General features: G+C 27.9%; 2 protein-coding genes across 6 annotated transcripts in view; both read left to right on the top strand.

The window, feature by feature from the left end:
• The first annotated feature begins 38,730 nt into the window (after window positions 1-38,730).
• LOC135924716 (LDLR chaperone boca-like) lies at window positions 38,731-39,758 on the top strand. Its single transcript, XM_065459821.1, has 5 exons — window positions 38,731-38,899; window positions 38,937-39,093; window positions 39,138-39,219; window positions 39,360-39,501; window positions 39,550-39,758. The coding sequence occupies exons 1-5, from the start codon at window positions 38,753-38,755 to the stop codon at window positions 39,598-39,600; spliced, it is 579 nt and encodes a 192-aa protein (XP_065315893.1). The 5' UTR covers window positions 38,731-38,752; the 3' UTR covers window positions 39,601-39,758.
• A 28,135-nt stretch (window positions 39,759-67,893) lies between these two features.
• The window catches only part of LOC135923340 (recQ-mediated genome instability protein 1-like), a 6,628-nt gene continuing 2,432 nt past the window's right edge, over window positions 67,894-72,089 (top strand). Inside the window, exons 1-8 of one of the 5 annotated variants that reach the window (XM_065458031.1) lie at window positions 67,894-67,939; window positions 68,043-68,085; window positions 68,137-68,417; window positions 68,465-68,715; window positions 68,759-68,841; window positions 68,893-69,744; window positions 69,811-69,911; window positions 71,979-72,089. The exon at window positions 71,979-72,089 is cut by the window's right edge and continues 3 nt beyond it. In XM_065458031.1, coding sequence (XP_065314103.1) covers window positions 68,169-68,417; window positions 68,465-68,715; window positions 68,759-68,841; window positions 68,893-69,744; window positions 69,811-69,911; window positions 71,979-72,089 — 1,647 coding nt within the window. In that variant the 5' untranslated portion in view covers window positions 67,894-67,939; window positions 68,043-68,085; window positions 68,137-68,168. Of the gene's footprint in view, window positions 67,940-67,960; window positions 68,086-68,120; window positions 68,418-68,464; window positions 68,716-68,758; window positions 68,842-68,892; window positions 69,745-69,810; window positions 69,912-71,978 lie in introns of those variants that run through there. The other 4 variants (XM_065458030.1, XM_065458029.1, XM_065458032.1 and 1 more) reach the window with 4 other exon arrangements.

The raw sequence follows: 72,089 nt of genomic DNA, 5'->3' as shown, positions 1-72,089 counted from the left end.
TAAATATATTATGAGTAATAAATTTAATGTTTAAATTTCAGGCATCTTCGTTATATGTAGTGAATTAAAATGAAAGTAAAAAAAGTGAAGTCACAATGACTTTTTCCAAAAGATATAGATATAAATAATGATATATTTACCTCTTTCTGGATATATAAATCATCTAATGAGTTATTTCTATTTTGCTTAGCATAAATGTATAGTGATTTTGGACTCATCAAATTCTCCAGTTCATTGCTAAGGGTCTTCCAAATTTCAGCTGACGAACAATGGAGTCATGTATATTTCTTCTTTGTATTTCTGGAATAAGGCTTTTATTAATTTTAATGGCACGGCAGGTTGTTTACCTGGTGCCATTATAACCTAAATAATAAATATAAATATAATATATTTATTATATTATTACTTGAAAGTCAGCTCCGTGAAGTTGGTAGAACGTTGAAAATTTATATTTTAATTATAAAAAAATTTTAAAATAATTTTAATACTGACTGAATTCACCACATGTGCTTAAAAATCATTATAAGATGGAGGGGGGGGGGTATTTTAAAATGATTTTGTTGGAAAGATCTAATTATATCATACGGTAAATTTAAAATAAAATAAACAACAACAAAACTAAGATCACTTCAAAAAGTCTTACCTTTTACAGTGTTATAGTTATGATTTAATGAAACACGTTGATTATGTGTTTTGGTATACAGTGAAACGAATGTTATAAAAAGGGGTAAATAAATATAATAAAATTTTATTTTAATTTAATACAAATTGAAAGCAATTAATTAATAAGATTAATAGTTGAAAAGAAATGTGTTGGAAATTTAATAAAAAATAAAAAAATATAGACTATAACACATTATAACTTATAGTAAAAGAACATTTACTAATTTTTAAAATTTTTCATAAATATGTAAAAAAATATTTATTAATTTTTTACATTTTAAATAAATTTTTTTTTTAATGCATCTAAAATTTATATATAAAAAAAACCTCCCTGAAAAAAACCCCGGGAAAAAAAATCCCAGAATAAAAAAACCCCATAGAAAATAAACCCCCGGAAAAAACTAAATTTTTTTTTCAATTTATAGTTTTTCTACCCATTTTTGTTTTAACATTTTAAATCTTTATTTTTCTGATGTTTTCTCAATTTTTTTCTAAAAAAATTTATATGATTCATAATAACTAATTTTTAAGATACGGGAAACGCCATTACTATAAGAGCAAAATAATTCTGGATATTTAAATTATTTCCATTTTTAAAATATAAAAACTGAACCGGTTTAATTTTTTTTTATAAAAGTTCTTTTTACTCCTTCAAAAAATAAATATATAGGTTCGGTTACGGTTCAGATATTTATAAAGGTTCGTTCAATCCGGGTCCCTGATTTTTATAAACCTTATTTTAATTTTATACATAATAATCGGAAAAAACTTGAAAAATAAAATTATTTAATAAATGTTGTAACATTTTGAGAATAATTAAGAATTGGGAGATTAAAACCGTTGTCAAATAAAGAAAGGTTAGAACTAAAATGATACTAAATCTTTATTAAATAATAAGATAAAAACATAATCAAAATAAATTAATATAAATTAAAATTAAAAATTAAAGATTAAAAAAAATTAAGTTCGTAAAATCATAATTTACTCATTTATTCCAAATTATAACATTATCAAATTAATAAAATTATAAAAGTAAAAATAATAAAAAAATTAATAAAAAAAAATAAAAATAAAATACAAAAAAGTTAATAATTATAAAAGATCATCGAATGGTAAAATTTGGAGTTTTTATACTCTTTTCAATCTTCTTTATAAATAATATTCATAATTTCATTATTCTAATATAACATTTTTATCACCCGTTATAATAATAAATCCAAAAAAACTCTTTATGCAAATTAAATATCAAGTACATATTACAACAAATGTAAATGCCATTCTTATTTTTCTATAGAAAGGTGCTAATCGGAAGAACGAAATATAAAAATTAACAACCTAATAAGAAAAACTCACTAGCCGTTAATTCTGCTGATATGCCGTTTAAAGATTCTTAATGTTCAATTAAAGGGCTACACACTGGCATAAGAATCGCTAATTGCACCTCACATTTACTAAGAGTTCCGCTCATTTCCGCTTCTCAAATAAATAAATGTAACTCGGTTTTAGTGATACGGATATCCCGTTTTGAGAATATTAAAGCACAAATTGAATACTAAATAATTGCCAAGTTTCGAAAGTTATTCTTAATTTTTTTCGGTTTTGGCAAAGTGCCAACACTTTCTTATTTTGCTCATAACTCACTAGCCGTTTATTCTGCTGATATGCCGTTTAAAGATTTTTAATGTTCAATTAAAGGGCTACACACTGGCATAAGAATCGCTAATTGCACCTCACATTTACTAAGAGTTCCGCTCATTTCCGCTTCTCAAATAAATAAATATAACTCGGTTACGGTTAATGATACGGATATCCCGTTTTGAGAGTATTAAAGCACAAATTGAATACTAAATAGTTGCCAAGATTCGAAAGTTATTTTTAATTATTTTCGGTTTTGGCAAAGTGCCAACACTTTCTTATTTTGCTCATAACTCACTAGCCGTTAATTCTGCTGATATGCCGTTTAAAGATTCTTAATATTCAATTAAAGGGCTACACACTGGCATAAGAATCGCTAATTGCACCTCACATTTACTAAGAGTTCCGCTCATTTCCGCTTCTCAAATAAATAAATATAACTCGGTTACGGCTAATGATACGGATATCCCGTTTTGAGAGTATTAAAGCACAAATTGAATACTAAATAATTGCCAAGTTTCGAAAGTTATTCTTAATTTTTTTCGGTTTTGGCAAAGTGCCAACACTTTCTTATTTTGTTCATAACTCACTAGCCGTTAATTCTGCTGATATGCCGTTTAAAGATTCTTAATGTTCAATTAAAGGGCTACACACTGGCATAAGAATCGCTAATTGCACCTCACATTTACTAAGAGTTCCGCTCATTTCCGCTTCTCAAATAAATAAATATAACTCGGTTACGGTTAATGATACGGATATCCCGTTTTGAGAATATTAAAGCACAAATTTTATACTAAATAATTGCCAAGTTTCGAAAGTTATTCTTAATTATTTTCGGTTTTGGCAAAGTGCCAACACTTTCTTATTTTGCTCATAACTCACTAGCCGTTAATTCTGCTGATAAGCCGTTTATAGATTCTTAATGTTCTATTAAAGGGCTACACATTGGCATAAGTATCTCTAATTGCACCTCACTTTTTATAAATAATTCCGCCTACTTCATTTTCCTCAGATAAATAAATATTATTCGCTTGCGGTTAATGATACGGATATCCCGTTTTTAGAATATTAAAGCACAAATTGTAAACTAATTAATTGCCAAGTTTCAAAAGGTAATCTAATTTATTTTCGGTTTTGGCAAAGTGCCAACACTTTCTTATTTTGCTCATAACTCACGAACGGTTCATTCTGCTGATGTCCGGGTAGAAGTGCAATTAGGTGCAATTAAGGCTCTAAATAATGGCATAATTTTTTTTAATTGCACCTCAAGTCGTTCTGCCAACTTCACGTTTTTTAAATAGGTATAGCTCGGTTACGGTTATACATACGGATATCCGGGTTTGAGAATATTGAAGAGTAAATCATATACTACATTATTGTTAAGTTTCAAAAAAGGATCTCTTTTATTTTCGGTTTTGGCAAAATGCCAACACTTTCTTATTTTGCTCATAACTCACGAACGGTTCATTCTGCTGATGTCCGGATAGAAGTGCAATTAGGTGCAATTAAGACTCTAAATAATGGCGTAACTTTTGTTAATTGCACCTCAAGTCGTTCTGCCAGCATCAAAATTTCACACTTTCCTTATTTTGCTCATAACTCACGAACGGTTCATTCTGCTGATGTCCGGATAGAAGTGCAATTAAGACTCTAAATAATGGCATAATTTTTGTCAATTGCACCTCAAGTCGTTCTGCCAACTTCACGGAGCTAAATTTTCATTTTAAAATTATTTCTGCGATTTTGCGAATAACAGCTATCGTATTGCACAGCAAGAGAGTAATATGCTATTTTAGATTAATAAAGATATTCTGACCAGATTTTTCCTCTATTATCACTGGGGTTGATAATTGTCATTCATAATCTTCATCCATGAAATTGGGTTGTAAATTTTTGAATATTTTGCAATTTAATTCTTTTATTTGCCATTATATAGCCTTGGGGGGGGGGGGGGTAAACAAACTTAAATCTCTACATATATAACTACTTTTAATCAAGAAAAAATATATCACTTAATTTTAATAAATTTGATAGAATACTTTTGCTTCAAATCAAGAAATACCTAAGAAGTCTTGCTGAAAAGGGGTCAAAATCTTTTGAATGTGGAACTCCCACTTCTAAGTAAATATATGGTAAAATTAATATATATTTGTATATACATTAAACCTTTGTTTGTAAAGAACAAAAAGTGATTGGCATTAGACTTTTAACTTCAACCTTCTTCAGGTATTTATATTTAGCGCAATTTTATATCTCTAATTTTACTCCTATTACAATTCATCACGTGCTTCACTATATTTAAATTGGAAATATAAACTATATTACTAAGAAAAATCAATTAAAAATTTTTTTAAACGGTGTAGGCGTGATTTGCCTCTATACATCTTTTAAGGGCATAATGGGGAAAATCGTTAAAGGGGTAGGGAGTAAAAAAAATGGAGAATATTGTGGGTTAAATATTGGCTTATTGTGTCCAAAGAAATATCTTAATGAACATAGTGGGTATAATTATATTTCAATTTTATTAAAACAAATATAAAAGATGTGGGAAGTAAGAATATTTTGAAAATGAATATAATTCAGCAAAGACATGACCCCCCCCCCCTCTCTCCCCTCTTCTGAGAAATTTATTCAGAAAAAGACATTCAATAATCTCCCTAACCTTTTGTTAATCTTTTCGCCCATGAATCTATTCTATCTCTTTTTTAAGGAAAGTTATCCTTTAGCCAAAAACTAACAGATCAACCTCTGGTTTATTATAATTTAGTTCAAATTTGAAGAATGAAGAAATAAATTAAGTCGTAACCAGTGGTCCCTACACCTTCTAAGCTATGGAAGCAGAATATCCGGCCTCCAAATAAAGTAGTTAATTATTTTTTGAATCCCAACCTCAATTTACAATAATCTAATGAATAATTTAGACAAATTAGGGGAATAGATAGCGAAAGAATTTATAATTTCGTCAATATTAAATCTTTCAAATAAATTTTGCTCCATTAATAAAATGATTCAAATATTTAGGTCAGTAATGGTACTATGACCCTTTTGGCATTACATAAGGTAGTAGGAATAGTATATTTAGATAAAATTGATAAATTAGGGAAAGCAGGAAAATAAGAAAGTAAATGAATAGTTTCTCCAGTCTAAATTATGAGTTTCAGAAACATGCTAAAAAATGCATTACTATATATTAATAATATTAATTTACAATTCTCAGAATTTGACAAGTCTTTAAAGTCCTTTGACCTCTAGATCATGTATAATAATTACATCCCCCTTTTTAGCCATAGTATATATATTTCGAAACTTAGACATTTCTTCAAAAATTGACTCGAATTTAAAAAAAAAATTATCCTCACATTTTACAATGTCTTTTTCGTCATTCCCTTTGGTGTAAAAAAATGATGTTTGATTTAAATATTTCATCAATTCTTTAAATATTTTTATTAAACTGCTTTATTATAAAATTAAGTGCAACATAATAGATACTAGTTTTAGAGCGAAAATAAAATATTATATTATATTTAATAATGAAAGGATATATACCTTTCTTTTTTTTAATTGTAATGTTTAAGCCTAGAACTTTCAAGATCAAAGATAGATTTCCCCCCTTCATAAAATGCTGTTGAAAAAAAAATTCAGTGTCATTATCTAATAAGATTAAAAAATGATACAAGACAATAATTTAAATTATAATTTAATTAATCAGGCAAATTTTTGCCATTTAAATTTAATTTATGCAAACCGTATTCAACATGGTTTGCAATTTTGCACAAACCAAGCTTGTTATCAACAATATTTAATTAAAAACACAAAGTGATAAAATAAAGTCAAAATTTTCTATTCTAAAAACTATAGAACTAGCCATGGGAGAAGTGGCAGGATCTCCAAATCCTTTAAATTTGTCAAAATAATCATTTTATATTTAAACAAATATGATGATATTACCAAGTATTGTTATTGATGCGTAAAAATCGTTGCGATTTTGTCATCACATCACTGACATACTTTGAACATTGCATATCTTTTACACCATCATGAATTTCATCTAAGATCCCTAAAACATTTCTTATTTCTTTTATAGATTGGCATAATTGAACACTGATTAGATTTAGTAGATGACAATAGCACCAAATATAAACTGCCTTTGAGATCTCAGCTTTAATAAAATCCTGTACTCCTATGATCCTTCCACTCATGTTTGAAGCACCATCATAGCTTTGCCCAACTAAGAATTCGTGGGGTAAATAGATTCATGTAACTAATTTTTCATATTAAATTTTTTTTATTATCAAGCCCAGTCGTGTTGCACATACAATATATAATCTATTAATCTTTCAACACTAATAAAGCTATGGAACATATATGTACCATCAACTATAACTGAAAATCATTTGTTAGATTCAACTTCTTTTTTAATTATTTTTATAACCATATCTTTCATGATATTTATATTACTATAAAAGATTGGAATATAGATTAGATTTTAATCCATTTTGTTTTATATCCCTTCTTTTGTCTTCATATTTTGTATATATATAATATGATTTGAGAACATTTTGTAAAAATTTAAAAAATTTTTTTTAAAGAAGTATCACTTTTCAAATTTCTTGAAGCAGTTGCTTCATATTCCCTCCACCCTCTTTCCGTTGCATGCCTATCAAATTTTTATTGGTACGCGTTTTTAAATTGAAAATATTCTCAGCTATTAATTAACTATACTTGACAGTAAAATAGAAATTATTTTAAACCAAAATACTCTTTGATTATTTTAATATTAGCCTTTTCATTTAATTTTTATTCAAATTCTTTTTGCCATATTTTAAAATTTTATTTTGATAATATTGATATTGGTATAATTTAAAAAAAAATGATAAAACACTAAAATATCAAAACAACTATATAAAAGTATTTTAAAATTACTAAATAAAAATATATATTAATAGTATCGAAGGCTCTAAAAAGAGCTTAATTTAATAATGAAGATGTATCTAAAAAACAAGTATAGTTGTGTTTAAAAATTTCCAATTGAAGTTTTTGTTTAAAAAATAAGGATTCGCGATTTTCGTTTGTTATGCTAAAAAATTTTTGTGATAAAGTTTTTAAAAAAATATATAGACTGTGAAAAATTGCCGTTAAGTTGAAATGACTATTGGCTGAAATATAAAGTTATTTAATTTTGAATATTTATTAATTTTTTTATTTTCCCCACAAGTAAGAGGGTTTGTATTAATTGATGAAGGAAAGGATGATACGCAGGTTGCATCCCAAAAAAGGGATTTCCCATTGGACCAGGGGGTGCAGGTTAAGCCGTCGGGTCTGAGGCATTGGTGGCAAGAGTGTGAATGTGTAAGCGAGCATCCAAGTCTAAAGACTATAGTAACTCTCAGTTGGTCATTTTAAGAGATTATCTAAGGTTTGGCTTGGAAGTGCTTCGAGCCATTTATGCCCGCCTTATTTATCGTTGTTTTGTAATAGTTATATATCGTTAATTTCAGTAGGGTTAAGACTATTTTCGAATTTTTTTATTAGGGGTTCGATGATAGATTTGTTAGAGATTTCGGTAGGAAATGTATACCCGTCTGGGGTTAGGAGATTCCATCTTTCCATTTCTGCTGAAAAAGATCATCATGGGGAGTTATGAATGATGAGATCGCAGAATTGAGCGATAGGTGATTTGATATAAATGGAGAAAGGGAATGTAGCTCTAAGGGGATCAAGTCGATACCACCTAGTTTAGCGGTTAATTGGGCTAGATGCCAATTAAAGTCTGTTAATGAAAGGTTGAGGCTTCTTTCTATAAAGGTCTTTAAGCGAATATTGTGTTGAATGAAAAATTTAGAGGAGGTGAATGAGGAGGATAAGTGGAAGAGATGTGAGATTTTGGGAAGTAAAAAAGCTGGTGCGATGGAATGTGATTGATAAACTTTTCCAAGTTTTGCATCTCAGAAAAAGTTTTATAGATAATTTTTTCGGGTATATTATTATTAAGTAATGGGGAGCCCAAGAGTTGGATATCTTCTTTTTCGATAATAGTGTATTCTTTAAATAAATCTAAGGGAATCTCGGGGTTGAGGAAGCAAATTTCAGTTTTAATTTTATTTAATTCTAAACCTATTTTAGAGCATTCTCTTTCGAGGTAGTTAAGTGCTTTGCTTATTTGATGTGGATTACCGCAAAGGGTGCCATCATCAAGGTACCATATGTTTAGGTCGAGATCAAAATCAAATTTAAGATCTTTCATCATATTGCGGATAGCTAAGCAGAAAAGAATAGGGCCGAGGGGGTTCGGAGTATATAACGTTACCATTAAAAATGAGGGGGCGAGTATTGGGGGAAATTATCGAAAAAAGATTCGAGTAAGGAACGTGAAATTGTATTGAAAGCATTCTTAAAATCGATTTTGCATAAAACGGAGTTTATTGGTGGATGTTGGAGGTTGATTCGTAGGCAGTGAGGCTATATCTACGCCTCCTTTAGTTCCGCATCCAAATTGGTATTTGCCAAGCAGGGAATGAGTATCGGATTATATTTTTTTTTACTATAATTTTAGCTATCAGGCGTCTGAAAATGAACCGATTGCGATTGGGCGGATGCCACCATTAGGTTATTCAAAAGCAATCAAGTTAGCTCCAAATATAATTTGATTAGCTAATGAAATGTATTCTTTCTTATAGTTCTTTTTAATGTTTTTTATATAATTTGTTTTTTTAAAAAATATATTTTATTTTGATATCGTATAATTATTTACTTTTGAAATTGAAATCATTTTTTTAAAACCCTCTATTGCACGCTATACCAATTAAAGCGAAAAATTTATAATACTTATTTTTTTTACTCTCTATATCTATAGAAGGAAACAATTTTTTTCCCCAAATTTTTGAATATTTCTAAGTTTTTTGGAATATGTTAACTAGAAACACAAAGCACATATAAGGGTAAAATATATTCATTTTTGCATTTTATTCTCGTAAATTATATAATGTATAAAAATGATATACAAATGCAAAAAAATCAGTTTTTATAAAACATAATGATACCCCGCATTTGTCGCACGCCACTTTTGTAATGCCCTTACATCCTGGTAATTTGCACCTGACCTTTTGTCATTATACTTCGGCCAATGTGCAAATTGGTTTTTTCAAATTTGGTAAACACTGTGCTGTACCGTTTTTACACTTTTTATATATTTAGATTGCACCGATATTCGTCTATCTATAACTCGTTGTTGAATTAATACTTTTATTTCCTTTACACAATACTTCTGCAACTGATATTTTAAAAGTTAGGAGCGACTCCTGCTCTTTCCTGAGAATTTGTAACAGGTTACAATCCCTCCAAAATAATAGCCATGCATTAGCAAGCATCCTGTCAAATGTATGAAGAGCTACTCGGTGATACCATTTTCGGGACCTGATATGAATTCTATATAATGCTAGTAGGGAATCTATTAGATCTACTCCACCCATGTTTTTATTGTAATTTTTAAAAATGGCTGGACATTTCACATTAATGCTCTTTTATTTCCATCGAATCTTTTCACGTCAGATATTGGGTGGGCCCCTATAAAGCTGCTCATTAGATAAACGGAACGATTGTCAAACCATTTGATAACAGATAAATCGACTCCATTGATCACTGTTTTCTTTCAACAAAACTTCTTCTTCCTTATTTAAATCTCTTGATCTGTCGGAGTAATTTTTGATGTGATTTGTCCTAACTGTTGATACACGTATTTCCCTTTGCGCTAATATAACCAGTAAGTTTATGCTAGAGAATTAATTGTCAAAGCATAACTTATAATTTTAATGCAATAGGGCTGCGACAACCATGCGCAGAACTGAATTCCCACAAGCCCTTATATCTGGTATACCTTCGGCTTGGAGAATCTTCCCAATATATATATATCATAGTTATAAATAATACCATCATTTCCACATAATAAAAAAATTTAAAACCCCACTTTTTAGGTTTTTGGGGGTCATATTGTTTCATCTTACTTCGCCCTTTGAAAAACAACTTGCTCATTGCATAGATTTTCTCCTAGTGTAATTTCGTTTAAAATATCTGTTGTGATCGTCAGCATAGGTCGTATTTTATGAAGAACATCATACCCTTCAGTCCCAAAAGGATATGCTTTCGTGTTGTCATTTAGGTGAAAACATGATTTTATGAACTCCCACCTTTTTACTGACATAATATTAGCCACATTCGCTATTCTAGTATTAGCCATCCACTATAAACGAGCTCTTGGCAGATTTATTATGCTCATATAGAACAAAATTCCTATGAATTGATCTAATTCATCTAACGATATATTAAGGGGTCTGCTTATATCTTTTTGAATTGCATATAGATTAGATTGTAGTACTATTGTAGGATGTATATTTCCTAGTAAAAATTTGAAGTAGTATATCGGATTTTTAATTTTATTGGCGAAGGTAAACTGCCTTTCCAATCTGATGCTGCTGTTGGGATATTAGTTAAAGAAGCTTTCCATATATTTTGTCGTCTTGACAATCCATCAACTGGATGGTTTGAGTCAGAGTCATCGCTTTCAATATCCGAATCATCTGATTCAATTACCCCTAAAAATATTTATTATAGCATATGAAATACTAAAGTTACATGTGAGCCTCACATGTTATAATTCTTCATCAGATGAATCAATCATTTGAGAATCCTCACTATCTACCGGTATTCTTATTGAACAAGGGAGAAAAGTGTTCAATGTTGCATAATATATTATTATGCAACAATTCTAAAATTTATATCACTAGTCATTGAGCTATAAATTTATTTGATAAAATTTTCAATAAACATTTTATTATAACAAAAATCATCTGAATGCGCAATGTTAACCTCAGTTAACATACCATATTATTAGAAATAATTAATTTTAAAAATTTATAAAAATGTAATAATTATATAAAATGATATTATTTTTACTAGATTTCAAATATTTATAGAATTCCACTAGAATTTGAATGATTTATAACGAATCAAAATACGAAAAATAAATTTAAATTTCCAAGGTAAAAATTTTATAAAAAGTGAAAATTAAATGTATAATATTTGATAGAAAAAAAAATGTTTGACGTCTTTGTTATAAAATATATATATGTTATTTAGAATATGCAAAGCGCGAAAATCAATTATAACAATATTTATAGCAAAAAATTTAAGACGTTGCCTCAGGTTTACACGGTGCAATGAGGGTAAAAATAAATAATTTATTACAAAAATATTTTTTGAAGATAGTTTTTAATAAAAAATTTTGATAGAAAATTTGATATATATATTTTTTTTCTAAAAAGATCTTTGAACGGTGATTTTTTAAATTAATAAGGCTGACCCTAAAGAATTAGGTATTATGTCAATTTTGATTGAAATAAAGACACATTTTATCCCACCCATAATGGATAGGATTTGCATATTTTTTTGATTATTTTAAAATAATAAAAATTCACACTTTAGAAATAATAATTTCTGCCTTCCATTTCTATAAAATAATCTCAGAATTATCTACTTGCATTTAAAAAGTGCACTAAAAATAAAAAGTAATTGAATAAGGAAATTTATATTTCCCAAAAGATGTTAGGCACAACATTTTTTCAATATATATATTAACATTAAAAATTAGTGCTGTAAACATTTCTAAAAAATTGAACGCGTTCACGTTCAACTTTCATAGATAAAAATCAATGCGTTCAACATTCACCTTTTAAAAAAGAAAGATGTTCACGTTCATGAATGGGTTCACGTTCTTTCAAAACTTTTTGAATAAATTATTTTTAAAAATTTCATTTTAATATTTAATTTAATATAAATAATACCATGGAAAATTTCTTATTAATTTTTAATATATAAAAACTTTTATATATCATATAAAATTTAATTATTTATAAAATACATAAATTTATAATATTTTAAATTGTGTTCAACTAAACCTTATAAAAACAAATTTCAAATAATCACACTAAAAATAAATATTATAAATGATAACAACTATTTTAGTATCCATAGGTATGAATTCAAATTAATAAACTATACTATATAAGATAGAAAAAGTGGCTGGTTGAAAAAATTTAAACTTGATAAAGGAAACAACTTATTAAAAAATCACGAACGCGTTAACATCATTAAAATTAATTCTTGTTATAAATTAAAAAATTTTGAAAAAGAGAACGCTTCCTAATGATGACATAATTTAGGGCATCCCTCAAGGAGCCTATACCTTGAAAGTGATAGATCTTATATTGGATCGATATATGATCTTTTCATTATTTGAAGTGTAGAAGTTTAATACAATTAGTAATAATATTCTTTCTGCCTTATTAAACAATCGCCTAACCCAGCGTTTAGTAAAAAATATAATCACCTATCGTTATCATTGTAACCAGCCTACCTTATTTTGGTATAACATTTTCCAAAATGCTACAAGTCAATTTGACAACTTATTTATGCTAATAAAAGTAGCAACGTTACAAAGATATCGTTGTCTTATATTTCAAAATACGATAAAAAGTTAATTTTTTGTAAAATTTTATTACTTAATTTTATTTAATAACTATTCAATGCTCATTTAAATATTTAAGGAATCTAATACCTTTACGAATATCAGCTTAGGGTTGGTTAAAAATAACCACTTCTGTTAATAATATCTGTCGGATTTGAACCTTTAAAAGCCGGTTAGAACCAAACAAATACACAATTATTAGAATTGTGAATATAGAAGTACATTTTCTTATTTAATCTCTATGAATGATAAAAAAAAACCAAAAGCAATCAAACTGACATATTTTATAAATTAAAACAAATAAACATTTCATATAATATATTTATGAGTGGTATATGCAATTAAAATATTTGTCAAATTTTATTTATTAGGAATATATTTTAGATTGAGATCCTTTTTACATTATAATTTTGGTAGATATAATCGTCAAAAATTAAAATTTCAATATTTTAAAATATCTTAAAAAAAACTAATGATACTTGTCAATCAAAAGTGATTGCTATTAATCTTTAGAACAGTCAGGATTACATAAATTTTAAACAGCTTCACAGACCATTTTTATGGTTTGAATCAGGTTCATGTAACAAATTTATAAACTATTGAGGTTCGATTTAAGGACTGTAGATAATAACGGGTTTAATGGTACATTACATTTCAAGTTTCAGTTTAGATCCCTTTTCAAATTAAAAACATAAAAAATATTTCAATTTTTTATTATAATTATTTTAGTGATTCCATATTTTCCGTTACATATTGATGTCATGGCTAGAAATATAATATTTTGCTCTAAAAAACGAAAGCTTCAGAATTAGTGATTAGTTTGGCAAACTTCATAATTATAGTTGCGTCTTAATATAAAATAAGATATATATTTATAAAATACATAACTCGATTCAAAATATAATGAGATTTAACTGAATAGAACCAACAATGACCATTTCAAAATCATAAAATTCAGATTTAGTTTAAACCGGGAATACCTATTAGATAGTTCATAAAGCACATTATTAAGACAAAGATTATGGTTTAAATTGTTTCTAAAATTAGTTTTTATTATCGAATAATTAAACATTAAATCAAATTAATTTCAAGTCTCAATTCAATTTAATCGAATAATAATTATAGGTGAAATTGATATACAAAAATATTGGAATTTAAAAAAATATAATTCCTTCATAAATTTAATAAAATAAAACAAAGTTTTATTAGGTCAGGTCCACTTCTTTAATACTACCTAAATCACTATAAATGTTAAAAACATTTAAAGCGTTTTGAACACAGGGGCAAAGAAGTGGGCAAGGATATCAGGCTTTATGATTAATAGATGTTGTGAAATTATCATGTTTAAAAATTTTTGAGATGGTACAGACCGGGGATAATGTTATTCCGGGGTAAATATTTTCTTATCAAAAAATTTTAAAACTAATTTACCTTGAGTTTTATAAGCCAAAAATATATTTTTATAAAATGGAAATTGTTCTCAAAATGTTTTGTAAAATAAAATGTTCATGAAAATTTTTAAAAATAATATTATAAATATTAGCTTTTTTTGTTGAAAATATGATTGGTCTATTATATTTTTATAGCCCTTCAATTGTTTACTTATAATGTTATCCCCCCAACCTACTAATATTTTAAATGTTTGTGGTCGAAAAAACAATTATCTTAATTTGTAAAATAATTATTCGATAAATTTTATATATCTGAAATGAAAGTGTGAAAATGGAACTCTTTTATTCAAATATTTTTGTAATTTTAGTAATCATTTATATTTTATTCACTTTATTAATTCAATCACAAAGTACATTTTATATATCAATCTTATTACAAGGAAGTCGTGAAAAGATAAGTGATGTTAGTAATCTATTAGGAAGTTAACCAACACCTATTATATTAATGGTAAATATATAAATATATAATCATATCTAAATGACGAATATAACACATAATATGTAAATAGAATATATAAATTTTTGGTATCTTTATTGAAGTAAATTAATTATTTTTTAAAATATTTTATTATTATTCTATGTCTAAAAGAACTAAAAATATATCAGTATAAAAAGTTAATTGAAAAATATATAATATAACAAATGTTTACAATCACGTTTAGTGAATAATAAGTAAATTAAAAATAACCAAAGTCGACTATGGTAATTGAAATAGTTAAATTATATCAAACATATCAATTAATAATATAAGATTAACTATTTAAATTTAAGATTAATTATTTAAATTTATTTAAATATATGATCAATCAACATTCTCCCTCTTCTACAAAGAACGAAGCTTCTTCTCAGCAGTCATCGAGAGCTTGTTGTCCCAGAAGTTTTTTCCCGTTTCGATTGTACTCGGTTTTATCTTGGTTAGCGCATAAGTCTCAAATGTTCTCGTAGGCTTGATTCTATCACGTAGGTTTGATAAAATCGTTTATTAGAGTTGCGTGAGTTTGTACGTTTTTTTTAGGCTTGAATCAATCGCGTAGGTTTGATAAAATCGTTGAACGTTATCGTTGGCTTGATATCCTTATCGTATGTTGTTCACATTTCTCAAAATTGTTATTATTATGTTTCATAATTAATCCAGTCGAATATTGGAATTTGGAATAAATCGGAATATGTAATTTGGAATAGCTGATCAAATTAAATATATGAATAATATTCACGAATAAAATTTTGAATTTCGGAACAATAAAATATGTAATAAGGAATGATAATTTATGGAATAAGGAATAAAATTTTAATCCAGAATAAGGAATGATAAATCATAATGATTATTATATTATTTTTTAGGTGTTAAGTTAATCATAGCGTTTTATACCTTTAGCGTTTAATGCGTTTTATATTTTTAGCGTTTTATATTTTTTGCGTTTTACATTTTTTAGCGTTTCATATTTTATAAGCGTTTAATTTTATAAATTTTAAGCACGTAATCTTTTAAGTAATCAGGTTTATTTTTACTTCTTATTGGTCTAGTAATTGGTATCTTAATCTCATTCTTCGTGTCCACACTTCCCCCCTTAGAGGAATTCTTAGGGTCAATTTCATAATATTTTAAACTGTAGTAACATTCTCTTTCCCTTAACTGATCAAGATGCCTTCTTACTATCCCTTTATCAGTATAAACTTGGAACATGGTGTTACTCTCTTTAAGCTTGATGCTGCCTTTGCACCACGTATCATCACCCTGTTTCTTATACCAAACATAGTCTCCTATATTAAAAGTTCGATTTCGTGGTAACGATTTGTTGACTTCATCAACTTTATCCTCCAAAGGTTTTAATAAATCCCACTTTATTCTAATGTCGCGGTTAAACATTCTCTTGGACTGTGTAATTCCCGTAGTGTCATTCGGCGTGTTTCTATAGTTGAACAAAAATCTGTCCAGTGCAGTTTCTAAGTCAATCTTTATATTTCTTTTCATGTGAGCTTTAAATGTTCTCACCATGCGTTCGGCTTGTCCATTAGATTGCTGATGGTAGGCCGACGTTAGCACATGTTTTATACCATAATTGCTGTAAAATTTTTCAAAATCTTTGCTAGTAAAATTGGTACCATTATTTGTAACAATGGTCAGGTATACCAAATAGTGAAATAATTTTATGAATTTCTTTTAACGTGAATTCAGTCGTAATATTCTTTACCGGAACTATAACCGGAAATTTACTGTAAGCATCAACAATTATCAACCAATTCTTTGTAAAAAATGGACCCGCATTGTCTACGTGAATCCTTTCAAAAGGTTTCGTCGCCAATACCCATGGATTTTGTATTTTCTTTGGATTGTCGTGAAAAATATTACAATCATCGCAACTTCTAACTTCCAAATCAATGTCGTTGACCATACCAGACCACCACATACGATCTTTGGCTAAGGATTTAATTTTACCTGCTCCCAAATGACCTTCGTGTAACGCCTTCAGTATGTTCTTTCTCAGACTTGATGGAATTATTATTTTGTCGCTTTTGTACAAACAATCTTTAATGATACTTAGTTCGTATTCAATATTTTCATAAATTTTATTTTGGATAGGCACATTATTTCTTATATCGTTAATAACTTGAGATAATTCAAAATCTTTGGACGTTTCATCACGTATTCGGTCAAAACTAATAGGTATATCGCCAAAGTCATTTATAATCGCGATATCACAATAACGTCATCATCAATTACTTGTGGTAGTCTTGAGAGGCAATCGGGAACAACATTGTTTACCAGCTTTATATCTGATGTTAAAGTCGTAACCCCCCAAAATTATACTCCACTTCTGTAACCTTAATTACATGGTGCTATTATCTTTGAGCCCTTTGGTGAAAATATGGATTAGCGGCTTGTGATCCGTTACAATAGTGAACTTAGTCCCTATCAAGTATTCTTGAAATCTCTTGATAGCAAACATAATGGCCAGAGCTTCACGCTCAATGTTGGTATAATTTATCTCGGACTTTGCTAACGTTCTCGAGGCAAAAGCTATTGGCTTTTCTTTGCCATCTTTTTCGGTGTGAAACAAAACAGCTCCTAAACCTATTTTAGATGCATCAGTCGCAATTCCGATGGGTAATTCAGGATTAAAGTACGTTAAAGCTGGAGGAAGACTAATCAATGTCTTTAGATCATCAAAACTTTTGGAGTGTTCCAAATTCCATTCCCATTTTTTTTTGTTGACAATCTTGTATAAAGGATCATTTCAGCGAAGTTGTTCAAAAATTTTCTGTAGAAACCGGCCATACCTAGAAACGTTGACAATTCCGCGGCTGATTTTGGTTCCGGCATTTTAATGATCGCCTCGATCTTGTCATGGTTGGCGTGGATCCCATTGGCGTCGATGTCGTGTCCTAAGAACCTTAGACTTTTTTGAAAAATAAGCTTTTTGCAAAATTAGGCACTAATCCATGAGATAGTATTCTTTCAAAAACCTTCTTTATGTTGTTGAAATGAACTTCGTCACTACTTCCCGTTATTAGTAGATCATCAATATAAAATACGACATCTTTCATGTCACTGAAAATTTGATCCATAATTTGTTGAAAAATCGCAGATGAAGTCTTTAACCCAAAAGGAAGTCTGGTAAACCGGTAGTACCCCCTGTGTGTAGATATAGTTAATATGTCTCTGCAAGTTTCGTCGATGGGAATTTGTAGGAACGCATCCTTGAAATCTATCTTGGTGAACTTCTTCCCTTCCGCTTAGCGATAAGATCGTTTATTCTTGGAAGTGGGTATCTGAAGTCCTCAAGGGCTGGGTTGACAGTGTCTTTGAAGTCGGCGCAAACCCTAACGCTCCCATTATCCTTGTAGACAGCGGTTATCGGACTTGCCCATCGGACATCTGTTACCGTCTCAATGACTCCATCTCCTATCCATCTCGTAAGTTCTCTAGTGACAGCGTCTATCTTTGAATAAGGTAACCGTCTAAGTGGTATGATTTTCGGTTTGGCGTCATTACGTAGATATATCTTGACATTCCCTTTGTTGATCGGTTTTTTAGTCAGTTTAGATTCGCAATCTTTTATTAATTTCTTTATTTCATCTTCATAGTTGGTATCAATGTTCGCTATAAATTTGTTCAAAATATTACTAAAGGCATTAATCCACATACGTCCCAATAACGCATTTTTATTAGATTTAACGACCACGGCCTGCAAGTGTTTGGTGATACCTTATTAGGTTACTTTAACTTGAGTGACGCCAATAATTTTAATTAAGTTTCCATCATAAGCTATGAGTTGTAGAGTGGACTTTTTAAGATCTTTAATACCTATTTGTTTAGCCATATCATGAGGTATAATTGTGAATTTAGATCCAGTATCGACTTGCATTGTAACGGTAACATCGTTTATTTTTAAGGAAGCCATGAATGCATTGTCATTAAGTTTATGCTCTGTTAAATTGTTGATATTAAAATCACTATCATTATTATTTTGTGTAACATCATTTTTATTTTCCACAATCTCTTCAATATTCATATTGCAATTGTTGCTATTACTTTGGCTCTGATCATGATATTGTATTTGTTTTCTTAGATTATAGTTTTTCCATGTATTGTTTCCACCATCTCTATTATTGTTATGCCAGGCATTATTTCTATCATAATTGTTTGAATTGCTATTATCGTGCCACTTGAAGTTTCTTCCGTTATAGTTTGAATTGTTGTTGTTTTGCCAGGCATTGTTTCTATCATAATTGTTTGCATTATTGTTATTGTGCCACATGGAGTTTCTTCCGTTATAGTTTGAATTGTTGTTGTTTTGCCAGGCATTGTTTCTATCATAATTGTTTGCATTATTGTTATTGTGCCACTTGGAGTTTCTTCCGTAATAGTTTGAATTGTTGTTGTTTTGCCAAGTACCTCTACCATAATTGTTTGAATTGTTATTGTAATCTTGCCGAGTGTTGTTCCTACCGTAATTGTTTGAATTATAGTTAAATTGCCGAGCGTTGTTCCTACCAAAATTGTTTGAATTACAGTTAAAATTTTGCCGAGCGTTGTTCCTACCAAAATTGTTTGAATTGTAGTTGTTTGAAGATTGATTATTACTAAAATTTCTAGAGTGACCCTCGTTATTTCGGAAATTACTGTTTTGGTAGTTTCTGCTATTTATATCACTTGGCCTAAAATTATTAAGATTCCCCTTACTATTAAAAGTTTTAAAATCATTTTTTTATAAAATTTTCGTTTTTATCTATATAATTTGTATCACTAATCTCCGGCTTAATATTGCTGCCATCTAACTCAACTCCTAATTTCATCATCTTATCTAAGCCTTCGTGCTTATGTTTATTTAACTTCCTTCTGATATTATCATTTAAAGAACAAGTTATTAATTTCTCAATCATTCTCGTATCGTTATCAAAATCGCATTTTTTATGAAGTTTTGAAATCCTAAAATAAAAAGTATGGAAGGACTCATCGGCACCTTGTACCGCTAAGTTAAAGTTCATGTCCTCACTTGGAATTATTAGTTTCAATTTACTAAAAACAATATTAAAGTCATTTAACTGTGCTTTAGAACATATCGACGTAACTTGGTCTACAATCTCAATTGGTAAGCCACATAGTAGTGTCCTAACTTTAGATGAGTCTGACCCAATATGTCCTTCAAAATAAGTTTCAATTAAGTTAATGTAAGTTTCGGACAATTTCCCTGATAACACGGGAAATTTAGGAACATATTGAGTGTGTGTAAGAGTTAATTTTTCGTCCATGATAAAATTTTATTTAAATAAAGTAAACTTTCAATTTTTAAAATCGTAAAAGCAAAACATTGTAGTCCATTAAAATCAAATTTAAGTTGTCTAAAAAATTTTAATTTTAATCAAGAGAATGTGGTCCACTAAGTTTCAATAGTTTATCTATAAAAATTCTAATTCAAATTCGTAAAGAGGATTTAGTCCACTAAGTTTCAATATAATTTGTCTGTGAAAAATTTAATTCTAATTTATAAAGAGGATTTAGTCCACTAAGTTTTAATTTGAATTATCTATAAATATCAAGACTTGACTCGTCACAAAAATTTCATACTACTTTAAGTTATGAAGGAAAATTAAAATTTTTATTAATATTCTATAGACTGTCTGTTAAGCATCGCGTAAATTTTTATTTAATAACGTAACATAGGGAAAATTTTCTATACCCTATAAATGTAGTATGTCAAATATATAAAGCGTATAATGTTTGCAAAGATATTTAAGATTTAACATTTAATTTCTAATATTCCGTAATTGCACAAAATATAAAAATGAATTTATTTTCATCAAAAACGTAAGGCTTTCCATTAAGAGACATATAAGTATTAATCATCTCTCGGAGGGTTTTAAAGTAAAAGTGAATTTCATTCGTCCTGTTATTTCGGACATAAGAGAATCTACTGCATCCTCCCATTTCCCTCAACATCTTATCAATAATTATGCAGTGCGGTATGTTAAAAGCTTTGAAACAAAACATCCTAACGTAGAAATTGAAAGATTTTGATGAAAAACTATTTTTTATCATATTACTCTTTTATTTATATATATTTTATTTTTTATTTTTTTTTTTACCTTTTATAATTTTGTAAATTTGGATAAAATTTTGACTATCGAAAAGAAAAGTCAAAAAATTTTATTTGTCCTTTTATCATCTCCAATATCGAACGACGAATTTGATAAGTAATTCCTTTACTCCTTATTTTTACAAAAGAAATCGAAAGAAAAGTACTTTTTTTTAAAAAAAAAGAAAAACGAAAAACGTACCACCGTAACCGGGGCACCATAAAGTAAGCTATTCAAATTAATTATTTTTTAAAATATTTTATTATTATTCTATGTCTAAAAGAACTAAAAATATATAAGTATATATATATAAAAGTTAATTGAAAAATATATAATATAACAAATGTTTACAATTACGTTTAGTGAATAATAAGTAAATTAATAACCAAAGTCGACTATGGTAATTGAAATAGTTAAATTATATCAAACATATCAATTAATAATATAAGATTAACTATTTAAATTTAAGATTAATTATTTAAATTTATTTAAATATATGATCAATCAACATTTATGATGGAACCATCTGTGACGCTCTTCCTAAAATAATTTATTTTCAAATTCTTGAAGCCAATTTAAAAAGACTCATCATTTTAATAAGTCCAAAATCTGTTTACATGATAACAATATACAAAACCCTCATCTAGCAAGATTAAATTTTTTATTGAGTACATAAATAATAAAAATTAAAAAAATAAGGAAATTAATATAAATAAAAAAAAAGTATATTCAAACACGTTTCAAATATTTTTTCATATTGAATGCAATAAGTATATATATACTTCATTAACATTTAAGAATAATGAAAATTTTGGAATTAACTCTCATCAATTTGATTCACACCCAGGGTTGCCAGGTATAAATTTTCAAATTGTGGGGGAAATTTAGTATTATGCGTGAGAAATCTGAAAATTGCGGTAGAAATATAAAAATTGCTAAAAAGTTCCGACCTTCGGCCGGGATTTTGAATGACTTAATTATCCGCCTATTATTTTTATAATTAGTTTATATAAATACAAAGTCGGTAACTATTTTTCAAAATAAAATAACATCTTGATTTATTAAAATAAATTAATTTATTAAAAAAAACCAGATCTTTTTTAAATATAAAAGAATGTAAACAAGATAAAATTTTATAAAAAAAAACGATTTTAATTTTACAATTAAAAATATATTTAATGCGAATGTCCCGCAAAACGACCGCAATTGGAAATCTACCGTGTGTGTATAGCATTATAGGGATAGGCGTTTAATTATCACGTATCACGTTTAATTACATAATAAGGTACTCCAAAAATAGGAAATAATACAGATGCAACTACAGTTGCGACAATTGTAATCACTTATCTTGTAGTACAACATTCACAGAGATACTTATCATCACATGTTGGTAGAATCTTTTTCTCATAATATTTAACGACTCTAATATTAATGAAAACTATACTTGTAGAACAAAAATGAGCAAGGTTATAATCAATGTTTTAGGACCTAAATCCAGGAGGTCATTTCTTGACGATTTGAAAAATGGGCATACATATGCAATTCTAACAGATGCATCTAATAAGCTCCGCTATTTCATTTAAATTAAGGTAATTTCAATAAAACTATTAAATTTTTTTCCCTCAAATAGTGAAAAATCCAAAGACATAGCTAACATAATGGTAAATATAGCAGATTCGAGATTATCAATAAATTGCATGTCAGCTTTCTAATCTGATAATGCCTCAGTGAATTTGGTAAAAACAGAGTGTATTTACAGAATTGAGTCAGCACAATGTTGGTTGCGATATGTTCTTAATACCCGCGATCGATAGAATTTTAAAATTTTATAAACCTTTAAAAAAATATTTCTTAAATAAAAATTATAAAAGCTGTCCTAACATTTTGAAAATTTTCTTCAATAATGAATGGCAGAGGTATATTTAGGAATGATTTCACATGTAGGAAATCTACTACATGCTGTTAATGTCTAGTTGCAATCAGAAGAATCTTAACAAAGATTCATAAAATTATGCTGCATATGTGTTCATCTTTACAGTTAAAAATTGACAATAAATTTTATGGCGTCATTGCTAAAACTTAATTATATTTTATTTGAGATTTAAATAATAGAACTAAATGTTTACCGTTGTTATTGAGATATAAAATTCTTGGCATGACATATTATATATTTGTTTAATCATTAGCTCGGCCTATAATGTTGTTAAAGCAATCCGATTTCTCTCCTTTTTCCAGGCAGTCCTCATCAGGCTAAAAATGCGCTCGGATGAGGCATTAGAATGAGGGAGAAGACATACTCGCATATTTTTTACAAGCATGGGGATTTATCGTTATTACGAAAAAATTCAACCCATTTCTCCTCTGCTTTTAGACCATCTAACTTTAAGTATTTTGGCGAATCATAAAAAATAGAGAGAATTACAATCTTCTCAAACAAGACATCAATGTCTTTCGGTATTTTTAATATATTTATTAAATTATGAAAACCATCAATTGATGGTTTCTGTTCCAAGGTCATAATATTCAGTGGCCCCTACAACGGGGAGAAGGGGGGGGCTCCGAAGAAACTGCTTCTAAAAATTTGTGTGGGGGTACTTTTTTAAAAAAAATTTTTTTGTTAAATTTTTTTTTAAAATTTAATTTTTTTTTTGTTTTGCTACATCCATCTATAATCAAGTGATCTCTAGTTTATGAATATAATAATAAGACCCCCCACCCCCACTTATTATTTAATTTAATATGTATTGACGGAGATTTTGGCCGATGTTTAGTAAATTAGGTTGTTATCCAAGATTTCTTGTCATAAAATTATTTTTCCAATTTTAAAATATGCCCAAAAATATTAACCAAAAAAATACAAATGCTTAATTAAAAATTACACATCTCATAATATAAGAGATGATAAATGGACAGACCACATTAGAAAAAGACATGGTGGGCTTAATTTTAACAATATAAAGAAAAGCCTTGTAATAGTAGCTTTTTTCCATATAACAATTTATAATACCCCAGAAAGAATGTGTGGACAATAACCGATATATTATAAGAATAATAATACGAACTCTTATCTCATAACTAAGCCTTCTGGGCAATAGGCAACAAGAAGGCAATATGATGGGCCTTAATAAACTAATTGCAGATTCTGAACCTGTTGTCAAAATGTATTTACAACAAAATGAAGAAAGAAGAAGGGAGAAAAAAAAATAAGGGATTAAATCTAAATTTTCAAATCTATTATCATGTATAACATAAATATTCTCATTGAAACCATGAAAAATATGATTATAAAAATAATTCAAAATGAGATTGAATTTAGCAGGTGCTTAGTAAGATTTATTGAAAATAGCTAGAGGCCTACTGTTGAAAGACTGATAGACATATATTGTACAGGAAATACAACTGTATTATAATATCCAAACTTGGCTCCATGAATCTACCCCTCGAATTCCTAGTTGGGCAAAACTATGATGGCGCCTCAAACATGGTGGAATAATCAATGAAGTGTAGACTTTGATTAGCGCGAAGGCGTCAAAGGCAGCTTTTATTTGGTGCTATTGTCATCGATTAAATTTAATCATTGTTCAATCATGCCAATCAATTAAAGAACTAAGAAATGTTTTAAAAATATTAGATAAGATTTTTGTATATTTTAATGGCGTTAAAAGATATGAGGTGCCCAAAGCATGTCAGAGTAATGTACCTACAAAATACCAACGATTTCTACGCATCTAAAATACGACTCAGTAATATTATCTTATTTGTTTAGATTTAAAATGTTTATTTTGTATTTATAGAAGCTGGCTATCATCATACAAAGCAATTGTAAATTTTTTCCTACTTTTTGATGCCTCGAGGGCTGCTTTGACAAATTTAAAGGATTCTGAAGATCCTACCACTTCCACTATGGCTAGTGCTATAGTCTTTAGAATTGAAAAATTTTATTTTATTTTATCACTTTGTGTTTTGGATAAAATATTAATGATAACAAGCTTGGCTTGTACAAAATTACAAACCATTTCGAAGGATATATGGTTTGCAATAAATCAAATTCAATTGGCAAAAGATTGCCTGATTAATTTGAGAAATATAATTTAAATTATTGTCTTTTATTATTTTTTAATCCTAATTAATAATAACACTGAATTTTTGTATGTTTTTTCAAAAGCACAAGATTTTATGAAGGAGAGAAATCTACCTTTTCATTTTGAAATCTAGACTTCAAACATTCCAATCAAAAAGGAGAGGTATATACTTTCATCATTTTTATTTAACTTTAAAACCAGTGTTTTATGCTGCAGTTGATTTTTGATTTAATTATTATGCAGTTATTAAAAGATTTAATGATGAATCAATAAAATTTTTAAATCAAACATCATTTTTTACACCAAAGGGAATGGTGGAATCAATTGTTAAAGATGATATCGAGGATATATGTGAATTTTATCATTTAAATTCAAGTCAAATTTTTGAAGAAATGTTGAAGTTTCGAAATATTTATAAGATGGCTAAAACAGGGGAGTAAATATTACTCTTGACCTAGAGGTTAAAGAATCTAAAGTAGATTCTGAGAATTGTGAATTTATTTAATTAAAATATTTATACTAATATATTATTTAGCTTCTTTTTCTGATGATGATGATAATTCTGAGACGATTCAGACTGGACAAATACTCTTTTATTTTACCTTATCTTCTACTTTTAAATTTTTCTGCTTTCCCTAATTTAACAATTTTATATAAATATATATTAACCATTCCTACTACCTCATGTACTACCGAAAGAGTCATGAGTAAAATTAAATTAATTAAAACAAGATTTCGTAGTACCATCATGAAAGATCCATTTCTCAATAATTTAACCACTTTATCAATGGAAAATTTTTTATTTAAACAATTAAATATTGATGAAATTATAAATTCTTTCGCTTTTTCTTCCCCTAATTTATCTAAATTATTAATTTTAAAAAAATATTTTTAAAGTGTATATTTTTTTACACTTTATTTATGTTATGTATTAAGGATTGATGTAATAAAAATTACTTTTGATTATGAGTGTCAAAAAATAATTAATTATTTTTTCGAGGGGGGGGGGTACTTTTAAGGGGGTTATTCTGCTTCTATCCCTCAGAAAGTGTAAGGGCCACTGATAATATTTATATATTTGTAAATAGAGTTATTAAAATCAAATTTTGATTATAAATATTCTAAAATTGTCTTAATAAAAATATCTGCTTCATTTAAAAATGTATTAATTAGAGTCTTATTTGAACATTTTAATATGATATTTTTAGCAATAGCGCCATAAAATTTATTATCTATTTTTAACTGTAGAGATGAACAGAGCTGTAGCATGATTTTATAAATCTTTTTTAATAAAGAATATTCTGATTGCAACTGAATATTAACTGCATGAAGTAGATTTCCTACATGTGAAAATTATCCCAAATAAGCTTCTGCCATTTCATCTTCAAAAAACTTTTCCAAAATTTTAGGACAGCTTTTAAAATTTTTATTAAAGAAATATTTAAGGGTTCGTAAAATTTTAAAATTCTATCTATGGCAGGTATTATGACAACCACCTGATAGGTACATATCGCAACAACTCACACCATTCCAAGTCAGACCACTTCATCAACTCTTTTAATTCATTAACCTTTTAGTTGATGAACTAAATTCGTTAAAGCATTACAATTATTTCGACATAGATAATACATTCATTGCCTTCTTGCAAGAATTATGTAATATATGGCATATACAGCCAATTGGTATTAATTCATTATTGTGCTGCCACAATTCGGTAACGTTTGGCCAAAATTTACAAAGGCATTATCAGCGCAGAAAACTGACATGCAAATCATTGATAACCCTGAATCATCTATATTTAATATTATGTGGCTAGCAACATCGTTGGATTTTTCACTATCCGAGGGAAAAATTTTAACAGTTTTATTGAAATTTTCTCATTAATGGGAAATAGTGAAGGATCGAGGGAAATATTTTAATATTTCCATTATTAGATGCTTCTGTTAGAATTGTATGGATGCCCATCTCTCAAATCGTCTAGAATTGACCTCTAGGATTCAGGTACTAAACACTCGTGATAGCCTTGCTCATTTTTGTTCTGCCACAAGTAAGGTTTGCACTTATATTGGAGTCGTTAAATATCATGAGAAAAGATTCGACCCACATTGTGATGATATAGCTCTGTGAATGTTACTACATGATAGATGTATACGATTTCCGCAAATGTAGTTGCGTCTGTATTATTTATTATTTTTGAGAATATTTTTGTATTGCAATCGATGTTGATATACTCCCCTGTACTGACTTATATGAATGAAATGTTGTTGATTTATTATTGGATAAAAATAAAACAGGATAGAAAGATATTTACAAACTAGACATGTTTTTCGAATAAATATTTAAACTTTATTTTAAAAATATAGAAATACTCAATTAATGTCTCTCAAAATTATTATTTATATATTAAAAATGTTAAAATATCTTTTAAAAAAATTGCGGGAGAAATTAAAAAATTGCGGTAGGTTTTTGCGAAAGATTTCTAATTGCGGTAGTTTTGCGGGAGAGAGATGTCTGCGTGTAAACTAAAAAATTGCGGGAGTCTCCCGCTGATGGGGGGAGACATGGCAACCCTGTTCATACCTCATATAGGCTTATTTCTGATTTATCCATCATCAAATTAAGGAGAATACTAATTCCTTGTCATTCATGTGAGACATCAGATAGTAATCATATAAATTGCAAATATTCATTAGATTGTGGGAGTGGATCCTTCCTTAAGGGTTTTTTATTAACAATGGAAGCTACAAAGTACTACTTGGTAAATTGTTATCCACAGAGTTTTAATAAGTTTGAATCTTCTCCTGATATGGATTCATTCTTCAAGATGATCTTTATCATAACAAAATATATTTTGATACAGGTTAAGGGGTTAGGCCATATTTTAATTTTTTTAAAATATACCTGGGGTGGGCCTAAATATTTTAAAGATACTCAGGTCGGGCTATATATTTTAAATAGTCATTATTATCTATAAAAATTGAAAATAAATATAATATATTTTTAAAAAATCCAGACTGGGCCATGCGAAAAATATCCAAGGCAAGCTGTGCAAATGGTGCATATAGATCTCTGATATATATATTACCTTCAATATAAATATATAATCGGAACATGTGAATTTTCATTATATTCATTTCATAAAATCTGTAAAAATTATATTTATGTGCTCAATAAAAAATATTCCTAAATGAATTTTTATACATTCATTTGCAATTTAAAACCTAAAACTTGCTGGATGAATTTTGCCTAACTTAGACTCTCTAATTCTGCGGATAGGCTGAAAGATATTGGGTTGGTGAGTGGGAGGGTTGAAAAATATTTTTAAAACAATGTATAGGTGAATTTGAAGTATATTTCAGGCAAAATGAGCAACCTTCTATTTATTATTAGATATTATTTTTTTTATTTTATAACTAATAAGTTTAAGTAAAAAAACACTACATAAAGAGCCAAATAAACCATAATAATTTTTAAACATTGGACAGGCAAGATAAACAAAATTTTAAATAAATGAGCAGGCAAGTACACCAAACAATTGCAGACCTCTAGTCAGGATGATATCGGAAACAGCAGATAATAATGGATTTTACCTCTGCCAAAGAATCCATTTATAAATGATATGCGTCTGCCACTTTTATTTTCCCATGCATTTACCACCAGAGGTCTGCAAATGACAACATTTTCAGGCCCAATGAGAATTTAGTTAATGCCAATCCCAAGTTTTGCTTGGCCCAATTTCAATTTTTTTAAGGATTGTAACAAAGTTATAAATTGTATAAAATGTAAATATTTATTAGATTGTGGAAATATTTATAATGGAAGGCACAATGCTCTCCTTGTACAATGTTCTCCAGAGTTTTGAGATTTTATTTATCAAAATAAAATTAGATAAAAATTATACTTTTAAATGAATATTTCACCTATAAGAATTCAGTTAATGATAGATACTACCAAATCAACGTATAGCAATTTTCTAAATACCAACCTAATTAATATCGACCAAAATTGATTAAAATGTAATAAGACACTTATTATTTAACATATGTTATAACAGAATCAAGCGAGTCCGGCCTCCTATCCTAAGTTGAATTAAGAAATAAAAATGATCTTTGCTGGGATTCGAACCCAAAGCCATCGGATTTATAAGCTATGCGCTTGATGATTTGAGACCCTTTTCAAAACTCACGATTTTTTAATATATATTATAAATAAATTTGTCCAAATGAAAAATATACAAAATACAAATTTGATAGATACCACCTTAAGACAATACCTATCATTCGCCTAAGAATTCTAGTTTATATGTTATGGTAGTTAAATAAATGAATGTTTGATATGGTATGATATTATCATTGAACTGAATAGCTATGATGATTTTTATTGGACAAATATCATTTAAAAGAATACTATTGGCTATTAGGTTGTGACACTGTAACTGTGACATGGCTTTTAATTATATTATTATAAATATTATAGATAGATATTATCATCTCCTCAAGGATGGAATAAGCAAGTTAGATTAAGAAAAAAAATAATCTTACTCAAAGCCATCAGATTTGTAAGCGACGCTCTTGCCGATTAGGCCACAGACGCTTTTTTAAATTCATGATTTTTAAATATATATTATAAATTGTGACACTATGACTTTGACACGTCTTTTATATATATTATAGATGATCCTACAACATCTTGAATACCTTGACCATCATAAATATGGCGGCCCTAGTTTTTGACAGTTGGCTAGTAAATGGAGGAACAATCTATGCAGGAGGGTTCTAAAAGGTCGAAGTAATTGTATTCAGATTTGTATTGGTTGTAATGGTTTTTACAATTTTATCCAAATGGCAATATAAATACCCGGATATAAGAAATATGGAAATCGTTTGGCACCTTTAAAATTTTAATTCGAATATAAGTTTTTAAAAATATATATTTATGTTAAATTTCCAGAATTAAACCATAACATTATTTTTGTAAATCGAATTAATTTTATGATTAAAAAAATTTGGTTCATTTTTTTGAAAGAGGGGAGAGAGGGGTGAAAAAAACATATCGCCCAACTTCGTCACGGATTAAAAAGTCAAGTAACTTGTTGCGCATACATCACTAGGCAACACAATGCTCCGCGTCAGAATAGAAGTGAAGTACCCCTATAATAAAACTAATAAGGGGTATACGAGACTTTCACTCTCTAAAAAAACATCCTCAATCTCTTCTTTCTTCATTAGCTAATATAAAATTAATTATAAAAAGATGTTTTAACTCAGTATACTTTGAATTTTAACAAAATAGTTTCGTATACTGGTTTGGATCTTAGTAATTTTTTTTAGGAAGAGGTATAGCAAATTAAATTTAAAAATGAGTAATATTATTGATTAGTGATTTTGAATTCGGCTAAAACAAAGCATAATATTAAATAGGATTTATTTATTTTCAATTATTAAATGATTATATTTATTTATTTAGGGTTACAAAATAATTTAAATAATAAAAATCAATTAAGCTTGCTTGATTAATATTTGGACACTATTATTAAGCGTATAAATGATTTTTATTTATTAATGTCGTATTTAGTATCTATTTAATATAAAATAAAAAACTAATAATTCCATATTGTAATGAGAATCGAATGCATTTCTAAAATAATAAAATCCATATAAATTATATAAAATAATTATTACATTTAGAATTCTAAAAAAAATTGTTCAGAAGGCTATTAGGGAGCCATTAAAAATATTTCTCTCAGAGGGCTATTCAAATTTTTGAGAGACTCGAGCCCCTGCATGCACCCCATTAGTGACACTACTGTCCGTAGGTGTAGTGCATGATCGTCATCAAAATTGTAGGGGGAAAGAAGTAGTTGAACATTTTCTTTTTGAATTGAATTGAATTAGAGGGGATAAGGGAGGTAGTTTTGGATTTCCTTATTTGTTAATTTTAATAAATGTCATAATATTATTTTTGTTGTTTGTCGTGAAATTATTTTATATTTTTGTTGGCGCGGATTAATATTATAATATACGTGGGAATTATTTGTTTTAAGAAAGAGAAGACTCATGGTGAGTCGAGTATATTTTTTTTTGTTGAAAAATATAATTTGTATTTTATATTTTTTTATTATATTAATTTTTGAATAATTTTTAATTTTTTTAAATTTGTAATTTTAATTTTTGATTTTTATAATTTTGTTAAAAATATAATTTTGTTTAAGAAAAAAATAATAAATAGACTAATTAAAGTTTCGGTGTCAATTTGTTTAAGGAAAAATAAAAGTAAAATAAATTTATTCCTGAAAAGGACAGTTCAATTCGTTAGGAAGGTCATTAAGAAGCGGCACAGCATCAAATTGGTGCCGTGAGCAAACAAATAAAAGGTAAGTTTTATTTTTTATATTTATATATAATTTTTTTTAGGTATAAAAAATAAAAAGGAAAAACTTAACATTTGTTAAGGGCACAGTGGGTTAACTGTGGTATTGAATTTATATTTTAAAGGCACAGGGGTTCTGTGGAATATATTTTTTTTTTGAGAAAAAATCGGTAGAGTACCGTGGTTGTTGCTAAAGTCACAGGGATTCTGTGGAATATTTTTTTTTTGAGAAAAATTCGGTAGAGTACTGGGATTAGTAACAGGGATAGGAAAAATTGTAATTTAGGTTACAGTTATGTATAAAAGGGTTTAAAGAGTCTGATGTACTGTTGTATTATTTCGGTATTAATTGTATCATATTGTTTAACTCTTCAGGTAGTTAAGATTTTTTTAGTTAAGCTAATTATTAACTTTTTGTAGGTAATATTTTGAGATATATTTTATTTTGTTAGGATATTTAATATAAATTAATTAATTTAGAAATATTTTTTTTAAGTTAATTTAGATATATTTTATCCCCAATAATTGGATTAATAATTTTTTTCTTAAGTGAAATGAAGGGTTTTAAATTAACTAAATATGTAGAGATACAGTATAATATATTAGGAGCGATATTGGTATTGCTGATTTGGTTAGGTAGTTTATATTTCGGCAGGAGAGAACGCCGGAATAGAAGTATTAGGATACGGGGGCAAACGTTATTGATTGAAGGACATAACGGGGAAGAAGATAGATATGGTAGGGTTACGTGGTTGCCCGTGCAGGAAATGTTGCAGGGATGGGCAAGTAATGAGGATTTAAAATGGAGCGGTAATGAAAAAGGAATTGAAGATGGAAGAATAGGAATATATAAAGGTCGAGGAGAATTGACAAGGTTGATTAGGACGGAAGGTCCGAGAAATAGAAATATGGTATGTTATAAATGTGGGTTATAAGGGCATATAGCCATGAACTGTAGGGACATTAAATGTTTTGAGTGTGGCCAAAGTGGTCACATTTCGACGTATTGTCCGGGTAAAAGGGAGAGATTACGATGCGTTGGATGTGGAAGATTTGGACATGCGGATAGTGATTGCATAGTGGGAAGAGTAGAATTCAGAGGAGGATTTCCCCAAAGAGGAGAGAGTTCGAATGCTATTAATGAGGAGTATGGCCGAGGTTTCAACAAAAGGTGAAATGGGGGGCCGATTGCAAATTTATATGTTTCAAGTGCCGTGAAGAAGGGCATTGGGCGAGAGATTGCGACAGGGGATGACTATATGATTGTGGGGAAAAGAGAATTCAGGCCAAGGAGGGGAGAGCGGAGGGGCGAGAAATGGTTATGAAAATGTTGAGGGAAGAGGGTAGAGAGGAACAAGTATATCTTCCGAGTCCGAACGTGTGGTTTAATATAAATGGGAAAATGATATCCATGTTGTTTGATACGGGAGCAGCTATTTCGGTAATGGGATATGAAGATTTTAGAAGACTATGGCCGAATAGTACAATAATTCGGGAGAGGATTCAAGTGAGGCAGTTTGATGGATCCGAGATGGAGATGATGGGAAAAGTGAAAATAGGCGATGTCGGGAGTGACGGGCACCAAGTATTGGATTTGTGGATAATTAATAGAAGTGTAGAGCCAGTGATGGGATGAGACTGGATTACGAGTGTTGGGCCGAAGTATAATCTTTGGGGAGTATTTGCACAGTGGGGAGTATTTCTGGCCGTCAAAGAAGGCATCAGGGAGGATATTATAAAGATGGTCGAGGAGGATGAAGAAATTTACAGGAGAGATGGTAAATGGATGAAAGACCGAGACAATATAAAAGTGGATGAGGGGACATCCATGTTTTGGGGAGAAAGTGAAGGGATGACAATGGAGGATCGTCTAGAGGCAGTGAGAGAAGGTCAAATGTGGATGAATAGGGAAATGGGAGGGTGTTCAACAGTAACAAAGGAAATAGTTGGACCGCGGATGCAAGGTATAGAAAATAGAGAATTACAAGGAAAGGAGTTGCAAGAACAAGGAAGAGAAATAATTAGACCAGAGGAGTCTGTGGGGGAATTGGAATTTGTGAAAAAAGGAGTAGGGCGGTTAGTCCAGGAATATGATGAAATTTTTAGTGAAGAGTTGGGTTGTTTGTGGGACTATGAAGTGGATATACGGATGAAGGAGGGATGCGTACCAAAATATTGTGCTGTGCGTAGAGTACCTTTTGAATGGAGGCAGGAAGTAGAGAAAGAGTTGAATCGGTGGGTTAAGGAGGGCATAGTGAGTCCGGTGGAATACAGCGAATGGGCGACGCCTTTGGTACCCGTAAAAAAGGCCAATGGGAAGTTGTGTTGTGTGCGGATTTCCGGGTAACGTTGAATCCATGTGTGGTGGAGGTGAAGTATCCGTTACCCAGGATAGAGGATATATTTGCCAGTTTAAAGGGGAGTAGATATTTTTCGAAAGTGGATTTTTCGAACGTGTATTTGCAATTAAGGGTGAAAAAGAAGAGGCAGAGGTTGTTGACTATAACAACGTCGAAGGGCCTATTTGCTTTTAGAAGGTTGCCGTTTGGATTGAGTGTATCGGCACCTATATTTTAACGGACGATGGCAGCAGTTTTTCAGGGATTAGAGGGAGTTTTTTATTATATGGATGATGTATTAATAACAGGGGTTACGCCAGAGCAGCACAATAGAAGATTGGGGAAAGTATTTCAGAGGATCCGGGAAAAGGGATTACGGGCGAGTAGAGAGAAATGTGTCTTAAGAGTAATAGAGGTTGTATATTTGGGGCATTGGATTAATGGAGTAGAGGTTAGACCACTAGATAAAAATATGATTGGAATTGGAAGTATGGTAAGGCCGAAATTCAAGGCGGAGGTACAATTTTTTTGTGGGAATGGTAAATTATTACCATAGATTTGTCAAGGATTTTACAGAAATAACAGCGCCATTGTATAAATTACTGAAGACAGGAATAAGATTTGAGTGGGGAGAGGAGCAGGATGCTGCATTTGAAGGTCTGAAGAAGAGAATTGGAGAAGAGCCCATTTTGGTATGTTTCAACAATGAGTTGGAGGTGATTCTGGCGGTGGATGCATCCAGTAAAGGAGTAGGAGGGGCGTTATTACATGAGATTGATGGAATAGAGAGGCCCGTATTATTTTTCTCCAGAGTATTCCGGGAGGCGGAAACGAGATATTCTGTAATCGAACAGGAGGCTTTGGCAGTGATTTTCGGGCTGACCAAGTGCCGAGAGTATTTGATTGGACGGAGGTTTGTTGTTTATACGGATCACAAACCTTTGATACATTTGTTCAAGAAGGATAACAAAGAGTTGATGATGTCTCCGTGGTTGCAGAGGTGGCTGTTGTTGGTAGGAAGTTTTGATTTAACGTTAAAATATCGAAGAGGACGAGAAAACTACTTGCCAGACATTATGTCAAGATGTGGGGCCGGAGAGGAGATTGAAGACAAAAGTGGGACAATGGGGGAGAAGAAATTGGAAATGGCCATGGTAAGGGCGATGTAAAGAATTTTATGGGAGGAAATTTGGCCAGCAACAATGAAAGACCGGGATTTGTGTCGGGTAAAGGAGTGTCTAATGGGGCGTAGGCCATGGCGGGGAGGAGACAAAGGATACAGGAATGTTGAAAAAGAGTTAACCGTATTAGACGATTGCGTAGTACGGGGAAATAGAGCGGTAGTACCTAATAAGCTAAAAGGAGCTGTAATGGGCATGCTGTATGCGGGGCATCAAGGGGTAGAACGGATGAAGCAGTGGGGTCGTGAATATGTATGGTGGCCAGGAATGAATGAGAACAGTGTGTAGTGTGTAATTCCTGGGCGAGTATGCCGGCGAGGGATAAGAAAAGTACATGGCCAAAAGCGTCGGGGCCTTGGGAAAGAATTCACATAGATTTCTTTGAGTTTAATAGGAAAGAATATTTCCTGGTAGTAGATGCATACTCCAAGTGAGTAGAGTTTGAGGTTTTAGGTAGATTAACAACGAAAATTGTTGTAAAAAAATTGAAAATTTTATAAGCGAAATCCGGGGTGGCAAAAGTCATTGTGTCCGATGGAGGTCCGGCCTTTAGCAGAAGGGTTTGAAAAATTTTGCGTGGAAAGTGGGGTATGTGCTAGCGCCACCGTATCATCCGAGCTCAAATGGGCAGGCGGAGAGAATGGTGGGAGTAGTGAAAAGTTGGTTAAGGAAGGCCAAATTTGGAGAAGTTGAGATATGGATTTCGGTGGCATATTATGACAATAGCCGGAAGGGGGCTGAATTTTCGCCGTCGAAAAAGTTTTTAGGGCGACGAACATGGATTGGATTGGACGCATTGAGACCTCGGAAGGAAAAGGAAGGTGTGCAAACGGAACAGGAAAGTGGGAGAAAGTTTGAGGTAGGTCATACCGTGTGGGCCAGGTTATATGGAAGTGAAAAAAATGGGAATCAGGAGCGGTGGTCGGAAAAATGAGTAGAATGTTGTACTGTATAAAGTTCTCATAAGGAAAAGTTGTGGTCAGACATGCTAACCAGTTAAGAAGGGGAATGGGAACAGGGCAGTAGCGGTCAGAGGTCTTTTTATGTTAAGTAGGTAGAATTATGAGGCTAAAAAAAAAGAATTTTTATAATGTGTTTTGGAAAGGAATGGCTCAATGGGTTGGTGGGCCGGTGGAGAAAAATGGCTCAATATGAGTTGAGAGCCGGTTGAGGAAAATTAATCAATATGGGTGGAGAAAAATGGCTCAATATGAGTTGGGGGCCGGTTGAGAAAAAGTTGTCAATATGCTGTAGGGAGTGTGGTTACGGTCTAGAAGTAGAGGACTGAGTTAAAAAAGGCAGTGAATGACCCAGAATTTTTTTTTTCAAGGTCATTGAGAAATCGGCGGATTCCTTGGCTCCCGAAGGAGATAACATTTTTTTTTATTAAATTATAGTATATTATTCCTTATTGTATAATATTATATTAAATCAAATGGTAGGGGAAGAAATTGATAACATTTTTTTTTAAATATAATAAATAAATTGTGTATTATAATCAAATTATAAGGAAAAATTGGTAACATTTTCCTCATAATTATTTAATTGTTTATTAATATATTCCTCCTTAAAATATTTTGTAATCTCTTAGGAGAAATATGATGTGTAAGAGTACCTCTTATCCTGAAAGTCTTAGACTACTTAGCGAATTCGATTCTTAATTTTGCAAAATAGTGTACTCTTATAGTCAAAATTTATATTTTATTTTATAAATGAATATTATTTATATTTTATTGCAGACTTCATGTTTGTAGAAACATTATAAAACTAAGAACTAAATAAAACAAAAATTATTTTTTTTTGGTAAGTTTAAGGAGTGTATAGGTCATTTTTGTAGTTTTGGTCAAACTTGGTAAGAGTGTAAAAAAAAATAAAATAATAATAAGATATATAAAATGGTTTAAAGTAAGCTTAATTAATGTATAAATGGAAGATTAACTTTTTTATTTGGGTTGTAAAATTTGAATAAGAATGAGAATAAAAACGGGATCAGATTGCATTTTTGTTTTGTTTTTTTTTTAAAAAGGGGAAAATATAAATTGGATCAGATTTTATTTTGAAAATATAAATTTGTATTAAAGTTGTTCTGGTAAAGAAAATTTGTTTTTAAATGTGATTTATGTTTAACGAAAGGGAGCAAGATTAAGGTTAAGAGAATGTTAGTAATATTAAGAAAGTTTTAATAAAATAAAACGAGAAATTGATTTATTTGTAAAGGATGGTTGTTGAAGGGAATGGAAAATGTTTGGTTTGAATTAAAATTCATTAAACTTTGTGTTGAATTAAAAATCAGTTTGGTTTTTGAATTAAGATTATAAATAGTATTCGATAACATATTGGAGTTATTATTGAGAGATTCAAATAAAATGCCTATAGATAATCGGTAAGTATCTATTATTTTAGATTTTTTATTTTTGTATTAAAGGGTTAAGTCTGTTATTTTTTTTCCCCGTAGTTTTTGGAATTGAGGAAATAAAATTTTAGGTATTTTTTTTTAGTAAAGGGTTAAATGTCTATTATTTCTTTTTCCATAATTTCCTGAAGGAAATGAAATTGAGGTAAGGTTTAATCAAAGGTTTTTTAAAAAAAATATATATATTTTTAGATAATGATCATATTGTAGGAAATTATAATTCCAAAAAATATATATATTAATGGTGGTGAGGTTAAATACGGTATAGGGTAGTAGGGGTAATAAAATTTATATATGAACCTATTATTGTCGTATCAGTTACATAGACTTAGGGTCGCATATGCTTCGAACGACTATAATTAGCAACGACATGTAGCCATTGGTGAGTGAGTGGAGAATGAGGTCCAAAGATCAGGATCCAGGAACTTCTCCGACTCGGAGTACGAAACCCCGACTAGTGACACAGACGAGGTGGGAGGTGAACAGAGGACCCTGTTTTCGATGCGGAGTGGAGGGGCATATGCGGCGGGACTGCCCTCAAGGAAATTGCCAAGGAGACAAGAAATGTATGTAAAATTGGGAAGGTCCCAGCCCCGAAAAATGGAACCACAAGGAGGACCGGATATATTGAGAGTAACCCCGCCGCCCCGGCCGATGATGGCGACAAGGCCGATGCCGCCGTCACGGCCGGTGCCACCAAGTAGATCGGGAACCTTCGAATAGCCCTCCATGTCATCGCAGAGGCAGCCTGTGGTGTGGGAAGCATCCGGAAGGCAGGCAGTAACGGAGGAGGAATTTCTGGAGGTCGGGTGAGGACGAGGGAGTTAGACGAGTTGTTTGGAGACTACAGACCCTTACCCCCCCCCCCCCAATAAGGAACTTTGGAGTGGGGAAGGGTGGAGGTGTCATAATATTATTTTTGTTGTTTATTTTTTGTCGTGAAATTATTTTATATTTTTGTTGGCGCGGATTAATATTATAATATACGCGGAATTATTTGTTTTAAGAAAGAGAAGACTCATGGTGAGTCGAGGATATTTTTTTTTGTTGAAAAATATAATTTGTATTTTATATTTTTTTATTATTTTAATTTTTGAATAATTTTTAATTTTTAATTTTTTTGAAATTGTAATTGTAATTTTTGATTTTTATAATTTTGTTAAAAATATAACTTTTGTTTAAGAAATCTATAAATAGACTAATTAAAGTTTCGGTGTCAATTTGTTTAAAGAAAAATAAAAGTGAAATAAATTTATTCCTGAAAAGGACAGTTCAATTTGTTAGGAAGGTCATTAAGAAACGGCACAGCGTCAAAATAAATATATAAATAAAAATTTTATTTAATTCAATGTTTGTAAAATTTTTTATTTTATTACCATTGTTTCGTCTGCTTTAAACATTAGTATATTTGTATTCAAATATAAATACCATGGCATGACTTTATCTGACAAATGTAAGAGAATTTATATATGTCACATATGACCTGCCATATCATTATCTATTAAACAGGAATTATTTTTCATGAGTCTTTTTCTAACCTTATTGCTTATTTTAAATTTACAAAAAATATTATCTCAGACTTATAATATAGGTGAAAAAACCAAAAGTAACAAAAGTATTTCAGAATACAACGATCTAGATTTTGAAAAACTCTCTGATGAATGGGAGGTAATACATTTTATCATATTTAAACATGTCACATAAGGAGAACGATGAAGATAAAATACCTTTAAATGAACAACCTATGTACAAGCAACCTCCGATCCCAATTAATATGAATAATTTAAATATGAGTGATCCTCAAAGTGTTCTTAAGCAATCTAAAAAAGGAAAAACTGTGATGATGTTTGTAACTGTTTCAGGTTTCTATTTATATTTATATTATTTATTAAATGGTAATATATAGGAAATCCTACTAAAAATGAAGCAGATAAGATAACTAGTATCTGGCATTCAAGTTTATATAATGCCCATTATGATGTATCCAAGTTATGCTCATAATGATAAATAATTACAAATAAATTTATTATATTAATTTTTTAAAATAAATTTCTTATTCAAGATTATGATATTTGTATATAATTTAAAATATTTTAAAGTTATCATTTTTATTTTCTTTATTTACAAGATATATGATTGAAAATGATAGAGCCATCTTTGTTTTTAATAATGGTGAACAAGCATGGGATGGAAAAGAATTTTTGATTAAACAAGATCGTTGTGATTCTGTTACATTAGAAAATGAAAATTATTATGGAAAGGGCTCTAAAGTTTGTTTTTAGCTAAAATATTTTTTATTATCTCATTAATAATTATAGAAATATGCTACACAATTGGATCAAAATTTTAAAGAAAAGAAGGAACTATGAAATGATTATTGCTCATATAAAAAAAATTATCAAATAAAATACACAAATACTAATAAATAATTATTCAAAATCTTTGATAACTAATTTAGGAAATAAATATAAATATTTATAAAAATAGCATTTATCTTGCTCTTCAATTCACATAAATTTAGAACAAGAATTAACCTTTTAAAATTCTTATTTTTATTACATAATGTTTAAGACTTTACAATTTATTATATTCTCATCTAAGTAGTAGTAGTGTAAAGTAAGGTCAATTAAAATAACATTGTTGCTAAAGACATTACCTTTTTGAGGAAAAGAAATGTCATTCATTAATGTTATTTGTTTCAAAAGGTAATGATTAATGTTTTTCTTATTTTTTATGTAATGGTAATACAAATGTTGCTTTAATTTTTTTTTTTAAATATAGAAAATTATATATTTTTTAAATTTTATAAATTATTTTAAGTCAATCCAAATCAACTATCAAAGTTTTTTAATTATTTTTTTACATTTTTGTTGTTAAATATTATAGTCAAGATTGTTAATCTAATTAATATTGAATCTATCATTGTATGTTAATTTACAGAGTTGTTAAAAGATACTTTTTAAATGGATACAGATACATAGTCAAAAGGTTATCCAGATACAGATACATTGTCTAAAAAGTTATCCAGATACAGATACATTGTCTAAAAAGTTATCTTGATACAGATACAATTTTAAAATGTATCTAGATACAGATACAATTTTTAAATACTCTTAATTGCATAAACCTAAATTAGGATTCTATTGTAAGTATTGTCACAACAACAAGTTTGTCATTGTGCATCAAAACCTAAATATAAAAATAGAAAACAAATATATATATAAAAAGGAAATTAATAATAATTAGGAATCACGAAATCATAAAATCAACTTTAAGTCTTTATTCAAAATTATAATAGTAAAAATCATAAAAAATAAAATAAAATATAATTAAAAAAATTAATAATTTTAAAAAAATCAAAGTCCTTTGTATCGTAAAAATTTGCCTTTTTATACTCTTTTCAATCTTCTTATAACTAATCATAACTATTCAAATATAATCTTTTTATCACGCGTTATAACAATAAATCCACAAGAATTCTTTATGCAAATTACATATAAAGTACAACAAAATCCAAAAGAAATCTTTATGCAAATTAATTCTAACATTTACAACAAGTATGAAATGAGATAAAAACTTTATTGACTAGATATCACATTTATCAAAATTAAAATAATGATTTTTAGATTTAAATATAATAATACAGTGGCGTAGCTACGGGGGTGGTTTTCGGGTTTGGACCCCTCCCAGAGCAAATATTTTTTTTAGATTATACGTTCAAAAGACTTAAAAGTTACTTTATATCAAATAAATACCATGAATATTTATATTTTTGATGTTCGTGGAATGATAATTTGAGATAATCTACGAAATTATAATAATATATTATTGATGCATAAACTATATTTATTATATAATATCGAAGATATTGTTATGATTTTTAAAATAAACCCGGCCAAAGGCCGGGCAAAAAGGCCGAAGGCCCGTTAAAGGGGGTCTGGGGGGCTTCGCCCCCCAGTCTTATATATGTATGGACTCCCTCTAAGGAAAATTCCTAGCCACGCCACTGTAATAATATAATATATAAAAATATATGATTAAATGATTATAAATAATTATTAGATTTCAATAATAAAATATTTTCAAAATTTTGGTCATTAAGGCATCCTCGTTAATCCGTAAATATATTTTTAGCTATACTAAAAAGCCTTTCTACCGGGGCACTTGAAGGGATTGGGGTGTTATATTTTATGAATAACAATTTTATATCAGGATATTCTTTTAAAATATAAAATCTGGGCATTCATTTTCGAAAAAATTATTTAAAATTTGTTGAGTATCAAAATTTAAATCATTATTAACAATCATATCTGCTGATGAGGGATACTGAAAAAAATTATATATTAAATTAATTGTTTTTTTCCGCAGGTTATTTGTTATCAGTTGAAGATCTTGATAATTCATCAACTAATCTTTGTATTAATTGTTTTTTTCATTAACAGTGTTTGATTTTTTCTCTTAATTGAAAATTACAATTTTAAACATTTTATTTAGTATCTATACCCTTAAATGTTTTACAATGTTGCAAGTTGAGGTAATGCTAACTGAAATTTTCGTATTTTTTATAGATATGTCAAACATTTTACTATCAGAGATTTGTTTTTTTTATTTTAATATGCCCTATAAATTGGCCATTAAAACAATGTCTGAACTTGTTGATGCTTCATTGATTATTACTTCTTCCTTCCTCTTCATCACTATTAATATTAATCTAAAATAAATTTTTAAAATTAGTATAATAAAATAAAATTAACTAATTCCATTGAAAATTAAAATGGCAGATTTCTTGAGTTTCATTGTAATATCAAAATTTGTCTGGTTTATTGATAAACTCTGACATAATATTTAATGAATATCTATATTTGTGATCTGCATTGGACCTAATTTTCCGAAATTTTTTTTAAAAAAGTTTTGCCGGCCCGAACCCGTAATTTTTTTAAAAAGTTTTGCCGGCCCGAACCCGTAATTTTTTTAAAAAGTTTTGCCGGCATGGCCCGAACCTGAAATTTATTTTAAAAAAATTTACCAGTCCAGCCAGGCCCGAATTTATTTAAATATAGAAATTAATTTTTATAATTACTTAAAATAAAAGACATATGTTATATAGCGTTTAGTTTCAATAAATTAAATCAAAAAATTTTATTTTACATAAAAATATTCAATATAAAATTGATGAATTTAGATATATTTAATAAAATTTCCAAGGTCCGACCCGACCCGGCCCGAATTTTTTTTTTAAATATTAGGACCGGCCCGGTCCTAACCCGATTATTTTAAATAAATATTTTTTAAAAATTATATGCTCATATGAAATAAAATAAATTTTGCATTCAAGTATTTTTGTTCATAATATAAAAAACGTTATATAAAAGTATATCAAAATGTATCTTAAAAAGTATCTAAAAACAGATACAGATACGTCTAAAATAATATATAGATACAGATATTTTAATCGAAAATCTATTTAGATACATATACCACATTTTTATATCTAGATACAGGATCTATCTAGATACTTTAACAACTCTGTTAATTTATATTCTTTAATTTTATAAAGAATATATATCAACAGAGCTTATTTTTTCAGATGATTGTTCAAAGCTAGATTAAAAAAAGAATCATTAAAAATATCTAAGAAAGTTTGAAGTAATATCAGGAAATATTGGATTGGTGAAAAATTTATGAATGGTTCTAAACCCTGCAGAGTTTCAGTCAATTTTTAAAAATGGCTAACTTAATATTTTACCAGAAATATATTGTATAAGCCTCGAGATTTTGCTAATAAATGTCCTAACCTTTGTGTCATCTTTTTCAGGCTTGCGTAATATTTTTCTGGATAAAATTAACAGCACTATCTGCGCAACCCTATTAAGTTGTTATTTATTTCTGAAATTCTATCTTGTTTTTGTTAAATTCATATATTAAAAGAGCAGAGACCTACATGCCCAGGGTTGTGTTTCCTAGGTCTGGCATGAATGTGGCACTAAATATCCCTGGCCAAGTGGGATCATATTTGATTAAAAAAAATTACCTTCAATATTTTTTTGATCTCCATAGCACAGTAAATTATTAGGGGTTTTTGACCTTGAAAAGTCTGATTTTAATCAAATATATAGATATGTCTAGTTATACCTATTCTATAAATTTGAGACAATTCATCATGAGCTTTTTGTCATATCTAATTTATGCAAAGGCGCGTACGCAGCAGGGAGAGGGTAGGGGGCAACCCCCCCCCCCCCCCAATGCCAAAAATAAAGATGCCGGATTATATTTTCAAAAATATTATTGTTTATATTAATTTATATTTGTTAATATTTATTCCTATCTCATATATATATATTTAATTACATTTATTTATCACATTCATCTACTAAGTTATTTTATCAATTAATTTCGATTTTAAGTTTTCCTTGACGTAATATTTACCTATTATTTTCAAATTTCTAGTAGCGTAATATTTATCTAAATTTCTAATCTCTGAAACTCCTTGTCCAGGGAGAAAGAAATTGCAAACTGGTCCAAAGAGATCGAGTCTCCGCCATCAAGCATTAACAGCTTTTATGGAATTAGAAGAGCCGATTATTAATGCTTTTACTGAAATATCATAATGGCTTGAAAGAAATATTTCCTCAGAAGCAAGAAAATTATTGGATTCAATACTTATTCCAAATTTTTTTTCTCATTAGAATGTATTATTTAATTATGCAACTATTTTATGTAATACTTTTCAAAAACATGACATGACTTGATTTTTAAGATGAGAATAGCGGAGAAAATTTTATTAGAACTCAAGGAAATTAGAGCTAATGTTGATGAAGAATTTCATATTATATATGTTATTGTTGAGTCAAAAGCAGAGCTATAAGTGTTTAATATTTGTCTCCCTCGACTTGGAGCAAGGCAAGCTCATCGTCAAAACATTAATATAGGATCAGTAATAAAACAAATGTCCCCTCTCTTAAATGTATTTATAACCCAAATAAATAAATGATTTTTAATTCATCATGCAGTACCAATCTGCAGATATTACTTCCACAAAAGCCTTTCCAACCTTTTTCAGATATGCAAGAAAAAAAATGAATATTTGTTAGATTTTTATCATGAAGATGTTAAAGTATCTTATGATACCTTATTAACTGAATAACTATGAATAAAAGATATGGTTGATATAGTACTAAAAAATGCCATGGATGCTTTGCGTTATTTCAAACACATTTTAGATTATACTCCCAATGTATTGGTTATATATATATTAGCAACTCTTCCCATTTGTAAACTAATGAGAGAACATTCTCTTTTTTAAGAAGAATAACAGAGTCCTGCAGAGGTATCATTTGCAGGATACGGCTCGGATTTTTTTTCAAAATTTTTTTCGGCCTGGCCATGGTATTTTTTAAAAAAATAAATTTTCAGGCCCGGCCCGATTTTTTAAAAAATAAATTATATTTATTTTTTACCTTTATAGCTAATAATGGCGATTTCAAATATTTGGTTTTAAAATATACAGCCCGGCCCGGATATTTTTTTTAAAAAAATTTTTAGGCCCAGCCTGTGTGTTTTTTTAAAAAAAAATTCGGGCCCGGCCCGAGTATATTAAAAAAAATTAAAATATTGTCCGGCCCCGGGGTCGGATCTGCATCTGAAAAACAAACCTAAGAAGTACAACTTCTGTAAGTAGATTGAATGGTTTGAATCATTTGAATATTCATAGGCATTTAACGCCGCAATGAGATAATGAAAAAATTAGCACAATCCCAACGAAGATTGGATTTTACATTGTAAATATATAACATACAAAATACAATTATTCCTAAGAAACTTTTTGTGTATTAATTTATATTTCCAAAATTTAAATTTTTTATACTTTGTATATAAATTTTAAAGGCTCAAAAAATTCAAATTTCTATTTTGGGTCATTTAAGTGATTCAAATGGTGATTATATTCACTTTATATTTTATAATTCACATTTATTTTATAGTTTTTCAATGCCGCCAGTTATATCCGTTTAATATTTTTTAATTCACATTTTATTTTATAGTTTTTTATATGCCGGTTTATATACATAATTTTTTTATAATTCACATTTATTTTATAGTTTTTCAATGCCGCCAGTTATATCCGTTTAATATTTTTTAATTCACATTTTATTTTATAGTTTTTTATATGCCGGTTTATATATATAATTTTTTTATAATTCACATTAATTTAAAATTGTGCATTAGAAATAGTTATTTGTCCTAATAAATTTATGCTTAATATTTTTAAATAACAATAATATTTCTTAAAAATTTTTATTATCCCCCCCTCCTCAGACCAAATACCTGCGTACGCGCCTGTGGAAAGTGCATTGACTGATATAAGTATCAATTTACTTATTAGCCGATTGAATGAATTGACTAACATGTATATATTATATATGACTTTTTTGTTTTAACCAAATTAGTAATATTTTTTTGAACACTTATTATGGTAGAAACAAGTCAGGTTTGGCACTACCAAATTAGTAATATTTTTTTGAACACTTATTATGGTAGAAACAAGTCAGGTTTTGCACTAGAACTTGACAACTGTATCAATACTGAGCATAGGTATCAGGTTGATACTCATTATATTAATTAGCATTGACATCAATCACCTTATTTTTTAATGATAATAAATTATTCAACCCCTGAAGGCAGTTAAATAATTTTTTCAAATCCTGACCGGCTGATTTTACCAGAACAAAGATCTCACCCAGGGAAAGCTTTATATTTAAAAACTAAATAAAAAATATAATCAAATGGTCGTTTTTTAAGGTTTATATTTATCAAACTTGCTAGCAATTTAGATAGCGTACAAATTCCATCGATACCAACACAAATACGTTCTATATTGATATAATAATACATTTTTTTAGTATTTATAATTTTTACTTATAAATAAGTAGTAGCGTCAAAAAAGTAACGTTGTTACTAGCGCGAAGAAAAGGAACGCCATTTGTTTTTCAATAACGATAACGCAAAATGTTACTCGTTACTTCAAATTTTTATTATAAAATATGAAAAAAACATATTTTATTGTTTTATAAAATTACTTTTATTTATTTTTTAAATTTTATAAATGAATTAAGCCGAATTTTTAATTCATTGTTAATCTAATTAATATTGAATCAATTAATGTATGTAAATTTATATTCTTAATATTATAATTTATTTTATAAAGAATATTATAGCAATTGTATATTTTCTACAGGTGAAGATGAGTAAAGCTTGCCTTGTCTTTAATATGAAACATTTTTTACACCAAAAAGAGAACTAAGGGTACAAAGTTTACACTTTGTAAGTGGAAATTGTGTCCCAACTCAAATATTTTAACCTGTGGAATAGACATTAGCATCCTCCAAACTGCAGACATTTTTAAAGGAAAAATTGGATATCTGATTAAAATGGTTGTAACAAGATGGAACTCTTTCTATAACTCCGTGAAATTAATATAATCTTATTATGGAGAATGGTCACAAATGTGACGAATCTTGTAATTAATCCAAGAGATTTTCAGATAATGACAAGTTGTTCATAGATTATTATTGTATGGCTATATATATATGATTTTATAGATAATGGAACCTGTTCCTATGGTTCTATCGATTTTAGGGTAAGCGAAAAATAATTACCCGGAAAGAAAATCCCCAATAATAATTCTTCGAAAATAATTCCCCGGAATTGATTTTCTCAAAATTTTTAAATATTTTATTTGAGGATTTTTATTTGGTGGATATGTTTATATAGGGAATTTTTTCTCTTATTATATTAATTCTGTAATTTTTGATATCTTAAAAATCGGGGATTTTTTTTCCGAGGAATTATTATCCTAGATTCCGATTTTAGAGAGTGAGCATTTGGGAAATCTCACCCACGATAACTTTTATAATATTAAAGGCTTTAAATAATATCATTTTGTAAGCCACTTAATAATGCAATTCTGCAAGGCTAAGATAAAAGGAATACAGTTAAAGTATTGTTCACAATTTATATTTGGATAATATTTTATTTCAATTAATAAATATTATCAGCAATAATTCACCCGCTATTTAAATCAGATTAACCTTCGTATTAAATTTTCTATTCAACTGTAGGAGGCCATATTAAAACCCAAAAATAATACATTATTTACTATATATTACAAATTATTAATATTTTATATCTCTAGCTTGGGAAATTTTTTTCAAAATTAATGCAACTGTAGGAGGCACAATATTAGGAAGCATATAATTAAGGAAGCATATAATTAAGGAAGCATATAATTAAGGAAGCATATAATTATAAAAAAGTTTATCAAGCCCAGCTCAACCCTTAATAATTTGTAAAAGATATTCCCATGTCCATTGATCAAGTCTTGAGTTTATACCAATGTTTATACATAGGAAAGTAATACATTATTTACTAAATATTACAAATTATTAAGAAAGCCTATCAAAAATGATGGGGAATAGGAGGCCATATTAAAACCAAAAGGTAATACATTATTTACTATTGTTGATTTTATTTATTTATTTTATACAAACAGATGATCCTTTAACTTAAATTTTCTATGCAACTGTAGGAGGCCATATTAAAAACAAAAAGTAATACATTATTTACTAAATATTACAAATTATTAATATCTAGGCTTGGGAAATTTTTTTCAAAATTAATGCAACTGTAGCAGGCACAATATTAGGAAGCATATAATTAAGGAAGCATATAATTAAGGAAGCATATAATTAAGGAAGCATATAATTAAGGAAGCATATAATTAAGGAAGCATATAATTAAGGAAGCATATAATTAAGGAAGCATATAATTAAGGAAGCATATAGTTATAAAAAAGTTTATCAAGCCCAGCTCAACCCTTAATAATTTGTAAAAGATATTCCCATGTCCATTGATCAAGTCTTGAGTTTATACCAATGTTTATGCATAGGAAAGTAATACATTATTTACTAAATATTACAAATTATTAAGAAAGCCCATCAAAAATGACGGGGAATGAGATTTTTATTCATTTTTACGATAGTGTCATGCCAGGTCCAAGCTCGCAATATTAGGAAGCATATAATTATAAAAAAGTTTATTAAGCCCAGCTCAACCCTTAATAATTTTTAAAAGATATTCCCGTGTCAGGTGCAAGCTAATATTAATTTTGGGTTCCAAGCCCAGTCGTATCCATTATAATTTTGAAAATTTTTTCCCCCCTCGGAGATAGTTAAATTTTTAATTGATTTATCATCACATGAAGGGTAAATATCTGATTTACCAATTAGTTTAAAATGTAAATAAAAAACATAAATAATATTAGGGCAGACCTTATTTTGTCATGATTCTCTTTTATACCAATGTTTATACATAGGAAAGTAATACATTATTTTCTAAATATTACAAATTATTAAGAAAGCCCATCAAAAATGACTGGGAATGAGATTTTTATATATTTTTTATGATAGTGTCATGCCAGGTCCAAGCTCACAATATTAGGAAGCATATAATTAATATCTATTCCAAAAAATCTAATATTTTTTTATAATCAAATTTATAATATTTTAAGCAACCTACGTATTTTTAAGGCTATCCATTTTCTCGAGCCGCACAATATGCCCTTTTATCTCTAATGAATATTTTGTCTAACTAAATGAAAAATATACAAAGTACATTTTTAAAATTTAACTAAATTAATATAAAAATTTTTAAGGATCCTACTTTTTTAAAAGCATTTTGTCGGATCCACCATTGCTCTATTATTCCTGCTGATTATTTTGTATAATGCTCAAAAAAATATACATAGTATATTATTTTTATATATGATTTTATATCTATTCTAAAAAATCATTATATATTACAATATTTATTTTTATTCAATTAAAATTATATATTTATTCTTAAGGTTCCTACCTTTTTTAACAATACTCCTTTTTATTCTTTCAATAAAAAATACTAAACGGGGTTTTCTATTTTTCTATTTTTATGATTTTATATTTATTCCGAAAAAAATACATATTACGGTATTTATATATTATTTAAATTATTATATACTTATTCACATAGATCCTATTTTTTTAAAAAAATTTGCCAATTGATCTCTCCGAATGGTCTTTTATTTTATTCCTACCTTATAAATTTAACTTGAGAATTATTTTATTTTTACTTTATAAAACTATCCCCATCTTATTTCCTCTTTATAATTGTTCAAATATTGATATATTAGCCATTAATAATGCACAAATGCAAAATATACCTTTAGAATATCATAATAGGCTTGATAAGTCCCCACCCCCAAAAAAAAAATTTTTTTTGATGATATCCCTCCAACTACTAGATATATGCATCTATTATTGACCCATCTACTGGTTTACAGAATTTTAATGTTCGTTTTATTTCAATAATAATGTTTATTTATATTTTTGCCTGATTTCTTTATTTGTCTAGCTAGGCTAATCCAACCTTAATTTCTCAAATTGCTACAAAACATGATGAATCTATTAAAGATAAGCAAAGAAAATAATGACAATAAACAAGCGCCTTGCCCGTTCTAGAGTTATTGGTAGCCAAAATAATAAAAAACTAAGCTTGAAATTAACTCCTCTGGAGGTTTATTTTTTTTTATCTAATGTTTTATATTTATGTTATTTTATTTTCACCCAGTTGCCTCCAAATGATACTACCACAATCCCTGTGCCACCTCTGCCTGTTTTTTAACAAATATAAGCATTCAATTCCGTACTATCATTCACTTCACTAGGAGTTATTATAAATATTACTTTATCCGATTCTCTGAGAAACTTTCATGATTATTTAGAGGAATGTTCAAACTTGAATGTGCAGTACGGCCATTTTCATCAACTTTATTAATGGAAAAATATGCAGTAGTTCTGTCGTGGCCTTTATAACAATTCTTACTACCTTTTTATGGTTGAGATAACATTGTCGTTCATGATTCTATTTTAGAGGGGGCTACCAATGCTGACATTGACATATATCTCATTTTGCGTTCTTCTTTTACCAGTATCCCAAGGCATAGGCATATGACTCATCTTTATCAGGACGTATTGTGTTTTGTACACTGCTTTGGTAATCCGTCATTACTTTCATCTACAACCATAAATGATATGAAATTGTACATTAATTATCCTTTCCAGACAACTTTCCAGATTAATTTGCTCTTAATTTTATCAAATACACAACATAATAATTATTCCTCATTATTTTTTAAAAAAATTAGCCTAAATTTATTTTATGTCAATAAAAAATATTTTCTTAAAAAAAAATATATATAATTTGCATATAAGTTTCATTAGTGTTAAATGACATTTTTGTTATTTAAATAGATAGCATTTTTTTTTACTAACATAAAATATAGACAAGTAATTGGGGAAATGCAAGACATACATTAAATTTATCCGAATAGCTACAATAACCCTATATAATAAACAACAATTTATTTTTTATATTTAATTATAATTAATCATATTACCAAAAAGTATAAGAGTCTGTTATTTTTATTTTATTTGTCATGATTCTCTATAAGTGGTTTACCCAGGCCTTCCCAGTTTCCATTAATACGGAATTCACATGGTTTTTTTTACATCTTAAACTAATTGGTAAATCAGATAATTCCCCTTCATGTGATGATATTAAAAATTTAACTATCTCCGAGGTGGGAAAAAATTTTCAAAATTATATTGGATACGACTGGGCTTGGAACCCAAAATTAATATTAGCTTGCACCTGACACGGGAATATCTTTTAAAAATTATTAAGGGTTGAGCTGGGCTTAATAAACTTTTTTATAATTATATGCTTCCTATTATTGCGAGCTTGGACCTGGCATGATCGTAAAAAATGAATAAAAATCTCATTCCCCGTCATTTTTGACGGGCTTTCTACTAGTTATAATAAATTTTTAATGTTCCAAAAAAATAATTACAATATTACAAAAAATTATTCCTCCCTCCACCTCCGTCGAGATTACCTAAATGTTTGGTATTTTTCAATTTCATGGAAATTTAAAATTGTAAAATTTTTTATAAAATTATATTTTGGCATTTTCCTAAAGCTAAAATAAATGAAAAGTGAAAGTACGTAAAAAAATAAAAAACAAATAAATAATAATTTCAAATATTAGCCGTTAAAATTTTAAATTATTATATAATTATAAATCATATTGTTTTTAAACTGTCTGATTTCATGCCATATTTAATTTGGAAAGCTGAGGCCTTGTTAGGCCCTTCTAATTGTCTTTATTTAAACTATATATCTATAATTTTTTCTAATTGTCTTTATTTAAACTATATATCTACAATTTTAAAGTAAAGACGATTGATATAAACAATTATCAATATAATACAATTGGTTACAATTTGGTAAACTAAAATATTGCGAAGTTTACATTATATTTAAATCATAGCTTATTACAAAATGGTCGGAAATTTTTAAGGGTATATATGGTGAGTTAAAAAGGTTAATTCAAGTTTGATAAAAAGTAATTTTATAACCTTGTGTTGGCATTTATATGCATATAACTTTATTTCTGCTCACCCGAGGAGGATATCCTTAATAAATTTCCGACCCTAAGACAAGTTAAGTCTATCGACTTTACAATGCTTAGCAAATAGATCTATCGATCATATATAGGGGGTTATCGGCGCTTATTAAATTAAGTATTTGGGTTTGGCGGACTATTACCCCCTATATTGATGTATTATTTACAAAAATATGTGTACTATATCAATTTATGATTGCTATATAATGTATTAGTGCCAATGGCTATCAAGTATTAAAGATTATGTTATTGCGGGGGAGGTAAGACACGTTCCTCCGGGTGAGGGGAGCGTTCCTCATTGTCCAAGAGTTCGTCCTATCGACCGTATTATAGCCTTCGGTTAGATTTAACGTTTCGTTACACTACAAAAATGAACTTTTCAATTAATATTACTATCAAATTTGATCTAATATTTAGTTAGTGGTCGGTTTTGAGAACGGCATTCGGTCAATCATGATATTTTCAAAATATCCTTTAGGATAATGCTTAATACCTTAAACCAAAAATAAAGTATTTTAATTGGATAACGCCAGCAATGCAGTATTTAGTCATTGGCCCGGTTTTAAATCGGTTATCTGTCAAATCACGATATTTTGAAAATATATTCTCGGATAATGATTTACACGTATTTATAGATAAATAAACCAAAAATGATCATTTTCCAAATAATATTAATACCAAATTTGGTCGATCGAATATTTAGTAAGTGATCGGTTTTGAGCTCGGCATTCTGTCAAATCATAATATTTTCAAAATATTTTATAGGATAATGTTTAACCCCTAAATATACACGTATAAACCAAAAATGAAGAGATTTTGATCAATAACGCCAGCAATATGTTCCTTACAAATTTTCTACTATTTTTCGATTCTAAACCTACTCATTAATTAAATGTCAAAGAAACCTATATTTTTTTAAAAAAATTTAGGTTTTTCACATGTATTATAAAAAAAGCGCTATCCAATAATTATTCTGGTTTCCTAAGAATATATTTTCATATTTATGCATTTAACGCCCTCTTATGGATATATATTTGTTAAATTTTGCAATTGAAAAATAAAATTTAAGTTGTAATAAGCTAGTAAATATATTTTCTTTCCAATAATATTACGTAAAAATAGAATTATAAATTATTTGATATTTAATCTCAATTTTATTTATGTACATTAAAAAATGTTTATAAAAATTATTTTTAAAAAAATATTATATAAAGATTGATTATGATTAATTGCTTTTTAGCAATGCAGTTTAGCAATGCAGTATTTAATCATACCCTTTTTATTATATATATAGGGAAAATGTTTTTTTTTTGTAAATAAGATTTTAATTTTTAAGTAACGAGTAAACAATTACTTTTTTGAATAGTTAGTAACGCGTGTTCCCTTAATCACAATGTAGCGTGTAGTGTTGTTAAAACGCCGCGAGTCGCGACCCCGACGCAAAGCTCGGGTCGTTTTATTCGACTCCGACTCAATGTTTGGGTCGTTTTTTTCGACTTCGACCCGAGTTCAAGCCGAAAAAAAGACCTCGACCCAAAATATGGGTCGTTTTTTACGACTCCGACTCAAAATTTGGGTTGTATTTTTCGACTCAAACTTGAAATTTGGGTCGTATTTTTCGACTCAAACTTGAAGTTAGGGTCGTATTTTTCGACTCCAACTTGAAGTTTAGATCGTATTTTTCGACTCCAACTCAAAGTTTGGGTCGTTTTTCTGACTCAGACTCAAACATCGGGTCGTTTTATTCAATCCGACCCAAAATATGGATCCTTTTTTTTAAAGACGCCTTAAAGTTAGGGTTGCTTTTTTTCACCTAACCAAATATCTAGATCATTTTTTTCGACCAAAAGTCAAATAACATTTAGTAGATATTAATATTATAGGCGGGAAAGTTTCTTAAAGCTTCTTTAAATTATAACGCTCTGATTTAACTATTCCATCATAGTTATTTTTTAAAATTTTTAAGTAAAGATGTACCATAGAAAAGAGCCATTTGTTATGATGGTTATTTTTGAACTTTTTTAAATGAATTAGATAAAAATATATATTGTAGACATGTTAAATCAAAATTTCAGTGAAGATGTATCATAGATAAGTGACAATTGTCATAATCGACATTTTTGAACTTTTTTGAGTTTTTTTATAGCAAATTGCTAAAAATATATATTCTGAACATGTTAAATTAAAAATTCAGTGAGGATGTATCATAGATAGGTGACAATTGTCATAATCGTTATTTTTGAACTTTTTTCAATTTTTTTAAAGGAAATAGCTAAAAATATATATTCTAAACATGTTAAATTTAAAATTCAGTGAGGATATATCATATATAGGTGACAATTGTCATAATCGCTATTTTTGAACTTTTTCAAATTTTTTTAAAGGAAATAGCTAAAAATATATATTCTAAACATGTTAAATTTAAAATTCAGTGAGGATGTATCATAGATAGGTGACAATTGTCATAATCGTTATTTTTGAACTTTTTTCAATTTTTTTAAAGGAAATAGCTAAAAATATATATTCTAAACATGTTAAATTAAAAATTCAGTGAGGATGTATCATAGATAGGTGACAATTGTCATAATCGTTATTTTTGAACTTTTTTCAATTTTTTTAAAGGAAATAGCTAAAAATATATATTCTAAACATGTTAAATTTAAAATTCAGTGAGGATGAATCATAGATAGGTGACAATTGTCATAATTGTTATTTTTGAACTTTTTTTAATTTTTTTAAAGGAAATAGCTAAAAATATATATTCTAAACATGTTAAATTTAAAATTCAGTGAGGATGTATCATAGATAGGTGACAATTGTCATAATCGCTATTTTTGAACTTTTTCAAATTTTTTTAAAGGAAATAGCTAAAAATATATATTCTAAACATGTTAAATTAAAAATTCAGTGAGGATGTATCATAGATAGGTGACATTTGTCATATTCGTTATTTTTGAACCTTTTTTAATTTTTTAAAGGAAATAGCTAAAAATATATATTCTAAACATGTTAAATTAAAAATTCAGTGAGGATGTATCATAGATAGGTGACAATTGTCATAATCTTTATTTTTGAACTTTTTTCAATTTTTTTAAAGGAAATAGCTAAAAATATATATTCTAAACATGTTAAATTTAAAATTCAGTGAGGATGTATCATAGATAGGTGGCAATTGTCATAATCGCTATTTTTGAACTTTTTCAAATTTTTTTAAAGGAAATAGCTAAAAAAATATATCCTAAACATGTTAAATTAAAATATCAGTGAGGATGTATCACAGATAAGGGACAAAAAATGGTTATTATATATACGAGTAGTTAGGTACATAATAATCCTTAAGTGATAAAATGAGATGCTAATATATTTCTTGTAATTTTAATTTATAATAAAATTCTTAAATATGTTATTGTCATAGACTGGGTTAGAAAATCAACTATCACATAAACTCATCTATGTTCTATTCATATTATATTTTTAAGTTTGAGGATATAAAAATATTTCCTCTTTGAAGTTACTATTTAGGATAAAATTTACTTGGCACATCTTACAATGATATTTATACCTTGTTTTTTTTTCGAGAATAAATTTTGTGCGATATCTCATGAAGGAAATTACATATCATTGTACAGAGAATTAACTTTGTATATATTATCTGCACCCATATCTTTTATATCAATCTCTATCGATGACATTTTAAATTATATTGGAAACTAGATTGTGTAGATTTCTAAATATTAATTTAAAATAAGATGCTAGAATTAATTATAGATATATCTTAATAATTTGTATATGCATTTATTATTTAAAATCTCTCGTTTTAACCATTTGTATCTTGTTTTAAAAAAAGTATCTAAGATATATTGTACTATCTTAAAAACTCTAAATAAAATCAGAGTTGGGCAGTACCGCGAATACTTGTATCTAAGATACAGGATTTGTATCTTGTACTCAGTATCTTCTTGACATTTTTAATAAAATACTAGTATCTGTATCAAAGATCCTTTATTCTGAAAAAAATCTTGTATCATTTTCATTTTCTTAACAAAAGACACAGATACAAATTCTTTTTCATATTCATGTTTAAAATTTTACATATCACAGTATATATCTTATTTTCTTTGAGAATCTTGTATTAATTTCATTATTTTTTTCAATATTTTAAATATAATGACAATCAAAATTAGCTGGAAAATTTACAACTCATATTAAGGTAGATAGATAAAAATAACAACACCAAAACGAAATAAGTAAAGATTATATTTTATATATAAATGTAACTCGATAGAATATCATTACCAATTTTATGTAACATTGTTTTAATTTTTAGGATGATTAACCCTCATGGTAGTGTTAAATTATGCAAATAAGTTCCCATGAATCAAATCCTAATCTTAAAATTTTGTATGAAAATTTTTAAAAATAAAAGTTAAAAAAAGACAATGTACAAACTAGATTTAAAACCCGTATAAACAAAAAAATCATAAATGGTTAAACACAAATTTAGTTAAACATCTTAAAGTATATTATTTATGTGTGGTTAAAAGGGGCATAGGTTATCTTAAATATTCAAGGTTACAATATTGTTACCTTTATTAAAAGCTGCCTAAGGTGGTATGGGCAATAGATTTTAAGAAAATATTTTCCTATGATTTGAATATAATGAGGCTTTTTTGACATCAATATCACATCCATATTTTAAGAATGAATTGAGTCAGATGATAAAAACAAATACTTTCAAAATATATTAATAAAAGAATCCCTAAATGTAGTACCAGAGTATATAATCAAGCTCAAACTATAATACCGATAGATTTAACATCTAATAAATAAAATGATGATTATTTTTCTTTTGTTGAAACAAATTGCTGAGTTCAATAATACAAATGACATTGAACTTGAGGTTTTACATTATATTAAATAAAGTCGAAATACATTATAAATGCTTAACTATTATCCTTTAATAAATATTAAACTGCAATACCTTCATCCCAATTGAATGATAATTTAGTTTTGGCACAATGTTAAGTAGGCAAAACGGCAAAGGTCTAATGATAAATTATTTGAAAAATTTGATTATCTTATAAAATAATGAATCTGTTTTAAATACTCTTTTGCAAATTAATAAACTCCCATTAAAAATACTAGTCTCCCTTCCATATCTATGCTAAGAATGTGCTATTACTAATATTAAAATGCTTGATTATTATAATTAACTCATCATTAAATATTTTATTAATTATTGTAAATATTTTATTAATTATTGTAAATATTTTATTAATTATTGTAAATATTTTATTAATTATTGTAAATATTCTTATTATATGCATAAGTTTTCTTTACAAATATAATAAAAACTGTATTTTATAAACTATTCTAATTTAATTGATAATGATAATTTAAAAGTATCTTGTATTTAAGATACACTAATTAGGCAAAAGAATCTTTTATCTTGTATCTTTTTAATATTGAAAAAGATACTAGTATCTATCTTGTATCTTTTTAATATTGAAAAAGATACTAGTATCCGTATCTAAGATTCATTTTTCAGAAAGAATCTGTACCTGTATTTAGATTCTTTTTCGGAGGATCTGCCCAACTCTGGACAAAATCAAAATTATCAATTTATTTTTTAACAAAATTTGCTTATAATATAAAATTATAAAAAAATGAAAATATTTGTAGAAAATGACAAATATAAGATGATAAAGATGGTATGACTAAATTGCATTGCGAAAACTATAATACTAAAAAGAAATTAATCAAAATTTTATTATATAATATTATTATAAAAATAATTTTCAGAAGCATTTTTTTTAAATATATTTAAATCAGTTTTTTATTAAATAATAATAGAGATTAAATATCCAATAGTATATAATTCTATTTTATATAATATTAATGGAAAAATTATATTTACTAGCTTATTAGATTTCAAATTTTATTATCCAATTTTAAAATTTAACAAATATATATCCAAAAGAAAGCGTTAAATGCATAAATATGAAAGTGTCATTTTAGGAAACCCGAATGATTGGTTAGCGTTTTTTTGTATTTGGGTGTAGATAAATGTGGAAAACTAAAAATTTAAAAAATGATATGTTTCTTTGACATTTAATTTATGGGCGGGTTTAGAATCGAAAAATAACTGCACACTTTTAGGTACATGGTGGTGTTTTATCGATCGAAATCGCTTCATTTTTGTTTCCAATTCTTATATTTACGCGTAAAACATTATCCTAAAAAATATTTTAGAAATATTGTGATTCGATCGATTGCCACACTCACAACCGATCGCTTATTAAATATTGTATGCACCAAATTTGCTAGTAATATTAATTGAAAAATGTTCATTTTTGTTTTATTCGCGTGTGTTTAAAGAAAAAGGAATATAAACAGTATTTTTTTCTTACCAATTCTCCCCCAAGTTTTTTTTTGTCATTAGTTATCCCTTTTGTTTTTGTATATCATTGTTCTTTGCATTCTTTTTTTTTATGCGACATTAAAATTTATAAAACCTTGTTATGATATTTTTTTCCCATCGACCAAAACCCACTTGAAACTGGTCCAAGCCAGATTTAAGGATGGCCAATAAGTGTAAAATCTATTATAATACAACTTTATTGTGCAAATAGTTATATCTTTTATGTCAAGTTGTTATCAACCCACTTTTGGTATATATATATAGGTGAAAATAATCGTGTTCATTAGTTTTTTTATGTAAACTACGACGAAAAATTTGTTTTACTTATTACTGAAAGTTAATAAATCATTGGCAACTAGATTTTACTTACCTCATATACCATCGACTATGATGACTCCCGATTAGGTAAATTTAAATCCGCTCTAATCCAGTAGTAGGCGAATGCCGTTCCTTATTCTTTTAATTTAATTTAGGACTTAAATCCGCACTTATCCTACGGTGCAGCATGTGCCGTTCCTTATTTATCAAATTAATTTAGGACTTAAATCTGCACTAATCCTGCGGTGCGGCGAATGTCGTTCCTTATTGATTAATGTAATTTTAGGACTCAGATCCTATTTAATCCAGCGGTGCGGCGAATGCCGTTCCATTTAATTTCAACTTTTATTAGGACGAAATCCGCACTCAACCTGCAGGGTGGTGGTTGCCGTCAGGGTTATGTAAACGACCCTATAAGGGACTGTGGTCGCCTTATAATGAATTACCGATGGTACTCACTCCCTTTTTTATGTAGTATTTAGTACGATTGCAGGCAAAATCAGGTCCCCCTGTCACCTTCTCCGAAAATCCAGGACCATCAAACTCAGTCGATCCTCCCCTCCCCGAAGGTTGAACTGCCTACCGCCACTGCTCTAAATATTTCAATTCTATATAAATACATGTAAAACGTTATTCAAAAAATATTTTTAAAATATCGAGTTTTGACCGATAACCGACACAATGACTAAATATTATATTTCTGGCGTTATCCATAGAAAAATCTTTATTTGATATGTGTAAATTTACGTGCTAAGCATTATTTTTTTCTTAAAGAATATTTTGATTTCACCAATTGCCGAACTCAAACCCGACCACTTATTTAATATTTGATTGATCAAATTTGCTAGTAATATGAATTGAAAAATGTTTATTTTTGTTTTATATCTCTATAAATGTGCTTAAAATAATATCCCAAAAAATATTTTATAAATAATGTGATTTGACATGCCCATATAAATATATATTTTTAAAAATTATAGAGTATAATAATGAAAACAATATCAGAACAAAAATTTAATCAACATCATAAATCAGTATTAATTTTTAATATTATTAATTTTTCAAACAATTTGTCGTCTAGCCTTTGACGATTTGTCTATTGACCGTATTAGCAAAGCTGAATAATAGTTCCAGGGAGCAGATGATGGTAATATTGTGTTAAATTTATTAAATATTTTTATTTTAATAAATTAGTATATTATTTTTGAACTAGTCATCTTTCTTAGAATTTAAAACCTCTAATTCATTATCATTTACTGAATTATTTGAATTGGATGTGGTACTTTTAAAATAAAAATAATCATCATTTTCATCATTTGAAGAATTTGATGACATATTAATTTCATTATAATTTTAAAAATAATTAAAGATTCGTGTATATCCGGAAGGCATATTTTTTTTCTTTCCTAATCGATCCAACTATTTTTAAGGTAGGGGTAAGAAACAATGGCTAAAAATTTTAGTTATTATTTGGTTGGTTGTGTAAAACCGAGACCCGGGATTTAGGTCTAAAAATATACTAAACCAGCTTTGAGCACGAACCCCGCGCACAGACCGGAGGTTCAGACCTGGAGCAAAAACTTATAGTTATTTTTTTGTTGAACTTAGGAAAGTATATATGTTCAATAGATATATCAATCGAGAGCGAATCAAAAGATCTATAGGAGGACAAGTGTTTCCTCTTGATGGGCTAATCTAAGGCTTGAGGGGGTCAGGAATATTTTTATCATCACAAAATAATAAAATGGGTATCAAATAATAGGTGTTTTAATTATATCTTGATTTTAATCTTAATTATTATTCTAAGGGGGCGGTTCTAAGTCTTGATGGGTCAGGAATATTTTTTAGCAACACAAAGTACTATGGGCGTCAAATAACAGTTAATTTAATTATATTGTGACTGCAATCATAATTATTATTTCTGTGAGCGGATCTAGGTTTTGAGGGGTCAGGAATATTTTTATCATCACAATATATCAATATGGGCAGTGATGTTAATCAACTAAATTTAGTCGACTAAAAGACTAATTTATTGAAAAATATTTTAATTTGGATTTCGCGGCTATTCAAGACATAAAATATCTAAAAGTTTTATATTACAAATAATGGAAGAAAAATAGAAAAAAAAATATAACCAAAAAAATAAAGGATTGCTTTTGTTTTTTTGGACATATATATTTGATAACATTAGTTCCTAAATTTGATTGAGATAATTAGAATACTTTTGGATATTCGTATTATTTATTAAGGATAATTTATCTTAATGAGGTTCTGAACCCCGGGTCTGGACTCCGGGTCTGAACCCCGGGTCTGTGCTCAGAGCTGGTTTGGTCGATTTTTTAGACCCAAACCCCGGGTCTGGTTTTATACAACCAACCAATTAACAACACTTTAATATTAAGTAAAAGTCATGCTTTTACTATTTACAACGATATAAAATAGCAAGTTGCGATTTTAAAAATAAAAGTAAAACAAAATTAACACTTTCCCAAGATGTCTAGGAAATGTCATAAAAACCACCAATAAAATCAGAATGATATGATATATTTGTCATATTATATACCCTTAAAATAAGCTAAATTTGAATATCAAATATATATGTCCAATAGATACATTTCTAAAATTATTTAAAAAATCAATATTAAAAAATAGCGATGAAATTAAAAGAAAGTTAGCACCTCATTCTGAACTAGTAGTAAGGGGAATTGGCATAGCGATACTAATTTATTAAGCCAGGGTATGCTGACACACTTTCTAAGAAAGTTTCCAAGACCCATAGACCGGTCTGTTTTTTTGATTCCTTTTTTTCAATACCGGAAATTATTTTTAAAACTCACAAAAAAAAAAGATTTATATTTTGATTTAAAAATTTTTAAAAAAATGAAATAAAAATTTATTACTGGATATATAAAATGCAAATGTGTTATCTTAAACATAGTAATTACTTATTAATTAGCGAGAGGAAAATATATTATAATAATGTATTATAGTGATCTGCATAGGGCCTAATTTTTCAAGCCCAACCCAAAATTTTTAAAAAATGTTTCCGGCTCGAACCCGATTAAAAAAATTTTACCAGCACAGCCAGCAAAAATTAATTTTTTATAATTATTCATATATTTATATTTATTTTAAAAAATTTCCAAGGCACTACCCGACCTGGCCGGAATTTAAAAAATTTTTTTTAGAACCGACAAAGCCCAAACCCAATTTTTTTTAAATATGGGTTTAGCACATCTTTACTATTATATAATATGCAACACTACCTACACTCTCATTGGAAACAGTTATAATTTTATTTTTTTTAAAAAATTTCGGAAGAAAAGGAAGCTTTTCAATAAATTTTTAAATATTTTTTTTACAATTCAAATAAATAAAAATTATTTCACTTTTCAATGATAATATTAAAAACTCTTATATCAATCAAAAAAAATATTCTTTGTAGGCACTCTTTTTTTAATATTTTGCAATCTAATAATAAAGCCATCAAAAATTTTAGAAACATGCTGTGTCAATATTTTTTTTTAAATAAAATTTATTTTTTTCTTTCATCAAGGCAGGAGGAGAGATATAAAACATAAAAGAAATATTATATTAATAAAATTGAAAAACATCTGGATAAGGGGTAAAAAAATAAAAATCATGAAGATCTTTGAAGATCGTTACACAAAATTTTTAAAAAATAAAAGATCTTCAAATTTTACGATCTTCAAGATCTTTGAAGATCGTTGCTCAAATTTTTTTATAAATAAAAGATCTTCAAATTTTACGATCTTCAAAGATCTAGATCTTTGAGATCTTTGAAGATCTTTTTATTTTGAGCAAATGTACAACTATAGTTATTACAATGAAAAATTGTATATAAAAATTGAATTATTAAAATGGAAAATACAAAATAAAAAATTTACTTTCTATTTTTTTAAAATAATTTAGCAATTTTTAAAAAAATATGAAAGAAAATAATAAGGAATAAAAAGTAAAATAAAAAGAAAAGAAAAGTAAATAATATTTTTTTCTTTCATCAAGGCAGGGGGTAGGGGAGGCAGGAAAGAGATAATATTTAAATATAAAATTTAAAAAAATCGTCTAGGTATATAAAAAATAAATTATAATTATTTTCACTCTTTACTTTATTCTTATCTTTTATCTCTCTTTATATATTTATTTTGTTTTAAATTTTTATTTTGTATATTTATTTTAATAATTCTATTTCCAGAGTATGACCTTGGAACAAAAACTATCAATTGATGGATGTTGTAATTTGATAAATATATTAAAAAATACCGTTAGATATTAATATCTTGTTTAGAAGATTGTTATGCTCTCTATTTTCTATGATTTTCCAAAATATAAGATCTAAAAGCATATTAATCCCCACGCTTAAAAATATGCGAACATGTATTTTCTTTGAAAAATATTACAACACGTAACTTACTTTGTTATTATATTTATAAAGTATTTAAGAATTAATGAGGAGGGGGTGGGGGGTAACTAAGCCATTTTTTACAAACTCGATTTTCATAATTCTCCCGCAAAATAAATTATCACAATTTATTATATTGTGATTTATTATAAGTTGTTTTGTTTGTCCCATTCAATAGTTTTTCTGAAATTCCCACTTTTAATTTAAAATAAAATTTTTATATATTTTATTTTCCAAATTTTAACAACTTATTCTAAATAATAAATCATATATTGCCATTATAATTATATAGCAGACATGGCAAATCCAAATAATCATAAAACATTTTTTATGTTTAGCAAGAAAATAAATTCTATTTATGAATCCTTTACTCATAAAATGGTTTTTGTGCCGGGTCTGAACCCCGGATCTAGATCTCAGGTCTGTGTCTAAACCATGGGTCAGAACCCCGGGTCTGAGCTCAGGGTTCGTGCTCAGAACAGGCCTGAGCACAAAATTGGGTCGTAAATTTTACGACCAAGCAAATTAACAACACTTATTATCAAATTAATATATATTTTTAAATCTTCTATTTAAAGAATTTTTTACTGCAATAGCCAAGCAGACCGTTTGAAATAAATTTGTGGGTTTTTAATGACATAAGGGATTTTATATAATAGCAATTGATTTCACTTAATATTTTGCCAATCATTAACGATTTTTATATTATATAGCTTTATTCTTCTAAATATTGCTTTTCAATAACTTAGTTTTGGAAATTCTAATTTTTCACATAATTATGGGAGTTCGCTTTTAAATTTTAATAAACTAGAAAAGCTGTCTAACATGTTATTTCATCGCGTAGAGCATGGTAAAAATAGTTTTCCTTAAATGGTTTTGATTTGATAACCTCTGCAGTTTTAGCCTATTACTGTGTTATTGTAATGAATAAAGCGATTTAAAAAAATATCATTTTAAATGTTAATATTATAAATTAACTATTTTTTAAAGTATTTGTACCTTTTTGAATACAAAGTTGATTATGATACAGATAAATAATCCGTATATTAGATTCAAGATACAAGATTTTACCAAATTTTAGAATCGACACAAATATCAGCGATATTCCCCAGTGGCGTAACTTGGGTGGGAGGCGCAGGGGCTCGAGCCCCCTGAAAAATTTGAATAGCCCCCTGAAGCAAAAAAAAATTATTTTTTAATGGCTCTTTAATATCCCCTTGAACTAAAAATAATTTTTTTTGATTGCCCCCTGAACGATTTCTTTTATAATTCTATTAAGTAATATATAAATTTAATTTTATTATTTAAAAATTAATAAGACTATCTAAATTTTAATTAAATGAATACAATTTTAATTATTAGATTAGATTAATACATATAAATTATATTTTCACCATGTCAGCTTGCAATCAAATTCGATCTTAAAAATGGAATATCAATACCATGCATAATGTTCCAATATCAATTTGGCATTAACAGTTGAAGTTTAATTGTTATTATTTAAATTATTTTAAAACCCTATTTAAATAAATATAATCATTTATTTATACATGTATTTATGCCTCTTCCTAAAAATGTTTCTATAAAAAAAATTTTTTAAGAAAAACTGAAGAAAAGTAGCAATGATTTTGAGATAACTGCTCAAGTAGCGTCACTAGGGGAGGGGGCGCAGGGGCTATAGCTTCCTGAAAAATTTGAATAGACCCCTGAAGCGAAATATTTTTATCTTAATAGCATCCTAATATCCCCCTGAACAAAAAATAATTTTTTTGATAGCACTCTTAACGATTTTTTTTATAATTCTATTAAATATTATAATAGATTTGATTTTATTATTTAAAAATTAATTAGACTATCTAAATTTTTATTAAATGTGCTATTTTAATTATTAGAATAGATTAATAAATATAAATTTTATTTTATTATTAAAAAATTAATAAGATTATCTAAATTTTATTAAATGAGTGCAATTTTATTTATTAGATTAGGTTAATACATATAAATTATATTTACTAAGTCGGCTTGTAATCAGGTTCTGTGTTAAAAATAGAATATCAATAACCCTCATAATGTCTAAATATTAATTTTGCATTAACATTAATTGATTTTTATTATTTCAATTATTTTATAATCCTAACCTAATTAAATAAATCTAATCATTTACTAATTGAAAATTAACAAATTTAATATTGTAATTAGCCGAGTTCAAAATCACTAATCAACTATATTAATCATTTTTAAATTTAATTACCATGCCTCTTTCTAAAAATATTTCCAACCTCCAAACAAGATAAGAAATTTATTTATAAAAAGTAAGTAGTATAGTTGATAATCCTTTATTATATAGAATTGGTTATAAAATGTTAGGTAAAATGCCACTTTTACAGACATATTTGACAGTTATAGAATATTTAATATTTTAATAAACTTTAATAATCAATGCTTTTGATAATAAATATAGTAACAATTTGCATTCAATTCTTTAATACCATCTATTTATTTTTAATAAAAAATATTATTAAAAATAAAATATCTTATTATTCATTGGATGTAATCCTTATTTTATATTTTTTTCCTTATCTTTTACTAAGTATTTGTGAGGAAGCTATTTTTTTCTTCTTTGAAAAACAGTTTTGAGTTAAATTTTTAATACGAGTGTATTTTTGTTATCATTACAAACTACTTTAATTTTGAGACATAATATACCAACTAGAGGTTGTACAACAATAATATATAAAATCTTAATTGCTTTCATCATATCTCTCTGTTCCTTATTTTATAGTTACAAAATGTTTCATTTCTAATATGGCATCCATGTCGTGTAAATAACTCAAGGCTTCAATCAATGACTGCAAATTAACCAGCATCTATTATTTGTGAGGCAATGTAATTCTGCTGCTGAGAGCATATGATTGCATAATTTAAATGAGCAACAACTGTCTGGTCATTTATATATCATTGAAAATGGAAGATAATTGTTTAGAAATTTTTTTTTAATATTAATCAATTTTATAAAACATTGTCTAAAATGGTAACAGAACGTTATATTAGTTTAATGACCTTTTTTCAATATAGGTTGGTAGGAATTATATCGCCCTGTGTGTGGTTTTTAAAAAACATTATCAATTGAGGTTAATCTTTTTTATCACTTGTAATTCTTTAGACAAAAATTATTTTTATATTCGCAATCGAAAATATTTATTATTGTAATAAATGGATAAATATTTTGTTTTAAAAAATATAATATTTAAAAATATCTTGTATTATTCTACTTATATTATTTGTTGCATAAAAAATAAAAAAAAATTTGAGCCTCTGAGATTTTAAAGGCTAGTGACGCCCCTGATATTGCCCAACCCTGGAACTAATGTATAGCTTTCTCTATATATAAGGGTCATATCCCTCTACGCTGGAACCCTCTAGCTTCAGCCCTGATAATCAAACCAGACTTGATGATAATTTTTTTTCAATAGAAATCAAAGATAGATTCGATAATCGATTTTGGCTCATCCTGTTTCTGCAATAAGATTTGATTCTTTTTAAAGATGAAAAACTATGTCCTGCACTTGCTGTTGTTGAAGCCAAAGTTAAGATGAATTTGTAATTTAAAAAACTCTTTAAAACTTTTCAACAAATCGGTGCATATTAAAATTCAAGTATTTCATTAACATTCCTTTTCTTTCTAAATTCAACATCCCGAAACACTACCTTTAATTCGGTTTCCAGCTTGTGTAAGTCGAAAAATTGAGAATAAGTGTCGTTTAAATTATCTAATAAATATTTTGGGAAAATTTGATTATTTGGAATCTACTAATATCTAACAATTCGACGAATTTATTTTTTTGGTGTAAGACATATGAAATAGAATTAATCAAATCATTTTGAATATCGCTTGATAGTCCAATAATTTCTAAACCATGTTTCAATAGTAAATTTTCATCCGCGAGCAAATAAATTAATTCAATATAATTTCCTCTATTTACTGAATTAGAAGATTCATCATCACCACGGAATACAAGCTCCTGAATTCCAAGAAAACATATAGAGTTGATCAATATTTCAATATTTCTCTATTTGATTTGACTTTAGAATTATGCTGTTCGATTGATATTTTGCGCATCGATTCTATCATATTTTCAATATGATTTTGGCCAAATGTTTTAAATTGAATCATCGACTGCAAATGAGCGGTTGATTCTTCATGCCATTTAACTGCCTTTGAAATATTATTCATAGCCGAAAATCTTTTATCATACCAAATATATTCTTCCTTTGGAAATAATAGGCATGACCATCAATATAGAGAATTAAAAAATTCACATCCAGTGAGCCAATCATATTTTTCATATTTATCGATAGAAAAATTATGGATGCAAGTTTTGATTTCTTTTTTTAAGTTTTGTAAAATTGGTTTTGGTCTTCCTTTTTCAATAATCAATTTTTTAGCATCAAAATTTCTTGAGCTAAATGATAATGTTAATAAATTTTCAATAATACAATTACAATTATTAAACATTAATTAAGGATTTTAAAAACTAAAAATTTTTTTATTTAAAAAAGTAAAGAAAAAAATATTATATGGAAAAATTTCTTTCTCTTTTATTTATTAAAAAATAAGCATTTTTTTATTTGCTTTTCCAATGCTTATTTTTTAATGGTAAAATTATACAATACCATGGCATGATTTTCTCTTTATTTATTAAAAAAATAAGCAATATTAAATTTGCTTCCCTCATATATATTATTTTTAACGTAGTAAAAAAATAGTTAATTTTTTAACGTAGTAAAAATAATAATAACTTTTTTAACGTAGTAAAAATAATAGTATTTCTTAATATAGTAAAATAATATTAATTTTTTAAGGTTATAAAAATTATATTAATCTTTTTAACGTTATAAAAATTATATTAATCTTTTTTACGTTTGTCATATTTTACTCTTAACAGTTGTGGTCTGGAAAGTAGTCTTCAGAAGTAACTACATTAACATAAGGTCACAAATTAAGGCGGCATGTGTGCTAGCAGACGAATATCCATATGTTAATTACTGAGAAAATTTTAAATATATATGAAACAAAAAATATATTCATTAATAGGAATTGGCTGAATGAGATAAATAAGATTATACAAGAAAGACAGGTTTGAATAAATTTTTTATGATATTTATTTTGTAGCTTAATTATAATGAAGATTCTCTTGTTGAATTTATATTTGAACAAGCAATGATAAATGATATAACTATATCATTTGATATTGATAAGTATGCTAGAATGTATCCATTCCCTAAAGACGTTATAAAAATGCCCAAGGGAAAACTTAAAGGATATCACATTGTTCAGATTTTATGGGCTAAAGATATTGGAAGGTCAGGATATTCCCAAACTCATAAAGATGACTATTTTTTTGCCAAAGAAAACCAATTTTGTGAAGAGGAGGAAGATGATATTAAAAAAATGAAAGAAGCTAATAAAGTTTATTTTAAATCTTATATATATATATATATAAAAGTTTAAAATAGAATTATTTTCCAACTTCTAGAATCTTTTTATTTAGTTTAACTGATGGGTTTCAAATTTTCAAGGCCTTTGAATATAACCCTATTTATATTGATAACAATTTTGAACCTGGTTCAAAAGCTGTATTGCATGGTGAAATTGATATAAGATTTGGAAATATTTTAATTAAGCCTAAAAATTTTATATTTATTGGTGGTATAGTTAATCAAATATGTTCAGATATTAATACCAATACCAATAAAACTAATTTTAAGTAATCTTTGTTTAATTGCTTTGATACTAATAATTCTATTTAGCACTCATCTTCTAACAACTTATTCTAATTTTGTGGATTTTAGTAATAATGAGGATGTAAATAATTTGTTCAAAACAAATAAAAGTATATTTTTATAATTATAATCTTTGAAATATATATCCAAATTATAATAAGAATTAAAGATATCACTTAATAAAACACCAATACAAAAAACATATCTTAATAATGCAGATTCATTGCCCATAAATCCAGCAATCTCATTTTCCCAAAATAAAAAAGATGAGGTTGAAATTAGTGTAAATTTTAATAAAGATAAATTAGTTAAATACACATCATTAAACAATTTAAAGAATACAGGCACTTTTATCTTAAAGAACACAAATTCATTCAAGAAATCCTTTCAAAATGCAATGCTAGTCAATGATAATAGACAATCAATCGCACCACCTAACTCTAATCAAAATAAAACTTTAGATTTATCACCTGAAGAATATGATATTGATGAAATAAATATGAATAAGTCTCAATCTGACTCAAGTCATCACCAAATATTTCTTGATGACACATCATTTCAACTTCCAAACATTCTTCAACCCAATTTTGGAGATGAAGAAGATATCTGTGTTTATTGCCATAGCCAAAATACCGATACCGATATATGTAATGACAGAAATAATTTTAATATCATCAAAGTTATTAATAAAAATGAGGTCAAAAAAGCAAGCAGGACCTCAAATATTAATAACAAAGTTGACAACAAAATTTTAAATAATCCTTCTAATGATGTATTTGACAATGAGAATTTTAAATCTAATGATATTTTAAGTTTAACTGAATATGATCTAATGAAACAAATGCACCAAAAAAAGATAGATATCCATATATCGCAATCCCCACCATCAATCTCCACAAAAATTCATAATAGTTTGAAGGAGGTGCTTCCCGCCAAAAAAATTCATAGTTTAAAGAGACTTTCAGAACCATCTTTAAAAGAATCCGCCAAAATTGAAGATTCACAAAAATTTGGTAAAAAAAATGTTCCTCTAGATATACATATATATATTTTTAAATTTTTTTAATAAAAAATATAAGGAAATGCGATATCCTACAATATTCGATATTTATTTGACGTTAAACACTGGTTGTCTAGGGATTCAATTAATTCAGTGCTACTTGAAGATTATACTATTAAAGTTAAGTATTATAAACTCTTTTTGGTAAATAGATTAAAATGAAGGAACACTATCATTATTATATTCATCACATGAAATTAAAAAATAATAAGGTGCACGTGTAACTTCCTTTTACTTACCATCCATTATAAAGATTTAATTAAAAATGAATATGACTGTACTTACACTAAAGAACGTGCCGTTTTTTTGTATTAGTTAAAGCATCTTCGAGTCGTTAATGCCCTTCCCATTATTAGGGATTATTTTAATATCCGGCTATAAGATTTTAATATTTTAACTTAAAGTTACTTCCAAATACTAAGAAACAAAATTTGCAATTTTAGCATTATATTTGACCTGTCATAAACGGTCAAATTCAAGTTATATATCTATTTTTTCAATAGTCAAAGTTTTATTTAAATCAATCTCGGCTCTTGAATATTAACCTTAACGGACTAATTTAATTTTTAAGAAGTTGAATTTGAAAGGGTTACTATTTGCCTCTTTCCTTAATTTACAAAGTGAGTAAAGTCCATTCCACTAGCTTGATGCGCACATCTGATTAATATTTATAGATTCTATAGCATTCCACATATTTTGCTTAGATACCACTTTTACATTTAGAATTTTTTCTATCAGCCAGAAATCTTAGTTTCTTTCAGAGTTTGAAAATATATTTTTGACCAAAATATTTATTTTCTTAAAAAAAATCTTAATAAAGAATAATTTTATTTAAAAAGCAGTTTCAATTTAGGAATAAAATGCAACATAAACAATATCAAAATGAAATAAATTTTAAAAAAAACAAATAAGAATATATTATAAATTATATGAAATAAAAATTATAAAAAAAACATTTAAAAGAACTTTTAAAAAGTTACATATCACCCTATAAAGAGTGAATGCTTAGGAAATTGACCGGCAGATTTCTCTCGAAATCTGCAGTGGGGAAGCGTTTGTCCAGTGGATACGAGATGTCACACCCTAGCGTAGAACGTTTTCATTTGAAGGGCTCACTGGTTCAAGATTGGATAGGATATTAACTTTTTTGAGGGCAGCTAGGAGAATGTTGTTAATGGATTTATGGCGGGGTTGTATCCCCGGGAGAACTTACATTGCAAGGGATGGTAGGCATTCGATTGACTCGCCACAATCGATGCAAGCCAACGCGAAGAGCTATGGATATGTTTAGTTGTTCACCAATCATGAGGAGGTCAAGATTAAAACTGGCGATGGCTTCCAACCATTCATAGCCAGTGTCTCCATTTAATATTATGTTATTTGGGTTTTCCTCGAAGCTCCTGTTCAAAACGTGGTATTCAACGGAACGGGCGATCAAAGGAGCATCCCAGTTTTTGAATACTGGAGACTGGACGGTAGGAAGTGGGCAAGCTGTTGCTGTCCCAAAAGGTAAGGGCCTGAGATAGGTTTGGATCTGTAGAAGTGGATACATAAATATTTTTTGGTTTTATCTTAAACATTTTTTTTATGCATAAATATTACAAAAGATTTACTTAAATCTCTATTCTTCAAAATAAAGGTTCAAAGATTTTTGGTCAATTTTTTTTTAAAGATTTCTTTCAAACTCTAGTTCCTTCTATTATATTATATCATATAATCGAATTCATTATTCGTAAAATTTGGTCTTGATATTGGCCATATAATAAGTAGGTAGCATTGTGGGAAGTTATATTGAGATTTTTATCACTTATTTTCAAATATATATTTTTTCTTCTTCTGGTTAAGAAGATATTGGATCATAGCACGATTGAATAATATGCTGTTATTAAGATGGCTCTTATTTTTTTAAACGTTGGTCAACGTACATTTATTAAAATGATGCGCGACCACAATTATGTTATGCGATATATATAATCAAATAAATAACATTCTTAGAATATTTGACCGTTCAAATATATTTTCGGTCAATTTGCCAACCCTAGTTTCTGGACAGATAATGCTAAAATATGTAAACCTTTTTTTGAGTTTGGGCTTAGCCCTTAATTTTGTTTTATATATATATATATACCATAATTTCTGAAATACGATTATTTATTTTTGATATTTAAATAAAATAATACCAACCAGGGGTTTATCCATACTTTGTTATCAAAATTAGAACGCACCGAGGCAAAGTGTTGGGCGCTAAAAGTTAAAATAACGGATGGTACCGGTATTTTGGATGTTAATATTTCTAAT

This window comes from Gordionus sp. m RMFG-2023, chromosome 2 (genome assembly GCF_954871325.1).
Source record: "Gordionus sp. m RMFG-2023 chromosome 2, tfGorSpeb1-WG-v2, whole genome shotgun sequence".
Classification (NCBI taxonomy): Eukaryota; Metazoa; Nematomorpha; class Gordioida; order Chordodea; family Parachordodidae; genus Gordionus; species Gordionus sp. m RMFG-2023.
This window is presented reverse-complemented; position numbering and strand designations above follow the sequence as displayed.

Coding starts and splice junctions, on each gene's coding strand:
- LOC135924716 (XM_065459821.1), top strand. CDS start 38,753: ATGAGTCTTTTTCTAACCTTATTGCTTATTTTAAATTTACAAAAAATA. Junction 39,094..39,137: donor GATGTTTGTAACTGTTTCAG/GTTTCTATTTAT, acceptor GGTAATATATAG/GAAATCCTACTAAAAATGAA. Junction 39,502..39,549: donor ATTATGGAAAGGGCTCTAAA/GTTTGTTTTTAG, acceptor TAATAATTATAG/AAATATGCTACACAATTGGA.